Genomic DNA, 71,799 nt, shown 5'->3' on the forward strand with positions numbered 1-71,799 from the left:
TGGTATGAGGAGGAGCCAGCGTCCTGCGAACACCAGGCTGTTGAAAGACTCGTATAACCCTCTAGTTTGTGTCTTAACAGTTACCAATTCCTGTGCACAGAAATGACCAAGGAGTTAGGAATGTTGGAAAGATGAAAATCAACGTACACACACACTGTTTCTTACCCTGAATCTGCGTTTCCAAACACACAGCTGTGGGGTTCTCCACAGCCTTTATCTTGTGAATGAATGTGTCTCAGTATCAGTTACTATCTCCGTTTGGTGTTTAAAGATTTAATCACACTTCTGCACGAAAAGAACAGATATCTTTATCTACATGTATATTTATATACTTTTAAAAATGATCGTAAACAGCTACTCCAGTGCCAAAATTGAGATGACGAAAAACCGATGATGTGTATTTCTCCTTGGAACCTTTCCCTTAAAACAAGTCTGCATCTGTTGTTTTGTAACGTGCAACTACAATATATCAAACTCTTTGTGGAGAAGCTGAAGCGGATTGCGTTCCACTTTTCAGTGTGCAGATGCGTCCTGCAGCCGTTAAGTCAGAAACGTTTTCAAGTATTAAAATGCTATTTTCATATCCACAATCTCTGTCGCATGCTTGTTTTCTGACTGTGTGAGCTGTAGAGTTTAGGATGCGTCTTGTATCACTGTAAAGTTTAGACCCACGATGTAAAATGATGTCGATATATATCTGTTCTCCGTTGGTTCTGATGGGAAAAACATTATCTTCCTCTCTTTTATGTCCAGAAATGTCTCTAACGTGTCCCTTTTTTGTAAATATGACTGAAAAAAGGAGTTGCTGGCAGATTTTATACCACAAAATGAATGTGCTTTTATTACCATAGGCAGTTTAAACATTTTTATGTTTAGATTAGACCTGAAGACAGATGTTATATTTAAATATTTAAAGTTTGGCTGATTCTTTGGTAGCTTTGGTAACGGCGAACCCTGTTATACATGTATTGAGTATTTATCCAGTGTTTTATACTCTGTGTCATAAAGAATATGCAGCACTTTGTTGTGCGTGGAGCAGCCGAACGCCCTCTTGCCTTGGTCCTGTCAGGGTCGACTCCCGCTGTAACAAACCCAATCCCAAACGGAGTCAACCCGGAGCGCCCTGCGGTCCAAACACGTCCTGTCTTTATATATTTAGTGTGCATGTGTGCGGCGAGGCCTGATCCGAGCATGAAAAAGACCCCTGCATGATACAGAGAACCCCGCTGTGGAACATGGAGTAACGCCGAATGAAACAACCAACCAGCATCGTGTGTTTTCTTATGTTGTTCAACGCTCGCCGTCGTGTAGCTCTTAACTGTCAACGAGCTAAATCAGAAATATGTGAACATTTTTTCATCTGTTCTCTGGTGCCAAAATCCAAAATCGTTATTTTTACCTTTTTTTAAAACTCACAATAGCAAAGATTCAAAAGGCCACATTTAGATTTTAAAGTAGTTCATGACTGACTTTGCACCTGTTGCACATCTGGACCAAAATGAAACCTTCAAGGTGAAATCGAATGTTTACATGTCTCACATTGAGAACCCATGTAGAAGAAATAATCACAGGAAACAACAACAACCACTTCAAATCAGTTGTGGAGATAATCAAATGTTTGAGAAGAACCATGTGTTCCTTCTACTGGCCCTGCTTTGTTAACCTTCTTGTTCCTCTGTTGATTGTGGTATGATGGAAACTGTACCAATAAAGTATGAAATATATACAGCAGAATATTACAGTTTGTTGTGAAAATGACGTATTGTTGTACAACAGTTCATCAGATAACACATATTTATCAGTTAAGCTTATGTAACCGGATTACAGGATACAATAAGATAATTAAAAGAAAAAATAAACAAATGGGCCAATAATTAGGTTCGGGGAGAATTGGAGGTTGTTTAAGAATGACTGGAGTCACGGGTATAGCATGAAACGGTTTATATACTAAATTTTAATAATAATGGGAAATATAACACATAAAGATAACACACAAAAACAGATGAAAACAATCGACAATAGTAAAATGCTCGGTATGAGATTTGATCATATGAGTCACAAGTCAGCCGGCGTCAAGTCAAATCCCCACGCTTGGGGTGAAAGTCAGAGTCCGGTGGTGCGATTTTTTCCTACCGCACCGTTGAGATTGTTCACAGAAGAGAGCAGTCTGCTCTTCAGTTACTTGAGATGTCCTGGTTCGTTCAGTGGTTAAGGCTCGCCATCTCCCTCGTCAGGAAGAAATCCAGTTCTCGTTCCAAGTGAGTGATCATAGGAGTCGGGATCAAACCCAAGGAAAAAAAAAAAACCAGCCTGTAAACAACAGGACTGTTAGCGAGTTGGCATCGACCCTTCTCGTCACATCACAGCATAAAGTCTTACAGACTTAAACAAATGCTTCACTCTATTGGCATAGCCAATCATGTTTGGGTTCACAGTTCAACTAACATAACATCAATTTGATTGTCTATTAAAATAATTCTCAGTAGCTCTGGAAATATAATTACATATGACAACAATTGTTCAGCTCAATAGGCTCAGTTAGATTCTATTACTCTACACTATTCAACAAGAAATACATTCATGACAACAAGGATACATTTAATTGTGTTTCTATACAGCATTGTGACACCTTGTATATCTGTAACACAATAAATAAATAAATAAATAAATAAATAAATAAATAAATAAATAAAATGTTCTATAACAAAATTCAACAAAATATAAATTCTGGTCCTTTGGTCCACCTTTGTAAAATAATTCCTCCCTAATCAGTTAGCTTTTATTTATTTTTATTTATCTATTTTTTTTATTATTAAATGTTTGGTTAAGGGACGCATTGCTAATTCTATGGCGTTAGCTATAACGCCCCTGAGGACCTTGTACATCTAGGCCGTACCACCATTAACTGGCGGTTTGAGCCGTTAACTCCTGGGAATCCCATATGCCCTACCGCCGTTAACTGGCGGTTTGAGCCGTTAACTCCTATATGCCCTACCACCGTTAACTGGTAGTTTGAGATGTTAACTCCTGGGATCTAACGTCTAGCAGCCCACTGCTGTCACCTCGGTTGCTGTAATTAGCTTTTTGAATTTAATAATTTACTGAATTTAATCTCATTCACTCACCAACGCGCTCCAACGGTTCCCTCCTACAGAGGATTGGTTCACTCTGTCGTCTCCACACAAATCTATAAGAATGGAATTAATTTGATAAGCTATTTAAGTTTCCTTTTTTTTTTAAGTTGCATCGTTAGCTTTTTCTCTTCTTTTTTCTTTACTCACCGCGTTGGTTCCAAGTTCCTAGCTCTTATTAGAAGGAGTCAAGTCCGCCTCTCCCTCTATCTATGCGGCACCCAAATCAGGGTTCTTCACGGCCTCGACCGTTGTTTTTTTCTCTCTCTCTCTCTCTCTAACCGCTCAGTCTTTGCTTTCTGTATCTGCGTGCTGCACAGCCGTTTGTCTCTCCTCTCGCTCAGCTGCGTCGCACGGTTTTATTTCGCGGAGGCGGGACTTATTTCTCTCAGCCAATGAAATTTCAGATTCCCACCTGGACCAATAGTATACAGCTTTCCTCTTCTGTTTCTGTTAGGGATGTTCAAGATTCTTGTTTTAACCGATGTTTAATATTAAACTCGTTATTTTAGTTATTCACCCTTCCAATAATTCATTATGAAATTATCTATTAGTTAATTAGATATCTATTAATTAGTATTGTTAATTTCCTTAATTTATATTTTATATTTTATCTAAATTGAGGATGGATCATATTAGTAAGCCAATTAGTTAATACCTCATTAAGGTTCTAGCTTCTGGGTTACATCCTCCCCCATTAAATATCATGCACGTCCCTGTGCATTGTTTCTACGGGGTACACAACTTCTTGAGTAAGAGAGTCAATAAAAGCTTTATTAAGTCCTTGGAAAAGGGACCTAACTACGGTCACTAGTGGATTGCCCAATTGAGAGTAAGTTAGTCTTTGAGGAGGCTGACTACTTCGTTCAGATCTCCTGACATACATCTCTGGTTGCACAGTATCATGCTCATCCGTTTCGGTTTGATTCTCAACTGAGACAGGACGAAGTGAGCTCTCTGTTTCCGACAGAGCTGATGAGCTATTCTCTAAGACTTTGGTCTTTTCAGATGTATGTGTCTGATCGTGTATGATGGGTTCAAAACTTACATCACGTTGCTGCGACTTTAGGACACCATCCAATTGAGGTAGGTTTGTGTTAGTTTCATCCCCCGTTTCTACGTCAGGTAAGTATACTTCGTTTTTTTTCGTTTTTTCAGGTAAGTATGTTGCTGCTTCTTTCACTCTTTCAGGTAAGAATGTCGCAGTTTCACTCATTCTGTCAGGTAAGAATGTTTCGGTGTTGATGCCTTTGTCAAGTAAGGACAATTCAGCATTTTCATTACCAGCTAAGGTTGGTTCCTTGCGATCCCCTGTGTGTAAGGATAGTGTGTTTTGTTGTTGAATATTATTTACCGGTCCTGAATCTGCTATGAGTTCCCTATTTGGCAAGGTGACCGCTATTTGATAGGATGGTCGGTTTAGCACTTGTGGAAGATCAGAGTAATAAAACTCATCTACCTCTTCGTCAAGTGGCTCATCTGGGTCAGGTTCTAAGGCTGAACTCTGTCTTGTATGAGGTCTGCTAGGTTTCGTAACGCGTTCTGTTTCATTTTCTAATGAAGAGAGAAAACCACAAGGCAGTAAAAGATCTCTGTGGAGTGTTCTGTTGGGTCCTTCTCTGTTCTCTGGTTTTACAGTGTATACTGGCAAGTTTTCCATCTGTTTGAGAACTATATACACTGTTTGCTCCCATTTGTCTGCTAATTTATACTTTTCTCTTAAGCGAAGATTTCGGACTAAAACACGATCTCCCACACCTAGTGTGGACTCACGAATGTTTCTGTCGAACCGTTCTTTGTTCTTCCTCGCTGTTTTTTGAGAGTTTTTTATGACAATGTCATAACTCTGTTCCAGATGACTCTTCAGTTCTTTAACATACTGAGAATGAGTTATAGAGGGCTTGTTCAAATGCGGTAACCCAAAGGCAATATCTATAGGCAACCGAGGCTGCCTACCGAACATTAGCTCGTAGGGAGAGTATCCCGTCACGTCATTTTTTGTACAATTGTACGAGTGAGTAAGTGGTTTTACAAAATCGCGCCAGTGATGTTTCTCAGTGGCTTGTAAAGTTCCCAACATGCTGAGTAATGTACGATTGTACCGTTCAACGGGGTTGCCACGAGGGTGATAAGGGCTCGTTCTGACTTTACGGATACCAAGTAAAGAACAAAGTTCCTTGATTGTACGTGATTCGAAATCCCGTCCCTGATCACTATGAAGACGCTCAGGAAACCCGTAGTGGACTAAAAAATGTTCCCACAGGTTCTTCGCGACGGTGGTGGCTTTCTGATCTTTTGTTGGGATGGACACTGCATACTTTGTAAAATGGTCTGTAATCACTAAGACATCTTTAGTGTTCTTACTGTCTGGTTCTATGGAGAGAAAATCCATGCAAACTAACTCCATAGGTCTGGTGGTGGTAATACTCACCATTGGAGCAGCTTTGTCAGGGAGGGCCTTCCGACGGATACATCTTTCGCAAGTTTTAACTTTGATTTCGATATCACTAGCCATTCTTGGCCAGTAAAAACGGGACCGAATGAGATCTGTCGTACGTTCAACCCCAAGATGCCCCATATCATCATGTAGGCTTTGCATGACTGTTGAACGTAATGAATCAGGCAAGACTAACTGCAATGATGTCTCTGGTCCTAATTGGCGTCTCCGGTACAGTAAATCATTTTGAAACTCAAACCGTTTCCACTCTCTCAAAAGGTTAAGAACCACCGGGGGTTCTGCAATAGTATCAGTTGGCGGTTTATTGTCAGTCATAAGCAGCTGAATGACTCGGCCAATGGTTGGATCTTTCCTCTGCAAAGAGACAAGGTCAGCATGGTTATACTTGGGCACAGCAAAGAAACTGTCACTATTGTCTTCCAACTGGAATAGGTCTGGAATGGCCGCTGCAGACATGGCAAGTGACTGAACTAAACCACAAGGAGAATCAGTCTCATCCAAGACCATGTGCTTTTGGCATGTTGCCTTCACTGCTTCGGCTTGAAGTTGAAGCTCGACTTCTTTGACAGAGGATAAAAGATGAGATCGGAACTCATCTAGTCGTTGGCATTCCTCAGTGAATTTTGAGTTGTCTTCAGGTTTATCATGCAGCCTCCTAGACAGGCCATCCGCGTCAACGTTCTGTGTACCTGCACGGTATCTGATGTCAAAATTATAGGTGGACAACGCAGCTAGCCAACGATAGCTCGTTGCATCGAGTTTTGCCGTTGTTAAGAGGTAAGTTAACGGATTATTATCAGTAATGACAGTGAATGTGTTCCCATACAAATAGTCATGAAACTTATCTGTTATGGCCCACTTTAAGGCTAGAAACTCCAACTTGTGCGCAGGGTACCTAGTTTCACTAGAGCTTAAACCGCGACTTGCATAAGCGATTACCTGTGTGACACCGTTTTGCACTTGGTATAGCGCTGCACCGAGTCCGGTCGTACTAGCATCTGTGTGTACTAGATATGGGAGTTTTGCGTCAGCGTAGCCAAGAACTGGCGAAGTGGTAAGTTTTTCAATAATAGTTTGAAAGGACTTCTCACAGTCTTGGCTCCAACGATTCCCAAAGGGTTCTTTGGGGTTCAAGTACTTTGATCTACATGGTGGTGTTTTAAAGTTTTTCCGTTTGGGTGGATAACCAGCCGTGAGAGATGTTAGTGGCTTGACAATATTTGAGTAATCTTTAACGAAGCGTCGGTAATAACCGGTAAATCCTAAGAAAGATTGGAGTTCCTTCAAAGTCTGAGGCTTCGGCCATGTTTTGAGTGCTTCCACCTTATCTGGATCGGTTTTTATGCCATCTCGAGATACTATATGTCCAAGATAACGCACAGATGTCTGGAAAAAACGACACTTATCTGGTGATAGCTTGAGTCCGTATTCTCTAAGCCGTTCAAGAACGTGAGAAAGTCTGGTTTCGTGTTCTTCCAAGGAGTTGGAAAAGACGATCAAGTCGTCTAGGAAAACTAACACTTCCTTCAGATTAATGTCCTTCATACACTTTTCCATAACCCGTTGGAAAGTGCTTGGAGCATTTGTTATTCCTTGTGGCATACGGTTAAATTCATAAAACCCAAACGGGCAAACAAAAGCAGTTTTAGGTTTATCCTTTTCACACATCTCTATTTGATAGTAACCTGACTTGAGGTCCATCACAGAAAACCACTGTGATCCAGCGAGAGCAGAAAAGGACTCCTCCAAGTTAGGCAGGGCATATGCCTCGCGAATGGTTTGCAGATTAAGCTTTCTATAGTCTATACATAGACGTACCTCACCATTCTTTTTCCGAACTACCACTATTGGTGAGGCAAATGGAGACTCCGACTCTCTTATTATACCGGTTTCCAAGAGGGCTTCCAAATGTTTTCTCACGGCTTCATAATCATGTGGATGGATCGGCCGAGATTTCTGTTTGAATGGGGTCTCGTCTTTTAAGTTGATGTGATGTCTTATCTGTTGTGTATGACCAAAATCAAGATCGTGGTGCGAAAACACATCGGAGTAAGTGTTAAGTTTGTTGGTGATCCTCCCTTTCCATTCTTCGGACAAGGGCGAAGTACCGAAGTCAAAACTGAGAGGAGGGTTTGAAGGTGAAGTCTGTTGCTGCGAACTACACGCCGCAAGTACTTTCTGATCACTTTTGTCAGGTTCTGGATATGGCATAACACGATCGGCTTTAACTAACTCAGCGATCACACAGTTAGTGGGTAATGTGATGTCATGGTTAGTTTCGTTTCTTAGTACAACAGGTACTTTGTATGGACCATGTGAAGGTAAGGAAATGAGGCAACAGTCTACAATTATACCCCCTGGTAGAGAACCATTGGTGGGTTGTTCAATGAGTGCATAAGGCTCATGCTTGTTTTGGCTGGGTTGCATAAACCCTTCTAGTAACAGTTTTTTATTTGCAGGGAGAACTTCTTGGGTTCTCCCTCGAAGCTTCACCACACCAACTCGTCCATCTTTGCTTTGTTTTTTTCTGACTGCTAAGGCTTTTAGCACGTGTTGGTACCCATAAGAGAGTGCCTTGGAATCAGGTAAGTTATTGGCAGACAATTGCTCATACAAAGGATCGAGTGTGTTTGTGCCAATGAGTAGTGGTGTATCAGAGTTTGAGCTTATATCCGGAACCACTAACGCAAGGGTAGGTAACTCAAGTCCAGACTGATCGAGCTCTTTTGGAAATGTGACACTTATCTCTATGTATCCTAAATAAGGAACTGCTTGACCGTTTGCGCCCTCGACTTCTAACAGATTACTGATGGGTTTAATTGAGAGGTCAGGTAAGTGTTCTTGGTAAAAAGAATTGGCAATGGTGGTTACCTGGGACCCTGAATCCAGTAAACAATTACATTCAACACTGTTAACTGAGACTGTAGCTGTGCATCGCCCACCCACTAATCTTTTGGGAAGTTTTGGCACTGAATGAGCATGAACTGGCTTGCAAAAAAGTCTCTCTGTCCTTTCCTTAGAGGGACTTGGTTCTACTTTAGCACCTATCTGTCCCACGATAGGAGCTTCTACCGGTTTAAAGGAGGAGACTGAGCAATTGGCTTTGACATCTCCCACTCGCGCTGCTTCTGTCTAAGAGCAAGTCTTTTAGTTGCAACTAGTGCTGGATTTGGCTCGTTGCTACAGCTAGAAGCTATGTGCCCATCTTCTCCGCACTTAAAACAGTATCCAGGCTTTGGTCTGGGCACCACTGCTGTTATCTGCTGAATCTGTTTGGGCTCATCTGGAATTTTAGTCCCCACACGGGGTTTTGACTCTTTTTGAGTTTTCTTTGCCTTTTTATCTGTGTTGTTAACCTTAAGCTGTGCAATTTGGCTCCTGAGCTCAGCGATTTGTTTGCGTAAGTCATCACAGTTATCATCTATTTCCAGTTCACAAGTGTTTTTACTCTGAGAGCATGTTGTTTGCACATTTGAATACACTCTAGTTCGTTGTGCCCCTAAGTGTTGTTTCATGCGTGCTGCTTTAGTAGCCTGTTTGTCTTCTTCAGTGCGCAGTTTGAGGAGAAGTGCTGTAAAATGAGGCGGGTTGTCTTTCTTTTGTTCGAGTTGCAGGTTTGAAATCAGCGAGCTGTCCCAACAGCCTCTGCAAAACTGCTTGAGCAGCTGCTGGTCGGCGTCACTGGAGGAAATTCCATTCCTCTGAATAACTAGGTTTAACAAGGTGTATAACCTCTGAAAGTAATCGGAAGGTTTTTCACCACTGTCCTGGTTTGTGTTTAAGAAGCGAGCAAAGAGCTCGTCGCCGTCTTCGACAGCTGCGTAAGCTGAATCGAGATGTTCAAGGTACGTTTCCGGGTCGGATTTTGGACTAAGAGCTTTAACGATGCTCGCTGCTGGGGCTGACAGACTCTCCACGATTCTTCGTACAATTTGGGACTTGGTGAGTGAAGGATCATTTATGCATAACACTACACTACTACGCCAAGTATCATAGTCAGTTTCAAAAGAAGGGTGTGGAACTCGCCCTGAGAACGGTTTTAGTCTGTATTGTGAAGTAGGCGGAGGGATAACCTCACTGCTTTTAACAATGTGTTCCACAATAACTCGCTGAACCTCAGGTGTGTTTAAAAGATTTGGTGGAATGCAAGGGTTTTGTTTTCCAGTCTCTGTAGGTGGACAATTGTCCTTTGAGTTGTTCATATAGTTAACTTCTGGTGTTAAAGGCAGGGAATATGTAACTTGGTCACTATGGAGCATTGGCTCTGGTTCAGTGACTGGTTCAGATGCATGGGTATCCCTTCCTATAGATTCCCCAATTTTTGCCAGTTCCTCCATTAGAAGGTCTTTAAATGATTGATTGCTACGCGCAGCTATGTCCCTGAGCTCTGACAGATAGGCATCAGTGGCAGATGTGCTAGTTTCTAGACTGTACGCGCTGGCTAGGTCTTGAATATGGAAGAAAACATCTGGGTTCCTAGTACAAGGTTTGTCATAGGGTAAACATTGTTTCTTTAATTCCTTAACAGTGGCTTCATGTTGAAACTCCACAATAATCTGATCACAGTTTGGTAACTTAATGCGCCTGTTAACTGGTCCGAATCCTTCCATAAACCCAAAGACTTCGTTATCAAGGTCTGTATCAGTTAACCCACTGATTAAAACAGCATTTGAAACTTTGACCTTTTCTGTTTTCACAACTTCCATTTTAAAACACTCAAAAGTACCAATAATGCCAAAATGGCAAACCACTGTGACCTCCAGGCACTCTTATGATGTCAGTCAATGGTTAGCTAAGGTAACAACTCTACAATTCTCCTGGCTGGCTCGCCAAGTTTTATGTAACCGGATTACAGGATACAATAAGATAATTAAAAGAAAAAATAAACAAATGGGCCAATAATTAGGTTCGGGGAGAATTGGAGGTTGTTTAAGAATGACTGGAGTCACGGGTATAGCATGAAACGGTTTATATACTAAATTTTAATAATAATGGGAAATATAACACATAAAGATAACACATAAAAACAGATGAAAACAATCGACAATAGTAAAATGCTCGGTATGAGATTTGATCATATGAGTCACAAGTCAGCCGGCGTCAAGTCAAATCCCCACGCTTGGGGTGAAAGTCAGAGTCCGGTGGTGCGATTTTTTCCTACCGCACCGTTGAGATTGTTCACAGAAGAGAGCAGTCTGCTCTTCAGTTACTTGAGATGTCCTGGTTCGTTCAGTGGTTAAGGCTCGCCATCTCCCTCGTCAGGAAGAAATCCAGTTCTCGTTCCAAGTGAGTGATCATAGGAGTCGGGATCAAACCCAAGGAAAAAAAAAAACCCAGCCTGTAAACAACAGGACTGTTAGCGAGTTGGCATCGACCCTTCTCGTCACATCACAGCATAAAGTCTTACAGACTTAAACAAATGCTTCACTCTATTGGCATAGCCAATCATGTTTGGGTTCACAGTTCAACTAACATAACATCAATTTGATTGTCTATTAAAATAATTCTCAGTAGCTCTGGAAATATAATTACATATGACAACAATTGTTCAGCTCAATAGGCTCAGTTAGATTCTATTACTCTACACTATTCAACAAGAAATACATTCATGACAACAAGGATACATTTAGTTGTGTTTCTATACAGCATTGTGACACCTTGTATATCTGTAACACAATAAATAAATAAATAAATAAATAAATAAATAAATAAATAAATAAATAAATAAATAAATAAATAAATAAAATGTTCTATAACAAAATTCAACAAAATATAAATTCTGGTCCTTTGGTCCACCTTTGTAAAATAATTCCTCCCTAATCAGTTAGCTTTTATTTATTTTTATTTATCTATTTTTTTTATTATTAAATGTTTGGTTAAGGGACGCATTGCTAATTCTATGGCGTTAGCTATAACGCCCCTGAGGACCTTGTACATCTAGGCCGTACCACCATTAACTGGCGGTTTGAGCCGTTAACTCCTGGGAATCCCATATGCCCTACCGCCGTTAACTGGCGGTTTGAGCCGTTAACTCCTATATGCCCTACCACCGTTAACTGGTAGTTTGAGATGTTAACTCCTGGGATCTAACGTCTAGCAGCCCACTGCTGTCACCTCGGTTGCTGTAATTAGCTTTTTGAATTTAATAATTTACTGAATTTAATCTCATTCACTCACCAACGCGCTCCAACGGTTCCCTCCTACAGAGGATTGGTTCACTCTGTCGTCTCCACACAAATCTATAAGAATGGAATTAATTTGATAAGCTATTTAAGTTTCCTTTTTTTTTTAAGTTGCATCGTTAGCTTTTTCTCTTCTTTTTTCTTTACTCACCGCGTTGGTTCCAAGTTCCTAGCTCTTATTAGAAGGAGTCAAGTCCGCCTCTCCCTCTATCTATGCGGCACCCAAATCAGGGTTCTTCACGGCCTCGACCGTTGTTTTTTTCTCTCTCTCTCTCTCTCTAACCGCTCAGTCTTTGCTTTCTGTATCTGCGTGCTGCACAGCCGTTTGTCTCTCCTCTCGCTCAGCTGCGTCGCACGGTTTTATTTCGCGGAGGCGGGACTTATTTCTCTCAGCCAATGAAATTTCAGATTCCCACCTGGACCAATAGTATACAGCTTTCCTCTTCTGTTTCTGTTAGGGATGTTCAAGATTCTTGTTTTAACCGATGTTTAATATTAAACTCGTTATTAGGCCCGAGCAGCGAAAGCGCTGCGAAGGCCTCTTGTTTTTGCTCTGATTATTTTTTGTTATTCCGTGCCCCCTTTGAACAGCTTTTTGGGGACCTTAACATACCCCAAAACTCACAATATTTTGCAAACTTGTCAGGCCTGGTGAAAAATTTGATATTTTAAAGGTCACAAAAAAATCGCAAAGAAAATGGCTGAACAGCGCCCCCTACAAAGTGAAAAAAAACCCTCTCCATAAAGCTTAGTTTATCGTACAGTTATGAAATTTGGTACATTTATAGTACTAAACAGTCCGCACAGAAAAGTCTCTTGCATGCATGGTCAATATCAAACAGGAAGTCGGCCATTTTGGGTTGAAATGGCGATTTTTTGCCGTTTTGGCCCTTTTTAGGGTCCGTTTCTGATTGGATTGCTCGATCATTTTTTGCACGATCGTCTCAAAAATTGTGTAAAATTGCTCAGAAGGGATGGGCGAACAAAATGAGACAAAGATTCTGACTTTTCGTACATGTTGAAGGGGCGGGGCCAGGCCTCGAAGTTTGACTACTCGCCAAAAAATTTTAAATTGCTATAACTTCATAACTGAAAGGAATAGAATTACCAAACTTTCTGTGGTCATTCGTCATCCAGCCACAAAGTAAATTGAATGGTCGGATGATGACATCACACAAGCCCCGCCCCCTCAGGACCAAAAAGGTCAAGTTTTACTGTGAAAGGTCCCAAATTGCCCCATTTCACTTAATCACCACAAACTTGTAGCTGTTAACTCAAGACAAGTGGAGGTTGCTTGGCGTCACTTTATGGGAGTTTTCGGCAGAAGGTGGGGCTGTGGCGGCGCGGCGAAGTCAGGCGTACCGCCATGGCCTTACGTTTGCCTTCCATTTCGTCATTTCTAAAGATATCGTCACGAAACTTGTTGTGAGTGATCCTAGTCCGCCCCCTCAAAAGATCTGATGTGAACATCCGGTGGGCGTGGCCTATTTTCTGAAATAGCGCCCCCTAGGACCATTAAAACTGTCAGCCCCAAGCCATGCTTTGACTGAGGAGTACGAAATTTGGTACACTAATGTGGTGTCTCAGGACCTACAAAAAAGTCTCTTGGAGCCAAGTGCAAAGTTGCACAGGAAGTCGGCCATTTTGGTCCAAGTACGCAATTTAATGGTTTTCGCACACGTTGTTTGGAGAGTGATGCTCCGTCGCCATTTTCACCAATCTCCTTCAAACTTCTGCCATCTGCTCTTAAGACATAGAGGAAAAAATTCAACCGTCGGATTTTTCAAAAGTTGAAAGGTGTGGGCGTGGCTAAGCCTCAAACTTTGACCTGTCGCCGCGCCACTCTTTTTTTCACAGCTCCCTACTGGACTCCTTTTACCCAATCAGCAGGAGTCTCTGGCAAATAGCAGTAGACAACTTGAGGTCACTTGGTCTCCAGTACTGGAAGGTTTCAAAAAAAGGCAGGGCTTTGGGAGCATGGCGAAAATCGCCATCACGCCATGGAAATACGTTTGCCTCTCATTTCTTCATTTATCGTGATATCATTACGAAACTTCTGGTGAGTGATCCTAGTCTGACCCCAAAGAGACATAGACAGCTGAAATATGTGGGCGTGGGCTAATTTCTGAAATAGCGCCCCCTAGGACCATTTAAACTAATAGCCCCAAGCCATGCTTTGACTGAGGATTACGAAATTTGGTACACTAATGTGGTGTCCCAGGGCCTACAAAAAAGTCTCTTGGAGCCAAGCACAAAATTGCACAGGAAGTCGGCCATTTTGGTCCAAGTACGCGATTTAGTGGTTTTCGCACACGTTGTTTGGAGAGTGATGCTCCGTCGCCCTTTTCACCAATCGCCTTCAAACTTCTGCTATATACTCTTAAGGCATAGGGGAAAAAATTCAACCGTCGGATTTTTCAAAAGTTGAAAGGTGTGGGCGTGGCTAAGCCTCAAACTTTGACCTGTCGCCGCGCCACTCTTTTTTTCACAGCTCCCTACTGGACTCCTTTTACCCAATCAGCAGGAGTCTCTGGCAAATAGCAGTAGACAACTTGAGGTCACTTGGTATCCAGTACTGGAAGGTTTCAAAAAAAGGCGGGGCTTTGGGAGCATGGCGAAAATCGCCATCACGCCATGGAAATACGTTTGCCTCTCATTTCTTCATTTATCGTGATATCGTTACGAAACTTCTGGTGAGTGATCCTAGTCTGACCCCAAAGAGACATAGACAGCTGAAATATGTGGGCGTGGGCTAATTTCTGAAATAGCGCCCCCTAGGACCATTTAAACTAATAGCCCCAAGCCATGCTTTCACTGAGGATTACGAAATTTGGTACACTAATGTGGTGTCCCAGGACCTACAAAAAAGTCTCTTGGAGCCAAGCACAAAATTGCACAGGAAGTCGGCCATTTTGGTCCAAGTACGCGATTTAGTGGTTTTCGCACACGTTGTTTGGAGAGTGATGCTCCGTCGCCCTTTTCACCAATCGCCTTCAAACTTCTGCTATATACTCTTAAGGCATAGGGGAAAAAATTCAACCGTCGGATTTTTCAAAAGTTGAAAGGTGTGGGCGTGGCTAAGCCTCAAACTTTGACCTTTCGCCATTACTTGACTTAATAACTCCCATGTGCATGATCAGATCTTTTTCGAACTTTGTCTGTGTGATCATTGACCATATCTGTAAACAATGACAATGTGGACAGCTGACATCATCTAAGCCCCGCCCCCTGACTAAAGGAAGTTATTATTTTATGCTGAAATGCCCATATTTGTCCCCTCTAATTTAGTCAACATGACACCTAGGTCATGCACTGTCTTCATGATGCTGTAATGGCCATTCAAATCTGATAGCTTTCCAGAAAGGGAGGGGCTTTGATGCCATGGCGAATTCTTGCGTATGCCGTAACCTTACAATTCAATTTAATGGTGAGCTCAGAGGGGATGCTTAGTCAGGGTGAGGTGCGGACTAGGAGGCCATTTGCTGTTTCCGGTGACGGGATGATTGACGTTTCTGTTCTGCCAGACATGCCCTGGTGCCCCGGGCTGCCGGCCAGGCCGGAGCGGCGCGGAGCTGCGAGGGCCGAACGACGCTGCTTGCAGCTTTAATTTTAGTTATTCACCCTTCCAATAATTCATTATGAAATTATCTATTAGTTAATTAGATATCTATTAATTAGTATTGTTAATTTCCTTAATTTATATTTTATATTTTATCTAAATTGAGGATGGATCATATTAGTAAGCCAATTAGTTAATACCTCATTAAGGTTCTAGCTTCTGGGTTACACTTACTTAGGCAGGAGTAATAAAAAAATGCATAATTAATAGCTCCCTCCACTTTTCATGTGAAAGTTTTAAACAAAGAATGTGAACGGTAAATGATGGCTTACAGGGTTGACTTGAAAGCATAACACCCATGTTTTAAGCTAATATATCATACTATAGTGAGGATGACTCAGTATTAGTTTTAGCGCAATATCCATAGAACTGACTGAGTTATGATCATATTTGTGACAGGCTGTGTTTAATTAGCAGTAGCCGCCATATTGAATCTGTCTGACTCCAAATGTAGATGTGCATCAGAGCGTTTCATCCTGGGGGGGGGCTCACAGGGAGCTGGTGCCTACATCCAGCAGCCACCGGGAGAGCGATGGGCTGTGTTTGTCTATTGAAAACAGCTAACCTGGCAAGCCACACTAAATAAATAGCGCTGCATGGTGGCGCAGTTGTTAGCACTGTTGCCTCGCAGCACAAAGGTTGCAGGTTCGAAACTCGGCTGCGGCCTTTCTGCGTGGAGTTGCGTGTTCTCCCCATGCATGCGTGGGTTTCCTACGGGTATTCCGGTTTCCCCCACAGATCACAACATGCCCTATGGGTCATGAATTGTAAGTCGCTTTGGATAAAAGCGTCTGTTAAATGAATAAACATAAACATGAATAAATATATTATTTGGTCTGGGAAAGCTCCCTTGACGGCTCTCCGTCGTGGGGCGGGTTCTACCATTGTCTTTCAAACAATCTTATGCTACCAGACAATGACAAATGTGACGTACTCACCGCAATGGATGTCGGTAAACGAGGCAGTCTGCTGTTGAAGAAGAAAGAAAATACTTTTTTTTTCTAAATAAAGGACTTAAATACATCCATCTGCTCCTGGTTCTAATAAAGCCCAAGTCACAATAGTCCAAAGTGGATGTAAAAGCTGTTACAAACGAGATGTCGCCATCTTGTTCCACTCTGTTGCACCATCCCGCCCACCAGACGAGTAGAGGGGCCTGATAGGCGGACAAAGCGCTGTGATTGGTCCACAAAGCAGAAAAAGCGCTGTCACTGCCACACCATTGTGGAACAGTCACAGCGCTCTACGTGTTTCTAACCCCTATAGAGAGCTGTGATTGGCCAGCCAGCATGCTGCTAGGGTCTGCGGAAGTTCCAGTGGAGCGTTCACAGACCAAATTTTGCAAAGAAAGAATTTGGTCAGGTTCACTAGGCTAGCTACCACCCAAACATCTTCCAGTGATAAAAATAACAAAACACTGGTGAATAATGTAGCGTAGGCAAATCGATGATTTTATTTGTGATGACCATTGCTGGGCGTTACAATAAACAAATAAAAGGTGGGGCATACATAAACCAGCCCTTATTTTGCATTTAAGCAGCCGGACTGTTCTGTTACAATGAAAGTGGACTTGACGACTGGTTCTTTAGACTTCCTGAACTTTTTTCAAGGTAATTCTTTAACCCTTCCACTGTCCTCATGGTTGGCCCCGCCAGGAAAGCTGACCATTGAGCAGGGTTGATGGTTTATCCCTTGAGGTCCTCGTGGCAGGGGTGAGGTGTCACCCATGAGGACAGTGGAAGGATTAAACTTAGGAGCTTCATAAAAAAAATCCCATTTTGTCCCGTTCAACTTTAATTCACCATGCACAGGCTCACCAAACAACACCATCAGCCATCCCACCTTCGGAGTTCAGCAGCAGCAACTGAAGCAGAAATACCGTCTACTTGGCTCTGCATCACTCCTGTGCCTCAAGACTCTAGTTTCTGGGTAACAGAGATCATATGTTTTTTTTTTAAACCTGCATGTTGAAAATGGATGCTTACAACAATCTTAAACTCAAAATAAGTTTGCACAATAAAAGTACACGTAGACCATTACAGGATTTTGAGGACGTGGGTGCACCTTAATGAAAGCAGCCAACGGCAAGAACAGATGGATGTTTATCCTCTCGTCCCCTCTGGTTTCTTTTAAAGCTGCTGTGTAACTGAAAACTAAATAATATAGTCACCTTACATGATGCTTCCCATTTTCCCCCATAAGACGGCCTGGGTGGAGCTTACACTTTAGTCAGCAGCTACCCAAAAATAAATGCTCTACAGTGTGCATGTTGCTCACACAGGGAGATACTGACTATATCTTCCACTTTATTTGTAAAGGGTCACACTCATCTGATGCCCACGTACATCAAATACCGTAAATCCTCTAATACAGGCCTGGGCCTGTATTTGACTCAAGCTCATCAAGCTCCAGGCCTTTATTGGAAGGAGGACCAGAATTAGAGGCAGGCCTCAATTTCTATTTGAGCAAAATGAACTAATGGTTCGCTGGAGTTTTTGACAATTAAAATTGCATCCACATTTTCAAAGTTAAACACATTTCTTTTAACAACGGTAGTTTCTGCTTCAGCCCTCTCCCCCCTCCCCCTGCGCAGCGGCTGCAAACTCACTGACGTGCCTGCAGCCTCTCAGAGTTTCTGCTGCTCTAAACATTAAAATAATTATTTCATTTTCTGTTCCTCACTTCTGATTACCTTCAATGGTGTCTGTTTGTTGCAACCAGCAGGTACAAAAACTAACTTGTTTTTATTTGACTGTTTTTCTGTCCTGTATCTGTTTATTATCTTCCTGCATCTCCTCTCAATCCTAAAGAAAAACTGCTACCTGGGTTCATATATATTCACCTTATGAGTTACCTTTGAACTGCAGTTCTAAAAGATCTACCAACCGCAAAAACAGCGGAGTGCTCGCCGGACACATCAGTTAGGTCCGTCACCGAGGACAAAACAGGTGATGTGCCCCGATCCACAGCAGCGAAACGCATCAGGCACAAATAAAAGACAGAAAACATAAAAGGAAATGAGCCGACATGAACGATCGCATGTTAAATTAATTTTTGAGGTGGCGACACCTGATTTGATAATGTTACTGTGGCCGTGCTCAGGACGCAGATGTCTGGAGCACGTCAACAATCAGAGCTTTGCATGCGCAAGCTGGTTAAGGTTAGGATGGGGGTGAGGGGAAGGTTAAATTGGTCACAATTTGGTTAAATGTCCGTTTTACGGCGGGTGTCAGTACCGACGCTCTGGCACAGCGCGTTGCCTCCCGACGAGCAGGAGCTTGTCACCTGTTGACAGCAGGCTGCTGTCTTTTCCATGGACTGCATCTTGCCGGTCATTATCACGTGACAGCGACTAGTCGATGACAGGCATAAAAAGTCACTATAGAGCGGTGAAGTTGACTAGTGACTAGTTCATACAACCCCTGCTACTGCTCCCCAGAGTGTTCTGCAGCATAATCAGCATGTTCTCTTTGAACTTGATATCAAATTTTCGTCTCCGCACGGTTAAAGTTACCCTCGCGGTCTATCACTGGCAAATCAAAAGTGAGACGATGACACAACCGCCCCCCGTACTTGCTTGTTACCACATTCCACCCGGCCACAATAAAAAACCGGCCATTATTCACCTCCGCTGATTCCGACACCGGCCAAAATATGATACCCGGCAGTTAATTGAATACAGGCTAATATTAGAGGATTTACGGTATCACTAGAAAGTATAGCAGATACTAAGGTTTTATCTGTAGGGCATTCACCACAGAAAACTGTATTTTGTATCCAAGTGTTCAGAAGAAACTCTTATTCTGAAGGAAACATAAATACTAATATTAAGTTGTTCATATCAGCTATTCTGAAACACTTTAAAGGTGTCACTTTGTGACGCAGTTCTGGTTAAACTGGTAGATTAACATTTAATTTAGTGAGTTGATAGGGAAAGCTCTTCTGATTATCCCCTGTGTACCATTAAAATGTCAATATGAGCTAAGTTGAGATCAGTCCTTGGTTTTTGTAAACTTGTATCCCTGAACCAAACCCCCCACCCCCCACCCAAGGCACATCACAACACATCCACTCACGCACACGTTCACGCGTTGGTGAGGAGCTACAGTGTAGCCACAGCTGCCCTGGGGTACACTGACGGATAGAAGACTGCCGAAAACCGGTGCCACCGGCCCCTCTGACCACTGCCAGCTGGCAAGGCAGGTTAAGTTAACCCAAAACATCAATCCTGCAACCTTCCGGTTAGGAGACAGATATGCACTTAACTCCTGCCACCATCATCCCAGGAGTAGAAAATACCTCAACAGTTCAAAATAAGTTCTTGTGACTTCAAAGAAAATTTAGCAGCTGAGGCATACGCACCCTATGAAAGTGTCTTGTGTTTTGTCTGCTGCGTGGTTGGGACATGATTTAATGTGCAGATGGCAGATAAGTCATATCACTATCTAGTCAATCAAAAGGGACAGACCAACATGTCTGCCATGTTTACTGGGAAGCTTTCCCAAAAGCACCTCAGTTGACTATCAGGGGTTTTGTCACTGAACCAACTCACTCATTTTCTACATCTGAAATTCTGTCTGAGTTTTGTCACCAGAATAATCTCATTCGTTCACTCTTTCTATTTACAATTTCTCAAATTCAATTTTTTTTATAATGTGTTTGAAACAAATATATAAAGTATACAAAAATAATTTAAATGAATGAGACTTATTTTACTTTTGCATCTGTTGTCAGCTCATTCCCAGCCTTTGCCTTTAAACGGGAGCCGGTTGAACACTCCGGGTTGATTTGCATGAGGAGCTGGGAGCGTCCTGCAACCTGCAGCAACACTGGCACGCGGCTGCGTCCTGCGCGCGGCTGCAGCGAACCCATAGAGAGCAACCACGCAGACGAGTCAACATTCATCTCTTCGTACGCAACTCAAACCGGACTGGACTGGTCAGAAACAGGTAGGATCAAACAGCATAGCTGGCAGATTCAAACGCAGAACGCAAACCACGCGCGCTTGTTGCGTGATTGCCGCATGGTGGTAGTTTAGTTTAGCGCTTGTGAGACGTTTGAGTTCACATTAATACCGCATCGTGTTTTGCGCATCTGTGTGGTGATTTTTAAAGAGAATTATTAAACAAAGTGACGTTAGAATGTTTTTTCCCTCTGAGTTGTAAAAGCAGTAATGGTGCTGTGTGTCTCTCGCCTCAGTCATACATGTGTTATGTAGGTGAAACGGAATTATTTCAGATAATAAATACTCTTTAATTGCACTGTAAAATCTATAGTTATTATAACTCAATTTTATTCAGTGAGGGGACAAAACTGAAGTTCTACTAAAACAACCAAAATAAATAAAACAACCGCATCATGTTGGTTTTGGTTAAACTTAGAATTACCATATTTATTAGTGTGATTAACTTTATGTAAACACATATTCTAAAATGTGTTGATTTTTTTAAATGTTTGCTTACGTTTCTCAATTTGAAGAACTATTTGGCATGATTTAAAGATGTATTATTTTACAAACAAGAGTTTGACTTTAAATGTCTATTTTTGCATAATGAACACAACCTGTTGAAACAATGTTGTCATGGCACAAATAACCTTATCAGTAACTTTATTAAGCAAACCACATTAGGATCAGATGGGATGCCTTATGCTTTCTAGATATTCCCTGGGTCAGCAAGGTGTTGGAAACCTTGCTGAAAGGTTCTGGTCCACATTAAAGGCTGAATATGGAACTATTGAATTTAAAGCTTTAATGTTTTCTTTTTTTAATTATACCTCCACATGGCGTTTGGTGCAGAATGAAGGTACAGTATTTCCATTAAAATCAATATTTTAATTAAAAAAATAATCAAAATTTTATTTTGACGGGTATAGCACTGGATTTATGTTTATATCTACCAGCCAATAGAGGGCAAAGGGTCCGCTCTACACAGCAAGGCTGGCCCTGTGGAAAATGGTGGACTCAGCAAGTCAAGCAACTGCTTATGAGCCCAGAAGATGCTCTTATCTTTCTGAGTGAGGTTAGATGAAGCCTACAACAGATGGACCCAAATCAAAAGTTTCATATATCTGCAGCAAACCTGGTATCTGGTGGTAAACCTTGTTCTGTTGTTCTACAACCTCCACACCCTAGATGTTGCTTCAGTGTTCATGTTCCATATTCCACCTTTAACATGACGATGTCACACAGTTACATCCATGATGAGAACCTCCTGATCCACCACATCCAACCCCGAAGGGTTGGCCAGGGGTGCCCTAGAAAATTTCTGTCCCCCCTCCGGCAAATGCCAGTGTTAATAAATCATGTTAATGTTCACTCAAACCATAAATTGATCTTGTTGATTCAAGACATAATTGTAAAACAAAATTAAAAAATGAGGCAATTAATGAGTAAAGAAGTAATCAGAATAAAAATAATGCATTTGTTTCTGCTGCTCACCCTTTTAAAAAAGTTTTTAAAAGGGTTTTTTGAGAACACAGCAGCAGGTGAATTAAACTAAAAAAATATATTTTGAAATAAAATTCGAAATAACATTTTAAATAACTGAAATGTATTTTTCTGAAATGTTTGTATTTGTAAAATGTAAGTTAAACGTTTTGGATACGTACTGTTTTTAAAAATAAAAATGAATAAAGGAGCAATGCAATTCATCGCCACAGGCTAAACTCTCCCAGAGTTACAAGGACCAATTTGGTGTGCCACCCTAAATATTTCTTTGGCCCTGTCTGGCCACCCCATCACAATTTTCTGGAGGCGCCCCTGACCACATCTCAAAGGTTCTGGACTGATTTGAGATCTGGTGACCGTGGAGGTCGTTGGAGTTTAGTGAACTCATCAGTTATAGGTGAGCTTTGTGACACTGTGCTTTATCCTGTAGTCATCAGTAGATGAAGCATTGCTATGGCAGGATGAATCCATAGTTAGAACACTTTTAAACAGTGATTTATTTATTTCACAACGCCACAGATAACTGTCAGTAAAGGTGTTTTCTGAGGCACATTTATTTTATGTTAAAACCTTGAGACAGTCCCGTTGTTTTAACTCAAATAAAGCTGTGAGGAGCATCATGGAGGTCCAAACTCCAATCACTCTGTTGGATTTCACAGATGTATGAAAATCTTTGATTTCTCATCTCTGAAACAACTTCCTCTTGTTATCTGGGGATGGCAGCTAGCAACAGGGGTCTGGAGGCACAAAGCACCAGTCTGACGCATCGCTGAATGTGGGCTCCTTTCACACTAAAACCTGAATTCTGAGAAGTTTTTATTAATAAAATTAGGTCATGTTTTTACGTAAGTTTTCACTTGAACGGTTGGACAAATGTTTGATAATTTTGAGCACATTTACAAAGCTATATTCTTCCCTTTGGCTTCTTCCTGACAGTCTGTCCTCTAACGGGTCGTCACACATCCACACGAGTCCTGACTGGGATTTTAATCACCTTCCCTCCTCAGCTCTCACTCTGTGATCAGTCGACCAAATCTCCATCACGATCATGACCGGCCTTTTCCACCGTGGCCAAATTCGTGTCTGTGAAATGTCAAAAACGAGTTCTGGATTTTAAATGATTCAGACATTTGTATTCCCAGCGGTTGGTGGGAACACATTTCATCTCTTTCCGTCTGGAGGCTCAAACATCTTTATTATGGACTCAGGCTTTATTATACCGCTCATGGCAGGCTGGATGGAGTCAGACGGGATATGGAGAGAATAAAAACAGAAGGCTGCATCTCTTCCATGTGAGCAAAATGCTAAAAATAAAACAACAAATAAGGAAATTGTGCCTATCATAAGCTGCTCATTAAGAATAAAGTGGATTTTTAAATCTAAAGGATCTGCAAAATGCAAGCTCAAAAAAGTTTTTTGTCAATCATTTATCATTTTTTTCACAATTCTCCTTTTGTGTGTGTGTCAGGTCTGAACCCTAAACATGTTTTTAGTCCAAAGCCAGAGAAGTGATTGCATTAAGCTCCTGCTGCTTGTTTGCATGAAAATCTGCAAAGCTACGACAGTTTTTTTTCAGAATCTCAAAAAAAGATAAAGGTAGCAGATTCCCCCTTTTTTCTCTGATGTGGACAACACTAATAACCTCCTACACAGAGCTGCTAAGTGACATTCCCTACAGAAAGCATGACTCTTCAAAATGAGTTCATTTTCTTTGAATGTGTAAGGATTTCCAACAACACTTCATTTCCTTAAGTGCTCCAGAACACATTAAAATCTTAAGTATGAAGAAATAATCATGCGAAATTTCCCCTTTGCTCCTTTAAAACGAGAAAAGAATCTAATAAATGCAACAGCTGAAGTTTTGGTTCCTTTACAAAATTCAAACTTCTTATTTTCCAGGAATAGGTTATTCTAAATGTACAGGTCTGAAGCACTGCTACATGATTTGAACTCCAGTGATTTATTGCTGAATTAAAGTTTTTTTTTATAAAACATCTACAAACCAAATCATAAAATGCTATTTCTAGTTTGTCTGTTTTGTGATTTGTATTTTCATCCTCCATGGGTATCTCATCAGTAAAGCCCGTTTGTCTCCTCCTTCCTCTAGATTGCTCCAGGAACCTTTCCTTACTTCTAACCACCAGTCTGTGGAGGCCATGAGTGCGTGCAGCAGGAAGGCTCTGACTTTACTCAGCAGTGTCTTTGCAATCAGTGGCCTGGGTCTGCTGGGAGTGGCAGTGAGCACAGATTACTGGCTGTACCTGGAGGAGGGCGTCATCATGCCTCTGAACCAGACCACCGACATCAAGGCTTCTCTGCACTCTGGCCTCTGGAGAGTCTGTTTTCTGGCCGGTTGGTTATTTTTCTGAGCTGCTGTAGCCATTTTCCTGTTTGCTAACGCTGATTTGCTATGGTGGCCATCTCTAAGTCAAAAACCAGTCGGTTGTGGATATACATCTTTAGATTTATTATGTCCCTCGGCCCGCTAGGAGAGATGTTGTTGAGGGAGAAATAAAGTTAGAGTGTGGGTTGAATAATAACGGAGTGCAGTGTCGCTGTACTAAGGATTTTAATTACAGGAAGAAGAAGAAAGTAGCATTTCTATAGCGCCTCTCAAGATAAAACTCACGAGGTGCTTCACAAAAACAAAAACTGTAAAAATATAAAAAAAACATTTAGAAAATGTTGAATAATATATTTAAAATGAGCAGAAAAGCCAAACATAGTTACGGCCATAATATATACAAAACTAAAGGAGATATACACAGAAGGGAAACTAAAAGTGCCGGCCCATAAGGGGCCGGGAGGGGGTATTAACTAACCGAAATACAATTACTACAATCCCCAAGCTAATTGAGGGACGTCCTGTTAAGCAGGGACGCTGGGAAAAGTCCACAAGCAGAGTCAAAGAGCCGTTACTAGGTCAGGATTACCAGAGAGTCAGATTCTAATCCTAATATCAAATCGAATATCTAAAGCCGAAGCTAACGAACGCAAGCGAGGAGAAGAGAGCAGCAAAAACCCTTCTGAGTCTCCACTACCCTGGACCTTCTCAAAGACTGTGGGCAGGAGAGCAGCTTTTAACAGCTGATGCATGATTGCCCATTACACACAGCTGAGCAGGAGACAGATGAGGCAGAATCCACTGAGGCCATCTTGTGGACTTAATGGGGCAGAGCACGTAACAGATTACTTTCTGAAAGTTTCCATTAAATAAACACACAGTTTCTGACAATTTGTGCAGAAATTCGCTGGTTATGCAAACCGACTGTTGCTGCAGCTGTCCGGGTGGCTGGTCTCAGGTGACTCTGGAGGTGAACATGCTGAATGGGTCCAACCAAGGCCAGTTAGATGTACTGCCAAATTCTCTGGAACGCCTTTGAAGACGGCATATGGTAGAGAAATTAACATTAATTTCATGGGCAACAGCTCTGGTAGACATTCCTGCAGTCAGCATGCCAGTTGCACGCTCCCTCAAAGTTTGCAACATCTGTGGCATTGTGCTGTTGCATCAAACAGCACATGTCAGGGTGTCCTTTTATTGTGGGCAGTCCAAGGCTCACCTGTACATTATTCATGCTGTCTAATCAGCCCCTTGATTTGCCAGACCTGTGAGGTGGGATGGATTATCTTGGTAAAGGAAAAGTGCTCACTAACACACATGTAAACAGATTTCAGAACAATATTTGAGAGTCATGGGTGTTTTATGTATGTGGACAGCTGTTTGAGTTCAGCTCATGAAAAATGAGAGCAAAAACAAAAGTGTTGTGTTCATATTTTTGTTCAGTGTATAAAGAACCTAAGCCAGTATCATGGCGACCCTGAAGTTATTTTTGCACCGCTAAGAAGCCACAGCATGCTTTCTGTTTAACGTTGAGCTAACAATACTAACGGTTAATTATAATCAAGTCAGCTCTAAAAAAATCTCAATCACCAACAACTCCATTTTACAGTGTAATGTGTGTGTGAAGTGAATAATGAATCAGGCATGGTGTTTTAAATGATCAATTACCCACACTTGTGTAGCGCCTTTCAGAGTTCGAGGACTCCAAAGTGCTTTACACTACAGTGTATCATTCATCCATTCACACACACTGATGGTGATGAGCTACAATGTAGCCACAGCTGGGGCACGCTTCCTTAGAACTCTTAACAGCAAGCTAACAACAAGATGACAAACATCTGTACTCCCTCTAATGCCACAGGCATACCATAATAAGTGTAGTAAGTGCTCACTACCATAAAACACCCTAGAGTGCTAGCACCAGATATAGCATTGTATTTAACCACGATGAACCTAATCGGTTAGGTAGATTACAGGCTTGTCTTGAAGACATAAAAAATTGGATGACTCTAAACTTTCTGCTTTTAAATCAAGACAAGACTGAAGTTCTCATCTTTGTGTCATGAACAGAACTCAGAAGACCAGTGAAAACACCAACACAGTAAAAATATATTAAAAAAATATTTTATTTTAAACGGAGTTACCCGATTTGGGCGAGGCTGGAGACAGAGTCGGGGACAGGCGAAGGTAGAAATGGCAGGCAGAGTTCAAGGCAGGGGTCAGGAGAAAAAACAAGGTCCGGAGGCAGAAATCAGGCAGGGTGAATCGCTGGAGAATTACTGGCAGGGCTGTAGTAATCTGGCAGGGAACTGGTGGTTTACTGGTGAATATATAGCAGGGGAAGCAGGTGTGTGAGATGAGCTGAAGAGTCAGGAGCAGGTGAAGTGGATGAAGCTCATTGCAGGAACAGGTGAGATGAATGAAGTTGATTGTGAGGAGGCAGAGGAGGGTTAAGGATGGGAGTCATGACACTTTGGATCTAAAATTCAGAAATGGAAACTGCTTAGTCAATCACCTGACCTGAATGGCATTAAATTAGTGTCCGAGAACAAAGTAAGGAACCTTGGTGTTATCTTTTACCAGGACATATCATTCAAATCCCACGTTAAACAGGTTTGTAGGATTTCCTTTTTCCACCTTTGGAAAATTGCTAAATTAGAAGCATCCTTTCCAGGAGTGATGCTGAAAACTATTTCATGCATTTATTACATCAAGACTGGATTACTGTAATTCACTCTCAGGAAATCCACAGAATGTAGTTAAAAGTCTTCAGCTTGTCCAAAATGCTGCAGCTAGAGTTCTGATGAGAATTAAAAAGAGAGATCATATTCACTAGGATAAATACAATAAAGTTTATCTCTCACCAAATAGAATATTTTCTAAGAAATCACAATGTAACCATAGAAACATTGCTTGGTATATATGTTGGTGTGTGCGTGTGGTTGCTCTATCTTCTCGATCCCCAGTGAGTCGTAGTGGATGGCTGCTTATACTGAGCCAGGATCCTCTGGAGGTTTCTTCCTCTTAAAAGGGAGTTTTCCTCTCCACTGTCGCTAAATGCTTGCTTAGTATGAGGATTGCTGTAAAGTCACTGACACTAGTCAGTGACTTGATGCAATTTGCTGGGTTCCTTGTATAGGAAACTTTTTACTGATTGGCCTAATGAACTGACCTGTATTGGAATGTTTACTATGTGAAGAGCCTTAAGATGACTCTTGTCGTATTTGGTGCTATATAAATAAACTTGAATTTAATTTAATTTATCTACTTTTAAACTTATTATGTATGACTCATCTTTGTTTGTCATCTAGAATCTTCTGGTGCTGATCAGTAACTGGCAACAATCATCAACCCCACTAAACGAGAGAGTCACGTTTTATTTAGAAAATGGCCTGCAGTACCCAAATTTGATCACAGGGTGTCATTCCTACATATTGCACCTTTACCCAAATCCCTAAAGACCTATTTAATCATCTATTTTCTTGCTAATCAAATTAAAAGAAGATTTTCATATTTGTCATGCCTCAATATTAGTATGTAACTACATTTGTCCTGAGATAACAGTTCAGAAGCTTTTTGAAATTGTAACTCTACCTGCTTAGCCCCTACGAACTCTGAACTCTGGCCATGCTTTTACTGAACTGCTGAGTCTATTGAAGGTGATGGTGAGCATGTCTCTCTTTCTCTTCCAGGTGAGGAATCGGGCCGCTGCTTCAACATCGAGTACATCATGCCCATGAACATCAAGCTGACGTCAGAGGCCACAGGGAACATTCTCAGTGAGTCAGAAGCGAAAATCTGCAGCTTTGGACTGACAGTTTCATCTGCAGTCGTTTAGTCTGTCCGTGTTGCCAGCTGTGGTATTTCTTTGATAAAGGCGTGCAGTTTTTTTTTAATTATGGGTTCATTCAGCAATGTTTCATCTGAAAGCCTTCAGACAGATTAGGTCTGAGTCATCTGAAAACTGTTTCTGACTGTTCCTTTCAAGAATGCTTCATCTCAGACAACATGAACTCCGTCAGCAGGGCTAAAGGTTAAGCCTTAAGGCAAAGACTTACTATTAATTCACTGAGTCGTCTAATCTGATTTAACACAATGTAATCTTGGAAAAGTCACATTTTTTTCTCTTAACCGTACAACTTTTCTTGCTTTGTTTTGTCTGCAGAAAGGAGGCTTATTTAGAAAGGAAATTCAAAGTGAGGTCACCTTATTGAGATTTAGGTTTTGATTTAGTCAATTTCCATAAAATGATTTTCTGCTGATATTTTACTAAATGTAATTTTTTTAAGGTGTGTCCAGATCCAGATGTTGCTGTCATCCTAAATAATCTAAGTCTTATCTTTCATGCATTTGTACAGGTTTACTCCTACATGTGCAGATCGCTTTATTTATTTGAGACCAAGAATAATTTTGTGTGAAGTTAAACACCATCCTCCTCCTCCTCCTCCTCAGAGATGATCCGCTCAGCGACTCCGTTCCCTCTGGTCAGCCTCTTGTTCATGTTCATCGGTTTTGTTCTCAGCAACATTGGACACATCCGTCCTCATCGCACCATCCTGGCGTTTGTCTCAGGAATCTTCTTCATCCTTTCAGGTACCCTTCTTCTACTGGCCCTCTCAGTTGTTAATGATTATTGATGTAAATATTTCTTTCTGCATGTCAGGACTAGCCCTGGTGGTGGGTCTAGTGCTCTACATCTCCAGTATAAATGATGAGATTCTGAACAGGACGAAGAGCAGCGAGGCCTTCTTCTCCTATAAGTACGGCTGGTCCTTTGCCTTCGCTGCGCTCTCCTTCCTGCTCACCGAGGTTAGTTTGATTTTGCTTCCAGAGTTTTTTATAATAGTAATAGATCTGCAACAACAAAAGTATGAATTGTTGGAAATGAGCCAGGGCACTCTCACACTTCCTCTGTGTGTGTGTGTGTTCTTGTTACTTGTTCTTACTACCTATTGAGGACCATTTTCACCATTTTCCCTACGATGTGAGGACATTTTTCTTATTTGGTCCTCATGTTTTTCTAAGCTCACCAGTTGGTTTTAGAGGTATAGTGTGAGTTAAATTTTAGTTAAGGTTAGGGTTAAGAATAAATCAGCATTGGTTACGGTTAGGGTATGGGTTAGTGTTAGGCGTAATACAGTCACAAACATGAATGGGAGTCAATGGATGGTCCTCACTATGATAGAAAGTCAGACGTGTGTGTGTGTGTGTGCGTGCGTGCGTGCGTGCGTGTGTGTGTGTGTGTGTGTGTGTGTGTGTGTGTGTGCGTGCGTGCGTGCGTGCGTGCGTGCGTGCGTGTGTGTGTGTGTGTGTGTGTGTGTGTGTGTGTGTGTGTGTGTGTGTGTGTGTGTGTGTGTGAGTGATAAATACTAAGTGAACGTCAACACTGTTGGTTATTTTGAGCTTCTCTGCTTTGCTGGGACTAAAGCAGAAAGAGAAAACTCAATTTTTTTACTGTTTCTGTTAATTAACTTTGACATATTTTCCTTTTTATTTGTTATAGTTGGAAGTTGTGTTTTAACCACACACACACACCCACCCCCCACGCCCAAATCCTTCCTGATGTTTTCTCACAATGAGCTTGCTGTCCTCTAGTGGTCATTATTAGGCACTGCAACTTTCCTCTAGTTAAAGACCTAATTTTTTATTAAAAAATGTTTGAATTAATTAAAAATAACTTATTAAAATGGGAATGTTCCTAATAAAAAGGACATGACCTATGCTTTAATTTCAAATTTGTTGACTTCTATACTTATGTGCATCTTCATTTTTCCTCCCTTCAGAGTGCAGGCGTCATGTCTGTCTACCTGTTCATGAAGCGGTACGCAGCCGAGGAGCTCTACCAGCCACGCCACCCTAACTTCTACCGGCCGCGCCTCAGTAACTGCTCCGACCACTCTGGCCAGTTCCTCCACCCAGAGGCCTGGTCACGTGGAAGGAGCCCCTCAGACATCTCCAGTGAAGCCTCACTCCAGATGAGCGCCAGCTACCCAGCTCTCCTTAAATGTCCCGACTACGACCAGGTGTTGTCCTCACCCTGCTGAGCAGCACCCAGAAGCTGACCAAACACGGTCTTATAGTCAGATAGTTAATGTGAGTTTGTGATTATGGCTAAAAGACTTGAGCTGATCTTTATTGTAGCAGGAGCTAGTTATTTAAAGACACGGACAGTAAAGCTGAACATTTTTTATTATTGTTCTTTATGTAAACATTAAAAACAGTTGATTTATTTTGTGTTATTCATTTACCTTTCGATGCCTCATTTGGAATTAGATAGTCTTGTTTTTTTAGTTTGTGAGTTTTTGTATTTTCACACTTAAATATCTGCAACCTGGATGGTGATTTATTTATTTTTAAATTTTAGAAAGAGCGTTTTTGATCGGGAAACATAAATGACCCTTGAAAGAAATGCTCACAAGTCCCTCGTCACAATGAGGAATAAAATCAAAGTGAAATATAACATGCTCTGTATCTTTAACATGTTGTGTTCTTATTTTGTTTATTGTAATGTGTGTTCGTCATGTGCCTGCCATGGAAACTGAAGTAATTCGACGTTTTAATATAAAATGTCAAATGATTTGTAAAACATGCTATCAGATGAGATTAACTTATACTTTTTAAATTGCGGCGATTCGGGTTGTAATAAGAACGCAGTAGACCCCCTTCTGGAATGATGCTCGTGTTACTCTGTAGGAGACAGAAAACTCAACAGACAGAAAACAAAATGTTGAAATGTGAATAAGGACAAAAATGGACATTTTGGACCATTGATGATCATTCTTTGTCAACTATGGTAATGCATTCCATATAAAATGTAAAGCTCATATTATGTTTTTGTTCATTTGTCAATTACATTTGATAATGATGCAGTTTCTGATTTTCAGCGTGTATAGTACAGTTTCTATTACAAAATATTACAACAAATCAAACACACAGTTCTCGCAGCTGATTGCATATCTTTGCTGAGACGCTGCTCGGAGGTGTTTAAACAAAACAGTAAGTGCATTTATAAGCTTTAGTTGTGTGTCTGCACACTTTCTAATAATTAATAATTGGGTTTAATTTTTACAAGTAAAGCAGTACACCTATATTTATTTAAAAATTTTCTCATGTTTAATTTCCATCCATCCATCCATCCATTTTCATCCACTCATCTGGAGTCAGGTCGAGGGAGCAGCAGTCTAAGCTGAAAGACCCAGACTTCCCTCCCCCAGCTAATTGGGCCAGCTGCTCCGGGGGAATCCCAAGGCGTTCCCTGGCCAGCCAAGAGATATAGTCCCTCTAGTGTGTCCTGTGTCTTCTCTTGGGTCTCCTCCCAGTAGGACGTGCCCGGAAAAAAACTCACCAGAGAAGCGTCCAGGAGGACCAGATGCCACCTCAACTGGCTTCTCTCTGCATGGCGGAGCAGCGGGTCTACTCCGAGCCCCTCCCAGATGATTGAGCTTCTCACCCCATCTCTAAGGGCGAGCCTGCGGAGAAAACTAATTTTGGCCGCTTGTATCCGCAATCTCGTTCTTTCAGTCACAAAGCTCGTGACCATAGGTGAGGGTAGGAACGTAGATTGACTGGTAAATTGAGAGCTTTGCCTTCTGACTCAGCTCTCTTTTCACCATGACAGATCAGTACAACGCCCGCATCACTGTAGATGCACATCACCAATCCACCTATCAATCTCATGCTCCAGCTTTCTCACTCGTGAACAAGACCCCGAGCAGTGGCGGCTGGCCAGTAGAGGGCGATAGGGCGCCGCCCTCCCAGTTTCCCCACTGTTTTTAATTTTTATTTAAAAAAATAAATAAATAAAATTAACAATAATCACATATTCTAAGTTAATTGTGTGTTTTGTAACAAAAATAAATCATATATATATATATATATTGGTCTCTGCCGGTCTCTGCCGAGCGGTGGAGGCTGTGTGCTGTTTTTCAATCGCCCAAACAGGACGAGACCAGCTGTCCAATTGCTGACAAGAAAATCAAAGGGTAGGAATGGGAATGTATCCAATCAGCGTCAACGTTGTTTCAGAACGTTTCAGAAGCATGATGGGCGATAGAGCTACCGCCAAGGCTTTCGTTGGTGTTCGGTAGAACTCGGAGAGTCTCGACTCCAGCACGTTTTCGGTCGTGACTCGTGACGCACATGGAGCAGACGCAGACATGGACACCAGTGCGCCTACAACCAGGATACCGGATCTCAGCAGCCACTGAATTCAGTTCGGTCTCTTCTCCAGTATCCGTTCGAGAGGAGAACTATGGTGGAAAAACTTAATGTCAAAGAGCTTGGACCAGATCAGCCCGACATAAAGATAAGCCAGCAGGAGGAGGAGAAGGGTAAACTGTACACACGACGCTTCTCCCAAAATTGGTACACCAGGAAGCAGTGGCTAGCTGGATGCAATCACGCTAATGCGTTATTTTGCTTTCTGTGTTTGTTATTCAAAACGGCTGGGATCCACAGAAGGTGGATGTGGAACTTGTGTCTCATTGGGGACTCCATTCATTCTCTGACTGAGGAATGCAGCGCATCAGTGCAGCAGCAGCCAACAAAGAAAACGGAGGACGTTTGGACAGGGAGAACAGCAGCTGGGTGCAGAGGTAAGCTGTACATTACATTTCTGTAAACAAGACAATCAGAATCAGAAATCCTTGGTTGTCCCACAAACCGGGACATTTGTTTAATAACATGTACATTGTTTAATGTGCAATAACTGTAAAAACTAATTTCAACACACATACTTATTATACATATTTAATCATGTAAATGTGTATTTCAAGTAAATTTGTACATACATCAATCTGATTCCATTTTACTTGTTACACTTCTGCTGCAGCAAACAAATTTCCCAGCTTTTGGGACAATAAAACATTTCTGATTTGTCCCAAAAAGTGGGAAATATGACATTTGTAAGAGGATACTGATGACATTATTTCCTATGAAAGTGTTTCCACTTTCCATAAGTCCTAACAGTGTAAATTTCTGGCATTTTGTCTAAGTAGTGTTTACTACCATTACTGTAACAGTGACCTGCTCATAATTTTTCGTGTTCACTCAAATGTTGAAATTAAACAAAATGTTTTTGTTACTTGCCTCTTGCATTGCCTATTTACCATTTATGGTCATGTTATTTTATGTGCAATTTAATGCAGTATTTTTCAACCTTGGTCCGCAAGGCAGTTTGCCAATAGTCAGACACACCTGGATTAATCAGTTTGTCCAATAATGTAAGACAGGAAATAAAAGAGCTGTGCTTAATTCAGGAAATAGTGAAGTTGTGCACAAAGCTCAGAAAGCACAAGTTTGTTTAAACAAAAAAATAGCACAGCCCCACCAAAAATATTTTTCACCAGCCGCCACTGACCCCGAGATACTTAAACTCCTCCACTTGGGACAGGACCTCATCCCCGACCTGGAGAAGACATTCTACCCTTTTCCGATTCAAGACCATGGTCTCAGATTTAGAACGAGGAGCTGATTCTCATCCCAGCTGCTTCACATTTGGCTGTGAACCGCTACAGCGGTAGCTGGAGATCACGTTCTGATGAAGCCAACAGGACCACATCATCTGCTAAATGCAGAGACTTGATCCTTATGTCACCAAAACGGATCCCCTCAACACCTTGGCTACACCTAGAAATCTTGTCCATGAAAGTTATGAACAGAATCTGTGACAAAAGGTAGCCTTCTCTCCGGAAACGAGCTCGACTAACTGCCAGAAAAGCAGACCAAGCTTTGGCCCACAAAAATAAACAATAATGAACAAGAGTCTGCTTCTAGACCTGCAGAAAGAGAAGAGCAGAAAAAAAATGGGACACACAACAATACATCAGGAGCAAGCTATCACTGCGTCAACGTGATGACGAAATATAAAATCAACATTGTTTAACTGAACAATCACACGATAATAAATCATAGTGCATTTAGTGGCAACGACAGCCTTGAGACAAGTGTTGAACGTGCCCAAGCCCATACTTTTGAGAGCACCATGTGAGCACCTGTGTGTGTACACACGATCGTTTATGTAAGGTTTATCTACAGGAGCGTCCAATAGAGAGTGTGAGGGACCACGGATCTTCCCCCTAAAGATGCATAGGAGACGGGGGGAGCTCCAAGTCCCAGAGATCCAGGCGCTGACCCAGAACACAGGAACCCCAAGGGGACTGCAACCAGAAAGGCCCCCGCCCCCCTCGAGAGGCGCAGAGGATCGCCCCGGGGGGCCACAACCAGCAGCCGGCCGAGTCCCAGGAGATATCAGCGGAAAGCCCACAGGCCCGCCCGCCGCCTCCCACCCCCTAGCCGGCCGAGCCCGGGACCCAGCGACCCGGGACCCAGGGGCGACCACCCCCGCCGGGGGTCCAGCAGAGCCCAGGGACCCAGACCCCACCAGGCAGTCACCGGGATTGATCAAGCAGACGCCAAATCTTAAAAACCCCTGACCCGGGAGCCACGAACACTCAGACAGACCAAGGCACCACACCCCACACCAGGTGTGGCAGGGGGGAGGGGAGACGAAGATCTATATCATCAAAGGAGGTCCCAGGAGAGAGGAAGAGTCAAAGGCTGACATATACAGTCATACACAAACACAGTCACACACTCTCTCCCTCATGCTCACACATGCACATACAACCCAAGACTTACATAAATGCACGCCGGACACCCACTCATGCTCCCCATACACACCCTATTCACTCTGGTCCCGGTACTGCTGCACATGGGGTACAACCATCACCGGTTACCAGAATTTGACCCTTTCTGCTGGGGGTGCTGATGAGCAGGCTCCCCCGCCCAACGCTGAGCACAGCAACCCACCACCCCAGACCCCAACCAGACGGCCAGATCTCCCTCCTAGTCTCCAGCCCCAGGAAGCCAAGCAACAACAGAGGTGTGCTAAGACCCCTAGTCTCCCTCCGCCTGCTCCAATATAGTGTTGTGTGTTGATGAGGTGTATTCCATGGCTGTGGTGAGCGGGCAGTGCAGGCATTGTCTGGCCTATGCCAGCAGATGCCACCGCACCACCCCACTTGCACCCACAGCCCTCGGTGTCTAAGTGCAGTTTAAAATTGGAAGTGGGCACCGGCACTCGGGAGGAGGCTGAGAAAGCCCCCTGCCAAATGCCGTTGAATGTGCTCACTCCCAAGGCCCTAAGTGTGTGTTTGCGTGGAATGTCATCGGTGGAAGTGTATAAGGTGCAAATAAAATTGGGGGGCAAGTTTCCACAGGAATGCGGAAATGGGGTCCATACCGGCACTCCCTGACTTGTCCACCCCCCAAGGTTCTATGTGTATGTTTGTGTGATGAGCTCCCTGTAAGTCTTAACTCTGCACCTAACTAGTTCTGACTTACCTCTCTGGACTCACTTGCTCCTCTGCTCTCCCCTCCTCAGACACTGCGGTTCTGTTGCAGTCCACTGGGCCTTATCCAGTGCGTTCTCAGTTCCCGGTTATTTTAATAAAGATACTTAATTATTACCTGTTTGGTTTGTGAGTGGTGATTCTGCATGTCTTGGGTTGAACTCGTCCCCAAAACCATGTCAGACAAGAGTCGTCTCAAGACACTTCACACAGTTCCACTACAGTTCAGTTCATTAAGCCAATCAGTAAAACGTTTCTTATATATACTAAAAACCCTAATGTACTCATCAGCCTTTAAATGAATTGTTATCATGTGTCATAATCTGCACTGGAACTTTGTCTTCTCCTTTAGCTCTAAACTGTAATCCATTTGTGTGTATTTCAATTTGTGTTTTTATGTTTTCATATCATGTCCTGATAATTGTAAAGCACACTGAATTGCCTTTGTGTTTGAAATGTGCTCTATAAATAAAGCTGCCTTGCCTTGCCTTATATAAGGAACCCAGCAAGTTGCATCAAGTTTCTGACTGGTGTCAGTGACTTTACAGCAATCCTCATACTAAGCAAGCATGCAGCGACTGTGGAGAGGAAAACTCCCTTTTAACAGGAAGAAACCTCCAGAGGATCCTGGCTTTGTATAAGCAGCCATGCACCACGACTCACTGAGGATCAAGTAGACAGAGCACACACACACACCTACCGACCCACACCCATCTTTACATTTACAGTACTGTATAGTAGTTTGGTCCAGCGTGGCCCAGAAACATCTAAGAAAACTGCAAACAGCTCAGAACAGAGAAGCCAGAGTAGTTTTGAACTGTCCTCTCAGAACCACTGTGCACGAGATGCACCTCAAATTATTTTGGTTACCTGTGAAGGCAAAAGTAAAATACAGCCCTCTGATGTTTATGCAAAAAGTCATGACTAATATTACTAACCATCATTTGAAAGAAAGAATATTACTTAGTGGATATTGCCATGAGCACATAACACATAATACATAACTGTATAGAGGGACTGTTGAGGGGAATTCACTCCCAGGTGGGGAAATCAAAACTCTGAGCACTTTTAAGACCACAATAAAGGCTACTGTATTGAAAGTATTGTCTATTGTTTCGTTCTCAGTTGTGATAGTATGGGAAAGATGGGTATTTTTAGACAGCAACGCAAGTTAAGGGGGATCTTGTTGAGTATGGGTTGGTTGGCCACTACAGCTTTTAAAATCCTAATGTAATAATTTAGAATGTTTTAATCATAAGTATTGTTAAATGTGTAATGTCCACAAATGGTCAGTTTTCACCTACAGATAACCTACAGGTCATCGATCATCTACAGACCTAATTCAATCCTATGAGGTAGATTTTATATTCTAGCTGCCAGCAAGCCACAAGATCCTGAACTGCTAGTTGACATCCTGGAATCATAACATTGACATCCTGTTCTTTCCAAGGTCCCTCACAGAGCACCCTTTTATCTAAACTCCTCGCTTCAAAGAAGAAAGAAAGGTTTTAAAATTAAATATGAACTTCTAAAACTTAAGCCAGATAATCATTAAATAAACATTTGTTTATTGCTACTTATAATCATAAATAATGAAATGTTTCATTAATCTGTGCTCAATGATTGTTTCAGCATGTTTACTTGACAAGGTCGTAACATTTGCACTCACACAAGTACGAAGTAAGGTAAAGTTAAGTCCATGACACATAATTAACCTTTTACCCAGATCAGAGCCTCTGGATCAAAGAAGGTGTGTGTTTCTGATTCTTGGTAACATCCAAACTTGTCAACCTTTGGTTGGCTACACAATCATAACATGAAAACATTAAAACCAGATAATGCTGGTGATTACTTAGTTCTAGAGAAGCTTCAGACCGGCCACCTGAAGCACACCTCTTTAACCCACCAAAGATTTTGACACGTCGTCAAAATCTTTTTTGCACCTGCAAAGCTGATACAACAAAATAGTTCCTGCAGAATACGCTGATATTGTTTAGACTCCTTAAGAGTCCCAGGCGCTCGATTCCATTCGTCTGTCGTGACCCGAGACATCTCTGGACTGAAAGGATCGGTACCACGGTATTCTACAGCCCTCCGGTGCAAGCGGTCATCCGACCTCTGACTTTTGGATCCACCAAGAGGGTATATAGCAAATATAGCTGCAAAATTACAGTTAGAGAACGATCCTTAGAAGCTGTTAAAAGTAATTATTTAGCTTACTCACCTCAGATTGGGCCCAAAATCTCGTTTTGGGGAAGCGGCAATCGACGGGATCCGGCTAATTACTGGAATGGCTTGGACTAATTTGTGAAATGCTCTTCAAACCAACATAACCGGTTCAAGCTCCAACAAGTTGGTGAAAGAGTCTGATGTAAAAAATACTAAACTACAAAATCTAACGGCCAAGCTACTCGAACTAAATGATTTTAATACTAGAAGTTTTGCTGGGACTCTGACACAATGCTAATGCTAACTACAGCACAACTCACTTACGAGCCCCCGACTGCTGCAAGGCTGGTTGAGACCGCGGTGCTTTTATAACATACAGCTACAGAGCTGCTTGACACAAGGGAGGCGATCCGCGGCAGCGGCCAGCGGCAAAGCAGTCTACGCATTCTGTTCCATGGCGAAATCGAAACTTCTGTTGTTTTGCTTGGCTGTGTCAGGTTGGAGGGAATTAAGGTTATTTAAGCGGTTCAGAGTTAATAAAGCGGTAGATATGATGTTTCACAAGGTGCTGCCTGCTAGAGTTATGTGAAATCTTACATCTGATTTTACTATATAAAACATAATAATAATCAACTTCTTCTCCGTGTTTGCTCGGAGGTGTACGGAGCGTCCTGTCCGCTCATTGGTCAGTGAATGAAACCTCCGTTGATTGGTCCTCGTCCGAGCGACAGCAATGAAAAGTTGAAAATATTTCAACTTTCTGGGATCGCGTCGCTGGGTCACCTGTGCACGACACGTGCACGAGCGCAAAATTTCACAAGCACGTTTTTCGCGTTTCGCTTGGTAGGAGGGAGACCCGCAATTATCGCTTTGTCGCGCATGTCTCATTGAAAATGAATGGAGGAGAGGCGATGTCGCCTCCCGTGTGTCGAGCCCAATAGTAGTACTTTTCTGAAATACGTAGCATTGTTCTCGTTAGCCATTGGCTAATACCGACTCAAAATAAACGTGTTCTATACTTTTGAGCTGAAGACGGCACTAGACTGACGTTTGTAGACAGAATTTAGAGTTTTCAAAGAAAACGCATCAAAATGCAAAAATAATGACTACACATGTCTACAACACTATTAGACACTCATTTATACTAGTTATCAGCTAAAATAAGTTGATTTTGAAGTGACTTGCTCTTTAAATACATTCAGCTCATTTTGACAGTTTAGATTAGTTTCAGCTTCACTTCAGCTACTCAGCAACTTCAGCAATCAGTTTCCAAATTTTGCATATGCTGCTAATTTCACAGTTCAGCTAAATGTAAATAATAAACTGTTAAACTTGTCCTACTGAAATAACATGTGTTTAGACATTTTAGCTGTCCAGATTTTTATACAATGTTAACAGATTTCAGTTTAGGATTGTTTGTCTCAATTATTCACTTACTTTTTGTGCTTTACTTGGTTGGTGCTTTATGCTTACATCTTTCAATACATCCAGCTCATTTTGACAGTTTTGCTTAGTTTCAGCTTCAGTTCAGCTATTAAGCTGATTCAGCTAACAGTTTAAGCTATCCAGCATTCAAACAGCATTTCTGCAAGAAATGCAATTTATCTAGTTTATTTTTATTTTTTTACATTTGTAGCATCATCTAATGCCACACGTAAAGAAGAAGTAACACTATGAACTAGACCGTCAATTTGTGAAGGGCTAGAAGTGAAAATATTGCCCTCTGCTAAGTTCCTCTGAAATTGTGACGACAGTAAAGATGGAACAGTTGATTTAGAAGATGCAACAGCGCTGTCACGAAGAGACTGAATATAGTGAAATTTACTTTCATGTCTGGAGAATTGTAAAAAACTCTAGTTATCCAAAAGTGGCCCTACGGACCTCCTTAGTCCCACGCCTCTTACCCATTGAATCTAATTTTGTGCCTTCTCTGCTGTTGACCTCCAAAGTGCAGAGTCCTAGTCTTCCATTTTCACCATTGGCCTCTGGTCCAGTTCCACATCCCCTTTTGTCTTCATCACCAACCCCCAGGTTCCCAAGTACCTGCACCCTTTTCCACCTTCCTCTAGAGTCCAGAATAAGAGTAAACATATTTGCTACCAACCTCCTGGGTCTAAGTTCCTCTTCCTTCACTGCCAAACCCAAGAATTCTAGTTCCAGCGCCTTCACTGGCTCTTTCCCCTCCAAAGAGGTGACCTTCCAAGTCTCAAATGCATGACTCATAATCTGGGGCTTGACCGACCTTGGTCTGCCACTTGATCCTCGATGCACTGGATCATTTCACTGTGATCCAATCATCAATGATCTGTAGTTCCTTTGAAACTGACAATTGCTAGGATTATTAGATCTGATCTTCTCTTTAAATAAATGTGCATTTGCGCTAGTTTAGCCTTCTGCAATTAAACAAACATCCTCTAGAGGGCATCATTTCTCCACACATTGTAGGTGTTCAGACCATATCGGTTCTATTTCCTGTTTACTCACCTGGTTGCGTTCAGCCAGGTGTATTTACACAGGACTTCTTTCCCAACTGTGAGAACATACATCATGCTGCCTTGCAGAGCATTTAGGGAAGTTTAATTGTTATTAATGGGAAGAAAGTGGGTCAGGACAAGCATCAATAATGAATACACGGAACAGCTTGAAGCTTTATGTATACTTTATGTAGATACACTAAATGTGACCAACAGATTTTACACAGAATATAAAAGTTAATGCATCTACAGCCTCTCACAGGCTGCAGGAAATAAAAACAAGCCCTGACCACAAGGCTAATGTTGTAATTTACAATCACATAGAAAACTATTGGTGTTTTTGACATCAATGATATTATCAGCATCTTTAACATTTCACTATAATCTTTTTCATTATCATAAATAGAACCATCTCTCTTCTCACTCATGGCTTTTGAACAATTTAGTCAGTTATTGACCTAAATTCTCTTCATCATCATTAACCTTCAAGTGATTGTGTTTAAGGCAAAGAAGAGCCCAAACTTCAGCTAACGCACACGTGTGCATCCAGCAACACACCGAGCCAAACCTATACAGGATATATACAAACATCATTCAACACTTACAGGGGAGTATTAAACCATTTCACAAATGAAAATAAATATTTAAAAAATGATGCTCGAGTATTATGTTGAAGTTCATAAAGCAGGAACACAAAAGCAAGCAAGGATCTTTAGGAGTAGAAACCAACGCAAACAAATCACAGCAATACATTAATGTCCACTTACATTACAGAAAAGAAAACTCAAATAATAAAAGCTTAATCAGACTGGTACCTAATGGACTGTTAGAAATCAAACCCAGCTGAAGAGACTGTGAAATAAAAGTGATTCTAAAGTTCAAATAAATGTTGGTCCATTTAAAAGCTGGTTAAAGGTTTTCCGATTCAGAAGGAATCAGAGTAAAGCTATGCTTCAGTGACGATGTCAATCTGACCAAAATTCCTTATTTATTTTATTGAATATATGCAAAAGCTAGTGCTGATAGCACCAATTATGTACAAAATACCTACTTTTATTCACTCTGATAGCTCATCATTTGTGTCAAATGAAGATGTGCAGCTAGTTTTGGCTTCGCTAAGCCAAGTTGCAACTGTTAAAATGGTACAGTATCAAAGGTGAGCCAGTTTCCCTCTTGTTGCATTAATCATTCAATCTTTAACTTGTTGGTGGGAACGTCGTCTAATCGACCAGCTCTGATAAAGGAATAAAACTTCCAATCTGAGAAGCAAGTTGAATCTGAATCCTCAACAAAAGCACAAATCCTCAAATAAAATACACAAGTGTGCTTGTTTTAAAAGTCTCCTTCACATAATGAGATGAAATCAGCCCAGCTGACTAATCCTCCACGTAGAACCTGCGTTTGATTATTTTTCTGAGGTTACTCTGAGCAGGTCACCTGGAGAGAAGAATTCAGCACCAGATCGAGATGCACTGATTCCACTAACAACCCTCAAAAACACGTCCATTTCCCTCCTCTAACTCCTCACAATGAAAGCATCCATCTAAATTTCCTATAAGTTCTTCTGTTTAAATGTTTTAAATAAAGCACAGTGGAGGAAACACCTGCATCTCTCATGCACACGTATTCTAGATGCTGCACACCAACACACAAAAATATTGGCCAGTTTTACCTCACATGCATGCATGTGCACCTGAAACATGGCAGTTGTGCTTTAAAAGACACCGACACAAGTGAGACGGACGGATGAGTTCAACACGACACAAGCAGGCTGGTTTTTGCTGCTCCGCTTCCACGGATTTCCTGAAGCTCCGCTGTCCCCCCAAGTTGTGAGAGATGTCTCCCTGACGACTGCGGGCAGAACGTCCAGAGAAGAAGCCGAGGTTAGAGCAGTCACTTCTGTGGCGAACGGCCATTTATGTGTTCATAAACTCAAGGAGGGAAAGGTGGAGGCCTTCGGAGTGGATTGTGAATTGTCCCTCCTCACTTCTTGTTGGCGATGCGCCTCTTCCTGGTGGCCAGCATGTCGTAGAAGGGGTCTCTGCTGATGCTGGCCCTGGAGAAGCCAACCAAAAGGAGGACAGAAATTAAATAAAGACGTGAGAGGAGGGTCTCAAACAGCTTTGATGTGAAAATACGGAAACATTTATTCAGGCCCCTGCCTTAACTAGATCAAAACATTTTTTGAAAAAGGGGGCGGAGGGAGTTTGTGTGGTGACCTAGTTCAGTTTCCACGGTTTCCAGTTTTCTCTCCAATTTTCAGGAGCCTCTTCTGGGTTTCCTCTTCCAGAAGCCAAAAAACGTGGTAAAGCAAACAGTCCCGCTCTTTCCCTCTCACTCCCCTGCAGGTTTACTAGCCTGAATCAGGCCAAACAATGGCTCTCCAGATTACCACTTTTTAATCACCCCCTCTGCTATTTTATTTCTGAGAGGTGAAAACGAGAGCCTGCGAGTCAGGAAGCCAGTTGGGCTCTGCTGAGAAGCCCAGTTTCACGGCTGCTAAATCACGTTAGCACCAACACAAAGCAAGAAGAAGCTAACCCCCTGCTGCGGATTTCTCCCATTCCCTTTGTAGCACCACACGCTCAGGGAAGAGCCCGCGTACGATGACTGTACCGCTCTTTTCTCCGACTATTTCAACAGCTTAGTCTCATGAAACAATGACTCTACCATCACACTAATTTAACATCTCTTGTCTTTCTTTTTTCTCCTTGAAATAATTAAAATCCCTCACATTTAGAATGGATTTAAATCTAAAAATGCAAACATAGAAACCAATTGTTCAGGCTTCATGTGGAACAGTGCTCCTGATGAGCAGATAGTGTGCTGGCTCTGTGATCAGCTCCTCTTGCGATGACAGTGAATAAAAAAGAAATAATTTCCATAAAAAGCCTTTTATCTCCACACAACCGGAGTTCTCTGACCCCCTCTGGTGAAATGCAAGCTGTGGTTTGTTGCCCTCCATCGTTGCCAATGAATCAGCCCAGTTAGGAGCCACTTCTCCGGGTTTAGCGAGCAGCGACTTAACCCTCATTGTGCTTTTTGATGGTATGGAGAGGACGAGGGGAGATTGCACAGCATTACAGTATGAAATATGCTTTGTTCTGCTGAGACAAGTGTCCCTGACATTGCACCATTTTCAGAGCAGCAATTACACAGCAACCAGTATTTAGGTCACTAACAGAGACTCACAATATTACAGCAACTCAAGGCACGCTGCAGAACACATTTACTCTTTATTCTGTTTTAGAGTTCAAACGAAATCATGAAGATGTGTTTCAGCAAACCGGATCTTATAAATAAGCTTTCGTTTGCAAAAACGCGAAGAAGCTTAGTGATTTCACCATGAACTCTGGCGCATTTCATATTAAACCAAGGTTTTTACAAAGATGCACAAAGTAAACAAATCTGTGGAGAGGCTTGTTTTTTTATTCTTACAAACAAGAAGGAACGTTCAGCAAAAATTCTCTAAAAAGCAGCTTTTGGGACTCCTGCATCAAAGCAGCAGTTTTTGCAGCTACGTTGGTGAAACACAAACACTCAAATCAGATCTGAATAGCTGCAACTTAATAAATCAGATTCTGAGGATGATCTGAGAAAACCAGTTCTGCTTGATTGTTTATGTAACCAAAACAGACAGATAGGGCTAAATCCTCCTTTATTAAAGAGCCCACCAGTTGAACAGATTTTGGACCTTTACCATGAGAAAAGTCTGGTCTCATCCTTCTGTAGTCGGAAGTTTCTCAAACAAAATCATGCCTTACTGGAATTCCACCTGCCTGGAGTCAGCATTTCAAATTTAGATGAATCTGTACACTAAAAGCATTTAAACTGTTACCATTGTTAAGATTCCTAATAATATTATTCTCTTACTTGATAGATTTAATCCACTCCTCCTTCTCCTCTGGCGTAGGCGCTGATATCCTGTACACCACGTGGTTGCCCTCAACAACGCGTCCATCTGCCTCCGTCTTGCAGGCTTTGATCACCTGACCTTTGTGATTTGGGTTGTACAGCTCAAAGCAGTTCTAGAGAGGGGTCAAGAACTACGTTTAAAAACACAGTAACCTAAAGTATGATGTTAGGGTGAAGTTTGAATACTGACGGGTTTCCTGGGCTCCTCCACCTCCCTGATGCTCAGATTCTCCAGCGGGATGATCCCACGAGGTTCTTTGTCCTGCAGCAGGGAAGGAAGATGAGAAAGAAGCACAAATAATTTAATGACGACAGTAATTTATTAACAGAGAAGTAGATTATAAAGCTGGACGTTTACTAGTTGGAGGCACAAAATTGCATGATAATGCTCATTTTTAGCTGTAATCATGTTTAACGGGCACTTATGAGACTGTTCCAAGTGGTTTTACATATTTCCAGGTTATTTGAAAAGTTTGATGTCATAGCAAATTTTACTGTGACATTTTATAGAGTTTCAATTTGTTCACAGTTTTTCTTTTTTTTGCACTCTGGTCACCGAAGTCGTCTCAAGTTTCTCACGCTTCCCTAAACTCGATGGATCAATAAATGATTTCCAGAGGGCCGGAACAACCCGGTGAGAGGATTTTTAGACAGTCAAAGTACAAGCGACATGAAAATCAGGCCTTAAGAACCATTCAAATGTTTCCAAAGAAAAAAAAACATGTAAAATGTCCTAAAAGAGGAGGTCAAAGAGACAAAAACAGTACAGAACGTGTGTAAAGAATCCATGTTGTTGCGGTCTACAGGCTTTGAAATCAACCTCACGTCCTCCCTCCCCTGTCCTCTTGTCCTCTCTGGATCAGGTAATGTGTGTACACAGCAGTCAGACTGGAGGACGGGACATAATGACAGTGTCCTGAAGGATAATACCAGGGTAGAGGGGGAGGACACTGCTGAGGCTGCAGCAGGAACTTACAGGTTTTCCTAACCAGGTATAAATGACTGAAATGACAACAGTCAGCAACGATTTAAGATTATTTCAATATTGATTATCATTATTGTATCCTGTTTTGGCAGGAAAAATGCATGTTTTTTTTTAATTCTGGATTGTAACTGTTTTAAATGGTTTGTTGCATCATATCCTGTGAACTGAGAAAAACTGTTGCTGTATTTTAGAAAATACAGGCGAGAGATTTGAACTGGAATCAGGCCTGTTTAGCATCCACATGCAAAATGAAGGTTTTAAAACGGGAAAAAAAAGCTGAATCTATCCTAAAGAACTGACAAAATCCTGGTTAAATGTTGTTTTGTGTTTCCTTTCAAACAGCAACACCTCCTTGTCCTAAAAACAAGAAGAACGGCTCTGTCGAGGGTTTCATTCTGGCTCAGGACTCACCGTCGTGTATTCAAAGTAGTAGAGGCAATTGTCCGTCAGGATGAACCACCTCCTCTTCCAGGTTTTCACTCGGCCACCTGACAGGAAGAGAGACCGAGAGGCAGAAGGTGACACGATGGCCATGATGACAGACCAGCTATCTCCGGACAGGAAGCCAAAAGAGCAGGAAATGAGACAGACCCAAATCTACTAGATTTACTTATTATTGCTTAAAATAACATTAATACTTTTCATAATTTGTGTTAAATTTAATTTCCTGCATCCACCGAAGATCCTGATGAACATGTAAACATAAACAACAAAGGATTTCTGCAGCTTTTCTTAAAGGTGTGGTTCACTCTTTTAATTAGGGCTGAAACAAATCTTCGAATGATACGAATGGTTCGATTCATCAAATTCTTCGACTCATTTTTTAAAGATTCGAAGCTTCGTTAAATGTGCGCACCACAGTCAGAACACATTTTGCTGGCGCACTATGTGGTGATCTAGGTGCTGTGGAGGAAAACAAAGAAACCCACAGACACAAACCTACTGTAAAACGCAGAAACGGCCCCAAGTTTGGCATCAATTTCCCTCTGGGATTAATAAAGTATTTTTGAATTTGAATTGAATTGAATTTGAATCCAGAGTTAAAACTACGAGCAGAATTGCTAATGCTAAGCTAGTGCGTAGCCCGCTCATGAGCTACTGGTGTTCCAAAAAACTCGATGGTTGTGAATGACTAAACTCTACAAGCATAAGAAAAAGCCCCACCGTCCTCCCCGTTTATTTGCGGATGTCTGCAGCAGTGTGGGGCAGAGCTGCAGCTATGAGTCCGCTCCTCACACCGCAGCAGGTAGTATGGCAAGCCGTTTTAGCATGTAATTCACAAAATTTGAATCAATTTAGATTGGATTATATTACCAACCCGTACATAATAAAATATATATGCCACCATTCCAATGTTACCAGTAGAAATTAAATGTTTTTTGCATTTCCAGCAGCTCACTACTGAACATATTAATGAAATAATTACATTCTACTGATCATATGTGGATATATTTAGATTTGTTATTTAGACTAGGATGAGTGATATTAATACAAACCTAAAATGTTAATGAAATGTAATTCAAATTTTGTTCCATAAAATATGTGTCAACTAGAAATAACCGGGAACGAGGGAACTAGACAACACAAGTTTAATACATAGTTTTATAATTTTGTTGTTTTATTTTCATATTTTTAGCAGCAGACCAATCTTGTTTCACTTGAAATGTCGTCAAATAGAAAACTCGATTCATCAATGGAGAATTCGGTAGAATAAAAATACTGAAATGTTTCATAGCTGAAGCCCTACTTTTCATCAATACATTTGCAATGGCCTCTGGTAGGATTGAATGACTTGTAAATCCTTCTCCGTGGGGGAGAAATATACCGGCGCACCAGGAACTTCTAGGAACTAGAAGTTGCCCACATCACAGCTGAGCTTCAGACAGCAGGTTTTGGAGTCTCATTTCCTGATATTTGGACATCTTGCCTCGGATTGGATAACAGCAATGCGACTCTACCACTGACTTGCAACGTGGATGTTGCAAGTCACCCTAACCCTATCCCATCTCCAAAAATAACACAAGTCTGGAGGAGCTTCTGCTGTGTGGTGGAGTTGCTAATGTTAATAGTTAGTTTATGCTGGTCGAGATGTTCTCTGCTTTTTCCTGGACATTAAACCAACAACAGCCTTCCACGTCATGAGCCAAGATGGGTGAGTCCATAAATGTTAAAGAGACAATGTGTAGTTTTTACCATTAATCTCTAGAAAAATCTATCTAAATGTTGTAGAAAATTATTTAAATTAAGGGGGTATTGCTGGTGAAGATTCTCAGTCATCCAGGTCATGGTAATCCAAAAGGGTTCAAATGAAGGCAACTGGACTTCTTTGGTTTCTTGAAGACATTTCGCTTCTCATCTGAGGAGCTTTGTCAATTCTGACTGGAATATGGGAGCGTCGGGCTTAAGCTGTGAATGTCTATTGTTGTGTAACGAGCAGAAACTGCTCTGAACACCCCTCCTCTCTACCCCCTGAAAAGTCGTAAGCCTCTATTGTGTTCTTTGCTTTTGGGGACATTTGATTGCAAAGTTCTGCTTGTAACAAATTAAGAGAAGACTCCAGTTAATAGATGCCATTCAATCTTCCAATTTTCTGATTTGATTGTGTGCTGTGTTAAAAAAAAACAGATTATTTTCTGAAAGCAGCAATTACAATCTACCACTACGATCTCTTCTAACTTCAAGCTTAGTTAAATGATGACTCAAGCTGCTGATAAATTATTACTGAATTTGCTTCTTCATTTTTCATGGCCACAGGATTCAAAAGAAAAGAGAAACTCTTTGGCTCTCAGGAGACAGGAACTCGGTCAGAGGCTGATATGAACCCAACGTGGCGCTAAAGCAAACCCCGAAGGAGCACACACACATCCACGCACAACAAAGCAAGCAAACCCCACAGCACGTTAACCACCTCACACAATAATTTGTGCAAAATACATCCTTCCCCTCGCCTCCACTCCAAAAAAAATAAATAAATAACCTAACTATAAGCAGTGAGCAGAAACGTCCAAAAATGCTGGTCTGAAGCAAATTTCAGCCTCTGGCAGTGGCTGCAGAGCTTCATATTGAAGGAAAACACAAAGGATGTGAAGTTGAGGCTCAGATTTTCTTAAAATGTGTGCAAACCCACAAACTACTGTGTGAAATACAAATCTAAACATTTAGTCCTTGAATGTTTGAGAACTGAATATGGCTTTGCCTCAGCATTGCCAATGCACTTGTGCCACGCATGGTTTCACATCAACAGACTCCATGTTGCTGAATTTGCATGGACAAATTTCCATTTTGCACAGAGAGATTAACTAAGAAGACATTTATTCCACCTCATCCTTCTGGGTTTATTTTTAGGGAGTAAATTAGACCCATCGATGTCAGAACTGGTGCAGGAATGGCTCCAAGCAGGAGCTGTCCCACAATGTAATCATGTCTGCTCTGTGGGCCACAAAAGGGCCTTTCTGCATCCAAGTCCAGGAGCTGGATCAGGCTAGAGAGATGGTAGTCAGAGGAATGCACAGGTCAATGCCAGGTGTGTGTGTGTGTGTGTGTGTGTGTATGAACAAGGTAATAAACCAAACCACCTGCAGTGGCCCTGACCCCTTACAATGCTCAGGCTGCTGAGCATTCTTCATACTCGTCAGTAAAACTTTAAAAGTTACAGAACAAATATTATTGACGCTATGATGTAATGCAGCTGCTGCTGGAGGAACAGTGAGGTGAAGTGAAGCTCTGATCAGAAACAGATGGAGCACAGAAGAGCTGCAAAACAAATGAGTGTGTATACCCCACTCACACTCCTCTAAGTGCAGTGGGAGGCTTTTCAAAAGGTTCATAATCTGAAAATGATGCACAAACAAAAGCATTGTGCATCACGTGCTGGAAGAGCTGATTAAGCACTAGGAGGGTGCAAATGTTGGAATGAACAAGCAACATTTTTTTTATCTGTTTTATTTACTTCTTTTTTAAATCCAACAATAGGAGTATATCTGACTCTAGTTTGTCTAAGTTCATGTCAACAAGCACAAGAATTTCTCTGAGGCGAGGAAACATGAATAAACATCTCAGAATAAAGGTTAATTACTACAAGAATTTAAACCACAGTCCACAATGATTAGTAACTACCTTATAAAGGATAATAACAGACATGTGTTTGGGCCATAAAGTAAGAATAAATTCACACAGATGCTGCACTTTAAAACTCAAATACTTTTGTGGTAGAATTATTGTTGTGGTAGAAACTGCAGAAATCTCCTCCAGACAACGGATTCGACTAGAGATGCAATCCAGAGGCTGTTTTTATAGTCTGCCTCGGGAAGATTTTACTTCCTGAGGAAACTGTCCACGTGTGATGGAAAAACTTTCATTATTTTCTACACATCTGTGACAGAAAGAGTAATTTTCTGTTTTTTTGACTCAAATATTTCAGATTCTCTAACACAACTGTTCATTCAACGAGCTGAGTTTCTCCTCCCCCAATGCCTTCGTTAGAGAGAAAGTCACCCCCAAATCAACGTTTTTTGCTGAAAAACTATATAAATAAGTGTCTAATTGTGCTGTAGACACACGTAGTCAATAATTTGGCACTTTAGTGTATATTGGTTAAAATAAAAAAAATCTGCCTAAAACTGTCAGTGTTCAGGTAAAAACTCTGCACTGAATTTGAATTAAAATCTGCCATCGCTATTGGCTAAGAGGTACCCTATGACATTAGCTGGTACATTATGATGTCACAAAGCCACTATAAGCCTGTGTGTGTTTGTCAGCGGCTTCGCCCTCTCGGTCTGCCAGGCCACACCTCCTTGTGGCGCATTTTTCAAACAGCAGTGGAGAGTGGAGTTAGATGCTGGAAGGGGATGACTTGCTCCTTAAGTAACACTTGTTGTGTTAGATCAGTGGTTCTCAAAGATGGAGCCAGGAACCCCCGTGGGCTGTGAAGTTTGGAGACTTCATATGATTTCCAAAAAATAAACCATATTGTTGTTATAACTGATGTCGGTGACAGAGGCTGGCTGCTCACACTGAGCCAGGTTCTGTTGGTGGTGTCTTTCTGCTAAAGGAGAGATTTCCTCTCCACTGTTACAACATGCTTGCTTAATATGGGGATTGCTCTAAAGTCTCTGACACAAGTCAGTGACTTGATGCATTCTGCTGATTTTCTTTACGTAGGAAACTTAACTAATTGAAATAATGATCTGAGCTCAATGCACTAAAAAGTAAATTCAATTACAATGTTTACTTTGTGGATGACTTGGCATTGTATACATAAATTGGAATAGAATTGATGTAAAAGCTGAAAAGTGTTAGCTAAACGTGGACATGAGTGGTAAAATACAAGTTTGTGTCTATATTATTTGATTTAATTGTGTGTTTAACTTTTTATTTTGCACAGTTCGGTGATTTCTTTGGCCAGAAGTCTTCACCTATGTAATTTTGTGGCTCACAAACCAACAAGCATTGCAGCCACTGTGACAGATTTGTAGTTGACTTTGGAGCCAAATACATGCACATGAATACAGATGATGCATTTGGGTGGTAAAAGCAGCCATCCCACTCCTCCAGATACCTCCATGATGCAAATCAAGCTGTCAATTAAAGCAACAGTAGTAGAGCAAATAATGCAAGAACAAACAGACTCGTTTATCCTGGATGTCCTTCATTCCCCCAGCAGCTGAACGCCGGGGGACACTAACCTAATTTGAGCAGCCATCCTTCTCTGTCTGGGTTGAAGAACGTGTGCGTCAGGTCGTTCCCATCATCCTCTGGGATCTTAAAGGGTTCGCTCTTGATGCTGTCATACAGATTCTAGAAGTAAAGAAGGAAAAACGTTCTTAAACTGAGACAAATTAGGAGAAATTAAAACTTTGAGGTTTTATATGGGCTAGATCAATGAAGACATTAAACACCTACCTGCACATTGTTGTTAAAAACACAGAGCATGACTCAATTTGTCTAATTAAGCCTCACCCTGAGTAGCTCCTCTGGGAGGTCTCCCCCCTCGTTGATCCCCCTGTTCATGGAGATGAAGCGCTCCACCGGGGGCTTGTCTCTCACGTTGGGATTGTGGAGGCTGGTGTTCAGCATTATAATGGCAAACGAGAGGACGTAGCAGGTGTCTGTGGAGGAAATCACACTCAGTGTCACAAGAAAATCTCCAGAAGGCCACGTTTATGTGGGAACAGTGTTTTTCCTGATTGTGGATTCTTCCTAAAATCATTTTAAAATGATAAAAACATTTTAATCAAACCAAACATTCTAAACAATGGCAGTAATGGATGTAGCAGATAAAATATCACCAACAATAGACAATAAAAACTATTTCATTAGAATTTTTATTGACTTAAAGAAAGCATTTGATGTCACTGATCCTTCAAGGCTACTTCAGAAATGACATCTGTATGGAATAAGAGGTGTGGCCATGGACGTAATTTTGGGGGGGGGGGGGGGCATGTCCCCGTCCCGCCATCCCCCCCCCCCCCCCCCCCACACACACACACACACTTTTTCCAAAGTCAAGTTTTGACCGCTGCACCTTTTACCATCCAAAAACAATATTACGCTATATTAAAGTGACACTGGTTGAGCTCTAGGACCAAGCAGAAAACAACTGTTTGTGTTGAAGCCTGTTTCCCATTAGAGCATACTGTAAAGATACCCTCCCCCCATGTCCCTCCCCCCATGTCCCCCCCACTTCTAAAGTAGGGCTGCAACAAACGATTATTTGGATAATCGATTAATCGGATGGGGTCTCGACACGATTAATCGATTAATCGGATTACATAGGGACATTTTTTAAAACTGCTAGGGAAACGTTATTTTTCTCCTTCCTTCCTTCACTTAAACACAACATTATTAGAAAACAGTTCAATAGCAGAAAACCAACATGCCATCACCTAAATTGTCTTATAAGGTGTATAGACAGAGACCTTAAGCTACACCTATCTGTGACCTAAAATGCTTGGTCCAAGTTAAACAGCTTAAAGAGCAAGTCAACCCCTACCAGAGTCTAACTCCACTCCCGCTTCATGTTTGAAAAATGCAACACATGCTGTTGCCTGGCAGACCGAGAGGGCGGAGCCGCTAACAAATACACACACACTCAGGCTCACGACAGCATTGTGACATCATAATGTACCAGTTTACATCATAGCATACTTCTTAGCCAATAGCGGTGGCAGATTTAAATTAAAATACAGTGCAGAGTTTTTACCTGACAACGGCACAACACTGCCAGTTTTAGGCAGAATATTTAAATTTTAACTAAGATGCACTGAAGTGCCAAATTATTGACGACACGTGTCTGCAGCACGATTAGACACTCGTTTATTTAGTTTATCAGCAAAAAAAAGTTTATTTGGGGGTGACTTGCTCTTTAAGGGCAATTCTCATCTGTTTTGTTTGATCTCATCTGTAGACATTTATTATAATTGGGGATGTCAAACAACTAATTTTTAAATGAAATTAAACATAGGCTGTGAATTAATCACTATTTCCAAAAATGACTGAAAAATACCAAATAAAACAAAAGTAAATGAATGCCATCCTCCTTGTGATGATGCCCTGGGCAACTGCCTTAAAGTCACATCAAGAGATGCTGCTGATCATTCCAATCATCCCAAATAGACTCACATTAGGACACATGAAAGCAACTGAACCCAAAAATATATTAACCAGTATATAACTACACGCACACAACACGCCTGCAGCAACAGTTAGGACTCCTCCCTCCCTTTTAAAAGCGTTTTCGCTTGTGAGGACACCGAGGTTGTAAAGCCACATGTTAGCAGTCTGGCCCCGGTGTGATCAACCAGTTTCTGCGGGAATGTGACGGCGGAACCGGTTCGCAGCGGCGCGAGTCCCCCCCCCCCCCCCCCCCCCCCCCCGCCTATCTAATAGCGTCGCGCTTACAATTTTATAGACTTTTTTTACGAGCTTAGGGCATGTCTAGCCTGTAATAATCCGGGGCTTGGGTGAATCACTTTTGAAAAGTTTTTTACTTACCCGGACACCGAGCTCTCTCCTTCCTCGCTGATGATTCTGACATGCTTGCGTTTAAGACGCTGCATCATCACCGTAGTATCCCCGTGCCATGCTAAGTCTGACCTACAAACGTTGCATGTCTTCGCCTGATTTAACTGAAAATGCTCCCAAACTTTAGAAGTTTTTACTTTTTTGGGGTCTCGCTGCTTCTGCCATGTTCCTCTTACAAACACCTGCCGGCTCTCCACCGGTCTGCGCGCAACGGCGGGCAGGAGGGGAGGGGGCTTTTGGAAGAGTTGCGCAACACAACGAATCGATGACGCAATTCGTTGCCAACGCTTTTAGTAATCGATTTTCATCGAATTTATCGATTCGTTGTTGCAGCCCTATTCTAAAGTGAAAATTACATCCATGGGTGTGGCTCATCATTGGGTTAATGGTTATTTAGACAATAGGAAACAGCTTGCTCAAATAAATGATGATAGATCTGAATTGAGTGATAATCATTAAGGAGTGCCACAAGGGTTGGTCCTCGGACCTAATTATTGTTCATTAATGACCTTATAAATAAATCTACTTGATATAGTTTTATTTGTAGATGATACCAAACTGTTTTATTCAGGATTAAATATACATGAAGTAACTCAAGTGGTAAACAGTAAACTGATAAAGGCAAAAAAAAGGGTTTGACATAAATAGACTGTCGTTGAACCTGTACAAAACTAACATTAAACTGTTTAATAACAAAAAAAGATGTGATGTATCTTTAACAAAAGATGGAATGGAAATTCAAAGAGTAAAAGAAACCAAGTTTGTAGGAGTTACGTTCGATGAGGATCTCACTTGGAAATCACATATAAGTTATATAAAAGGGAACGTTACCAAAGCCATAGCAGTATTATATAGAGTCAAGGTTCTACCAAATTGTTCTGGATTAGTAGCGTTGTATCACTTTCTGATTGAACCATAGTTAGTTTACTGTGTAGAAATTTGGAGAGCAACATGTGAAACCTTTACACAACTGCTGTCAACTCTACAAAAAAGGATAATAAATAACAGTAACTATAGAGAACACTAATCCATTTTTCATTAGATATAAAATACTGAAATTTCCTGACCTGGTAAGAGCGGAAAATATTGCAAATAATGTACAGAGCAAATACGAGTACTTTACCAACTAATATTCAGAAAATGTTTCACAAGAGAGTGAGTGGATACATGATAAAAGGAACTGATGCCTTTAAAAAAAACTAAATTCAAAACCAAAATGAAGGAATGTAATGTTTCTGAAAAGATGTAAGACTGTGAAATGTCCTTAAAGGGGAAATAACAGAATCAAGTTCACTTGCTATATTTAAAAAATGTATAAATTCGAGCAATTATGAAAATGTTCATTAAAATGTCAATGATTACACAGAAAAATTACAAAGTGATGGAGGTTATAACATAGTGTATGTTTGACGGATAATTTTCTTTTGTAAAAAGGGGCAGAAATTATAAGAATTTTTTCTTCTATCTGCTCCTTTTCATTCAAGTGTGTTTTTTTTCAACATGATTATGTATATTTTATTTGTTTGTTTTTATTTTATAATTTTTGAATGGAATAAAAATATAGAAAAAATAGTGGATTTTACTGATGTGACTGTGTCAAGATTACAGCAAAACACTGAAACAAAAATAACATTTTGATCCTTAGAAACCAACTTTATGGACTGCTTTCCCTCGAATCTAAATAAAAACTAAATGTCTTATTTAGAAAGCCTGGGACGTTTTCTACATAATAGCAGAGGAGATGTGTGATCTAATAGTGATCAATACCTCAGTTGTCTCATCACCAGATTGGGAATTCTACTAAAAAATGAGAACTGAACCAACAAAAGAGCCCTCTTTGCTGACATATCTAATCTCCCCATCGTATAATCATCAGCCATCATCATAGCTCCTGCTCTCCATCCATCCTCTCAGTCAACATCCTCAGAAGTGATCTATGACTGTGTCTTCCAGTCCTGACAGATGACCCATAACATAGTCTGGGTGTGTCAGCGCTGCAGCACATCAATATTCAGCTGAAGCTCAGGAGGTAGAGCGGGTTGTCCAGTAATCGGAGGGTTGTAGGATCAATCCCGGCTCCTGCCAGAGAATGCTGCTGTTGTATCATTGAGCAAGACATTTACCCCACCTTGCCTGCTGGTGGTGGTTGGAAGGACTGGTGGCGCCTGTGTTCAGCAGCCTTGCCTCTGTCAGTGCGCCCCTGTGCAGCTTTGGCTACATTGTAGATCATCAACATCAGTGTGTGAATGTGTGTGTGAATTGCTGAATAATTGATTGTGTTGTAAAGCGCCTTGGGGGGGTTCTAGGACTCTAGAGGGTGCCATATCAAAAACAGGCTATTTACAATTTATTCATGAGCAGAGGCGTCACCAGCTTTCTCATCCTCACCGAACACGGGTGCAGCCCGCCAAGCACGGCCATGACTGGACTAACAGCTGCTGCTGACCCAGTATCGCTGGTCACAAAGCTCAGGTGGAGGGCAGTTCAGCCAAAGATACAAAGTAAACAAACTTTGATGATCTTTAAGGAAAAACTCTTATTGTCGCACCGAAACATTTACTTCACACTGAGAGAAGACGGTGAGGAGCTGAGTCCGAGGTCTCTCTGACACAAGTTATTTGTTTGGAAAGAATCAATACACAGCTGCAGTGTGTGTGTGTGTGTGTGTGTGTGTGTGTGTGTGTGTGTGTGTGTGTGTGTGTGTGTGTGTGTGTGTGTGTGTGTGTGTGTGTGTGTGTGTGTGTGTGTGTGTGTGTGTGTGTGTGTGTGTGTGTGTGGGTGGGTGGGTGGGTGGGTGTGTGTGTGTGTGTGTGTGTGTGTGTGTGTGTGTGTGTGTGTGTGTGTGTGTGTGTGTGTGTGTGTGTGTGTGTGTGTGTGTGTGTGTGTGTGTGTGTGTGTGTACCTGTGGACTGGAAGACTCCAGGATTGCACTGGCAGTACCTGGAGGCAAACGCCTCCATCATGCGATCAATCTTCTGGGCTTCACCGGGAAGTCTGAAGCTCCACAGAAACTGCCTGCAGCAGCAAAGAGAAGAAATTTAACGGCACGTCAGGAACTATTGGTGCAAAGTGTAAAATAAAACACCCCAAATGTTTCAGCGCCAACTAAAAACTCCACTATATGCCTCAGATATTACATTAAAAATAATATTAGTGTGTTTTATGTTCATTTCAGATGTTTTTTATCTGATGATAAGTGAGTATCTAAAAAAGACAAAATAATTAAATGGTTGAGGAAAACATTTTCACTGACAGTCAATTAAAATGATTTTGCTCTTTTTGAAATAATAAAACAACAAATAAGGAAACATTCGTTTGTCACGGTGTTATGATGGCATCTATGATGAATCCTTCAGCTTGTACCTCCAGATTAATACTTTATACATTTGTGAGAAGTGTCCACATTATTACACATTGTTGTTCTTAGCTGGGATGTTGGCTTTGAGAATGTGTTAGTGATTTGTTTAAAATGAACGTATTTTGACCTTCCTTTGAATAAATAAATGTCTGCATATGAGTCACGAGCAGACGCCCTAAACCTACTCGTTTATTCTTGAGATTCTGTACTTTTATCCCTATAAAACCTCTTCTGGATTTTGATGTGAGAATGAGTGTTTTAAAAACACTTATGTGAAGTGAATATTAACATTAATAAGTATCTTATTACAATGTGTATGAGTGCAGATATTGATAATTAACTTGTTAAATCAAACACATACTGTTCTGGTGTAGATAAGATCTGAAATGGATCTTTGCACGAACAATATTCATTTAAAATTCATTGATTTAAGCACAAATTATTCTACATTTGATTTAAACATCTTGTTCATTCAACACATAAATTCCAACTTATGAGCTACAAAGTTATTCATAATTCTAGATGACTTTTCCTCAGGGTGAAAATGCAGGAGTCTGCATGAGGCCTTGAGTGAGAATGTTTGGTCTTCTTGCAGTAGCTAGAGCTGGGGCAGTCTTGTTTAGGATTTGGGAACGAACAGAAGTTGGGCTTATGCCTGCAAATGAAAGGTTATCTTGTGGTCAATTTGTAGGTAAAAATTTGACCACTTGGTACGTTACAGATCTAAAAGTCATTCATTTAAGCTCAACTAAAATTCTTGTTTTGAAAACACATCAGATTTTTGAGTTCATCTGGGAAACGTTGTGGTCATAACACGATTGCTATAAAAACTAAAGCTTTTATAGGTGCATCATCTGTTTTTGCAGAAGCAGGTGGCATTGGCACTGCCAGTGGAGGCTTACAGCTGTGCTTTGTCATAAAGTAGTCCCAAGTCTAAAATGGTGCCTGTGGTTCCTTTACCCCAGTTTTACAATGCAAGCATCAGCGGAACGGAACAGCAGCGAAGCGGCTCACTCGCGAACTTCAAAGCGGTCTGTTTCACACTGGGAGAGTCTTGGCCGCGGCACGGCTTCCTCGCTGTACCCGCGAGATTCTAAAACCCCTCGAGATTTCCGACACCTTCCTCATCGAGAGATCACAACCTCCGTGAGGAATCACACCGCTGCACTTCTCGAAAGAAACTGGTGGTAAACAAAGACGTTCGGTCACACGTACTGACGTAAGTTATATATAACATCGCAACGTTGCATTTTATTTTGAAAATAAACGGGGATTTTACACTGAAACCGTGTGGTTTCCTGTCTCGCACTATGTGTACTGCGGAAATTGATGTGTCCCAGAAGCGGCTCGCGGAAAAAATAGAGCTTGATCCTACCTTTAGCGGCGCGGCATGCTGCTTCTGGGACGCGCCTGGAAATTGCCGAGTCACGGCTGGTTTGAAACACTCCATAGATTATAATTGGATTCTATTTGAAGCGGTGCCGCTTCGCTGCCGTTCCGTTCCGCTGATGCTTGCAGTGTGAAACCAGGGTTATGCTACTAATCATTTTCACTTGCAGTCAGTCTGATTATTTAGGTTACCAAGCAGAATTAGGATCACTACTGAGTGATTTTCAGGCCTTTTTTACTCACATTGCTAGTTGGATCCATTCACTTACTGTGTTTTATGCTAAGCTAAAGCTAAAGGAGAACAGCCTGGTCAGGAGAGGCTGGGCTGGTTACAAAATGTTCTTTCCCACTTACCTAACACTGGGAAATATGCCAGTCGACAAAATTTCAATCTTGGGTGTCATATCCATTTAATTCCTTCTACACAACCCCCCAGCTGTAAGTCCTCTAGTTATTATGAAATGTTTTAGAGGGAAAAAGTAGCAGCTTTTAGGAAATAGTCATATTTCAAGTGGAACTGGGGACGGGGTTAGCAGTCTGTTACACTCACTGTCACAACCCTGCCCTCCGGGTCCACTAGGCCAGTGGATCCCAATTTTTTTTCCAAGCGGACCCCCTTGCCTGTGTTGATAACAAGCCAGACTTCCCCACCATCCCCACCTTCTACCAGCATACACACGTTAAAAGTGATTAAATCCAGACTTTATACAGACATACAGAGTTATGACTCTTGAGTGGAGTTTTGATTGTACTATTCGTGGTTATTGGGACTTTTACAGGACCTTTCGAAAAGGGACTATTTATGATTGTTGATACATATCTGCAGAGAAGAATCAGGACCGCTGGAAAGTAAAAGCTCAATCGTTTCTCAGATTTCTTAGAAAGTTATGAGAAAATAGAACTCTTGAGATCAAAGCCACAAATCTTTTGAATTCAATAATTGTCTACTTTTAAAAGATTTGCTGTCATTTTTTGAAAATCTACATTTCTGTTACTATAATTACGTCAACATCTATAGAATGTTGATATTTGTGGAAATCATGTAAAAAAATCAAGTTCATCTAAACTGATTACTTTTAGTGTCTTTCTGTTGTGGAAATACAAGACAATTGTTCAATGAAAAAAGTTAGTTTTTGTCATTTCTAGCCATCATGGAGGTCCACGTGGCTCCAGGTTCAGACCCCCGGTCTAGACTAATCCTCACTGTAACCATAGAAACAACCATTATTTTCATATTATTTCTCCCATCTCTGACCTTAAGGCTTGAACAAGGTTGAGGTCTGCAAACTCATGAAGCTCCACAAAGGCCTGGAGGACCTTGATGTTAAAGTCATCCCTGGAGAGAAGCAGGAACACGTGTAACATTTAAATATTTACACAACATTTCTGTTAAGAAAAGAGACAGTAATGGGAGTGATGCTGCTGCAGCACTTTGTTCCTGTTTAGACAGTCCCAGTTTTAACCTCCGCTCAATAAAAACTGCATGTCCTCTCAGTTATTCTAGAGCAGGGGTGTCAAACTCATTTTAGCTCAGGGGCCACATTGAGGGAAATCTAGTCCCAAGTGGGCCGGACCGGTAAATTAAAAACAACTTCAGATTGTTTTCTTTGTTTTAATACAATCAATATAAAACAAAGCTGGAGCCTGAGGACAGTGTATCCAAAATAGTACAAGTACAACACCTGAAGTGTACTTGAAAATTTGAAATAAATAAAAATTAATAAATCAATTAAAAATACATTCCTTAGTGATTCAGAGCTTACAGATCACATGGCTAGATCAGTTTCATGCAGCACTTAAAATATATTCGACTCATTTTACTTTACATCTTTTAGCTTCACCAGCAAATCAATATCAGAAGTCACATCCTGAGTGGCGGCCAACTTCAGGATGTGATTCAAGTTCTTGTGTGAGCCTTGAGCGCAGCTTTGTTTTATTTATACTCATTACAGAGAAAACTTGCTCACAAAGATAAGTTTATTTTCACTCTACATTGTAAAGTATGAAAATAAAGTTTACACAACCATCTCGCGGGGCGGATTTAACCCGCTTGCGGGCCGGATCTGGCCCGCGGGCCGCAAATTTGACACCCCTGTTCTAGAGGCACCAACTCCTGTCGGGTGGTGCACCGCTTCATAAATCCAGACGAATTACTTCCTGTAGCTCAACTCTGGGCTCAGGCAATGCCGATCTGAGAGAGAGAGAGCAGACAGAAAACAGAGGGCGGTCTGGGAGCTCACCGTTCGCCTAAGTAGTCCCCAATGACGGTTTTGTTGAGCCCTTCGCCTTTGTAGAGAAACTGTGCAATGTCTTCTGGTGTGTTCTGAAGAAGATCATTCTCCAAGAGGAACTGGATTCCCTGTTGAGACATCCCTCTTCCATTAGCTCTTTGTTAGAGATATTTGGAGCCATTTTGGAGTTTAATTGAAAAAGCAATATGAACATCGGTAGTTTTATTTATTCAGACACTTCAGCATCTGGCCTGACCTTTTTTGGGTCCATATTGAACTTCTTCCTTCCCATGGCGATCTGTTTGTTTCTTTGTGAAGTTTTGCTGTAAGTACAATGAAAACACCAAATTAGAAGCATCTGTCACACGTCAGCTGGGCGTGGTGTAGGCTCCAGGCTGCTGTGCTTGCTTTGTAGGTCAATTTGTGAAGCATTTCTAACACTGTTTATTTTACCACTTCATCAAATAAAGACCAGGTTTGCAGAAGGTTGGTGCTGAAAACTGAAAACACATTAAAGGTGATTCTGCAACAAAGTATGTATGCATACTGCAGAAGCACATCTTTATCCTTCAGCTGAACCCTTCCAGGTGTCATCTAAAGGAATATTATTTCCTGTTTTAATACTCTGCACACTCTGAATGCACCCCCCACAGGGAAATCTCCACCTTTTTGTCTCAGCCAACTCCCCTGTAACTAAAAAACCGGAGTACCCATTGCCAGCTGCACACCTGAGACATCACTCCACCTCAGCAGCCAATCACACAAAGCCTGTGAATGCAAACTGTTTGGTTAACAATCAGTTGGAGCCTGTTCCACTTCACTCTTCAAACGATCAATGATTAACACAAAATGACAGGTGTGAGGCCCACAGCTTAAGTGGCTTAATGTGTAAAAAAACTAACAAGGAGGAAATAATGGGTCCAACTGTTTATTTAGAAAAATATGAAACTATATATTGCTCTCTATGCATCATACAATGTACTTATCTTCTTTAAAACTCATGCTTGAGCTTTTTGCCTCACTTAAAGGGATATTCCACCCAAAGCAAATTTTACTCCGTTGCCATTTTCTCCAGAGTTAGATATGTGAGCAAAACTATTTTGTGACCAGCCCTGTCATTCTCCTAGTCCAGCAGTATTCTATTAGCTTTAGCTTATTATAAACAATGTAAGTGAATGGTAACAACTAGCATTTCATACGAAAGTCAAGAAAATTAATAAAAAATAATCCTAATTTCCTAATAAAATAATAACAAACCCAGAGAAATTACAGAAGCCGATTTTGACTTGGTACCACGTAAAGCGCTGCTGCAAGGCACAAGGACACAACAGAGCGGCCGTAAAGCTCACCATCTCCTGTCATCAGGGTGAAATGTAAATGTCCTAAGCTAAACTCGGAAGTGACAATATCTGCCAGATGTCACGCTGCTGCGTCTTGATCTTGTGCCTTGCAGCGACAGCTTACAACTGTGCTAGTTGTTACCATTGCCTTACATTGTTTATGCTAAGCTAAAGCTAATATAAATCTGGTTACAAAATGCTATTACCCACTTATCTAACTCTGGAGAAAATGGCAAAAGAACAAATTTTACTTTGGGATGGAATATCCCATTACATGTTTCAGAACAGAAAACAACTTTCAATATCAGACAAAAAAAAAGACTAAATTCTAAACTAAATTTGCAAATCGTGACTTCATCTTTGAAGAGAACAAAGCCTTTAAATCAACCCGGGTTTATGTGGAAAACTATTTGGCCCATAAACCTAATAGCTGATGGTAATTGTCTTGGTGGAAGTAAATGCAATAATGTGTTTGTGATAACTGGTAATGAGTCCCAGCATGAACAGCCTGTTCAAGGTCAAAGGTCAGACCATCAAGGTTCCATCAGCAAGTGGTCTAGGTCCTGAAGCAGCAAAGCAGCCCCAGACCATAACATTACCACCACCATGTCTGACAGTTGGTATAAGGTTATTTATCTGAAATCCAGTGTTAGTCTTACACCTGATGCAACAACACACACTTTCCATAAACTTCTCTGTTTTCCTTGTTGGTCAACAGAATATTGTCTCAAAGTCTCAGGGATCGTCAAGATGATTTTTTTTTAATGTGAGGTTTTTTTAGGTTTTCTCTTCAATGGAAACTATTTTGCCCCATCTATTTCTTTTTGTTTAATCTCCTTCTTGAGTTCCTTTTAGGAATGTCCAATATTATCAGTCTACCACTGATAGCGGTTGATATCAGCATTGAAATTCAATATTGGAACAATTCGGTATCAGTTTTTGGCCTTTTAATGACACATCATTAACATGCCATACACATATAACACATCAGACTCTTCAACAACTTCTCCTCGCTCTCAAAATGTCTAAATATGACAGATCTGAGGTAAAGCTTTTTAGATGAATTTGTTAATATGACATATCTTGTGAAGCAGAAATTAGCCCTGTGTAGTGAATGCATGCTAGCCTCACAACTAGTAAATAAAACAAAAACAAGAATCTTTACACAATGCTTGTTTTTCTTATCTGAAAATCTTTCTAAATGTCTTATCATTGTAACTGCAATATACAGAAAAAAACACATTACTAATATACACATCTTAGTGTCGTGCTATAGAGGAATGAGAATCTGCTGTTTCAATTTAATGTTTAAAATGTAAGCATGCATGATTGGAGATATGTGATGTTAGTAACCTAAAATGTGTTAGTTTCTTTTTTTTATGAGTGAGGAAACAGCACACATCGATATCGGTTTATATCGCTATCGAAAATTAAGAGTCAGACAATATCAGTATATCTGATATAAGTAAAAAAAAAAAAGCCAATTTCGAGCATCTCTAGTTTCTTTAGAATGGTGCACGATGTCCTGCTTTTTGAGACATTTTTACCTATTTCATGTTGTCAGACAGGTTCAATTGAAGTGATTTATTTAACTCACGGGTGTAACATTTCAAAAGTGGTTACTTTTAATAGAATAGAATAGAATAGAATAGAATAGAACTTTATTGTCCACCATGGTGGAAAATTCCCTTTAGGTCTAAAGAACGAAAAAAAAAATTTAATAAAAATTTCAAATAGTGACTAGAGAATAAAGATATTTAATAAAATGTAATACTCCATAAAAATATGGATTATCAATATTATTGAACCTTTATTATTCGATTGATGATGACACCAGGTAATTTGGGTATTCCAGGGAATCACCACTTTAAAATAATTTGACACGAAGACAAAAATATAGTTTATGAAAATCAATTTATTACTATATTTCTACTACTATGATGATGCAGAACAAATGATTATAAATGATGAGGAGGAGGAACATGAAGGGTCCGGTGCAGTGTGGATCGGGTGGCAGATCGAGGCGGGAGCCTTGGTGGTCCGATCCCCAAACAAGGAAACTGGTTTTTGGGGCATGGAACGTCACCTCTCTGGCGGGAAAGGAGCAGGAGCTTGTGGCAGAGGTTGAGTGGTACTGGCTAGATATAGTTGGACTCACCTCGACACATAGCATTGGCTCTGGAACTGAAGTCCTTGAGAGGGGGTGGACACTCTCCTTTGCTGGAGTTGCTCCGGGAGAGAGGCGGAGGGCTGGGGTTGGCTTTTTGTTAGCCCCAAGACTCTCTGCCTGTGTGTTGGGGTTTACCCCGGGGAACGAGAGGGTAGCTTCCCTGAGCCTTCGGGTCGGGGAATGGGTCCTGACTGTTGTTTGGGCTTATGGGCCAAATATCAGTTCAGAGTACCCACCCTTTTTGGAGTCCCTGGGACGAGTGCTAGATATTGCTCCATCAGGGGACTCCATTGTCCTGCTGGGGGACTTCAATGCTCACGTGGGCAATGACAGCTTGACCTGGAGGGGTGTGACTGGGAGGAACGGCCCGCCTGATCTGAACTCGAGTGGTGTTTCGTTATTGGACTTCTGTGCAAGCCGCAGTTTGGCCATAACGAACACCATGTTCGAACATAAGGATGCCCATCGGTACACTTGGTACCAGGGCAGCCTAGGTCGCAGGTCGATGATAGACTTTGTAGTCGTATCATCTGACCTGCGGCTGTATATTTTGGACACCCGTAGCTGTCAACTGATCACCACCTGGTGGTGAGTTGGATCAGATGGCAGGGGAAGATGCCGCGTAGACCTGGCAGACCCAAACGCATAGTGAGGGTCTGCTGGGAACGCCTGGCAGAAGAACCTGTCAAGACGGTCTTCAACTCCCACCTCCGGCAGAGCTTTGACCGCGTCCCGAGAGCAGTGGGGGACATTGACTCCGAGTGGACCTTGTTCCACTCTGCAATTGTTGAGGCGGCTGTTGCTAGCTGTGGCCGCAAGGTGGCCAGTGCCAGTCGTGGTGGCAACCCCCGTACCTGCTGGTGGGCACCAGAGGTTCGGGGAGCCGTCAGGCTGAAGAAGGAGGCCTACAGGGCGTGGCTGGTCTGTTGGTCTCCGGAGGCAGCAGACAGGTACCAGATAGCCAAGCGGGGTGCAGCAGTGGCAGTTGCCAAGGCAAAATCTCGGGCGTGGGAGGAGTTTGGTGAGGCCATGGAGAAAGACTATCGAATGGCTCCAAAGAGGTTCTGGCAAACTGTCCAGCGCCTCAGGAGAGGAAGGCAGCAACTCGCTCACACTGTTTACAGTGAGGATGGGGAGCTGCTGACGTCAACTGGGGCTATAGTCGGACGGTAGAAGGAATACTTTGAGGAGCTCCTCGATCCCAACTACTCGCATTCCGAGGAGGAACCAGAGCCGGGAGACCTGGGGATGGACTGTCCAATCTCGGGGGCAGAAGTTGCTGAGGTAGTCAAACAACTACACAGCGGCAGAGCCCCGGGGGCAGAAGAAATTCTTCCTGGGTATCTCAAGGCTATGGATGCTGTACGGCTGTTGTGGTTAACACGTCTCTGCAACATTACGTGGTCATTGGGGGCAGTTCCTGTGGAGTGACAGACCAGGGTGGTGGTCCCCATCTTTAAGAAGGGTGACCTGAGGGTGTGTTCCAACTATAGGGGAATCACACTCCTCAGCCTCCCTGGAAAGGTCTACTCCAAGGTACTGGAGAGGAGGGTCCGATCGATAGTTGAATCTCATATTGAGGAGGAGCAATGTGGTTTTGTCCTAGCCGTGGAACTGTGGACCAGCTCTATACCCTTGCAAGGAGGGGGCATGGGAGGGGGCATGGGAGTTTGCCCAACTAATCCACATGTGTTTTGTGGATTTGGAGAAGGCTTATGACCGTGTCCCCAGGGGCACCCTGTGGGGGACGCTCCAGGAGTATGGGGTGGGTGGCTTTCTGTTAAGGGCCATTCAGTCCCTTTACCAGGGGAGGGTGAGTCTGGTCCACATAGCCGGTAGTAAGTCGGACCTGTTCCCGGTGAGGGTTGGACTCCGCCAGGGCTGCCCTTTGTCACCGGTTCTGTTCATTACCTTTATGGACAGAATTTCTAGGCACAGCCGTGGTGTGGAGTGTGTTGAGTTTGGTGGCAGGAGAATCTCGTCTCTGCTTTTTACAGACGATGTGGTCCTCCTAGCTTCATCCAGTTCTGACCTTCAGCTCTTGCTGGGTAGGTCCGCGACCGAGTGTGAAGCGGCTGGGATGAGGATCAGCACCTCCAAATCTGAGACCATGGTTCTCGGCCGGAAAAGGGTGGCTTGCCAACTCCGGGTCGGGGGAGAGGTCCTACCTCAAGTGGAGGAGTTTAAGTATCTCGGGGTCTTGTTCACGAGTGAGGGTAGGAGGGATCGGGAGATCGACAGGCGGATTGGTTCAGCATCTGCAGTGACGGTCTGGAGCTCCCTAGTTGGGATGCTGCCCCCGCGACCCGGACCCGGATAAGCGGAGGAAGACGACGACGAGTTATGGTGATATCAACTGAGACACTGAATGAGCAATGATGGAATATGAGCTTAGATATTGTGTTAAAAACCTAATTAAGTGTCTTAGAAAATTGTGATGTCTGGCTTGTAAAGTTAAGCTGGGCGGACACTGTGCAACTTTTTCACTCGTAGCACTCAGCTTCAGCTCAAACTGTACGACTTCCTCGCAGGGCAGATCTCACGAGTCATGTGCTCACACTGTATGACCCAGTTCTTGGATGCGACCTGGCTGCTCACACTGTACGTCTGGTAGCAACACATCGGACCTAAAAATATGCTAAAAATAGCAGTTTTTACACAACACATCAGACTTTTTTGTCTTATTTTGCCTGTTGTCCTTCGGGAGTGCTGCAGGAGGACACACAGGGATTTATGGGGGTTGGATGAGGAAAACAAAATAAAGAAAGTAAATCTGTGTTTTGTGATCACTTTAATTTGACATGAACACGACAAAAAAAAACGTTTAGAAATAAAAACGAAAAACGTGTGTTATTAGGGAAATAGCGGGTGAGCGGTGTTGATGCATGATTGCGCATGCGCCATGAGCGGTTTTGGTACTTTTTGGGTCGCAGCCGCTCGCTGCGCCGCTTCAACCCTCACGAGGAACGAGCAAAATATCAAACACTCCAGAAGTCTGTGCGAGCTCACGATTGCTGATCAGTAGCTGGTCACGTGGTGTTAATTGCCTCTCGTAACCCCCTGTATACTACACGACGCTCAGCGCAAAACTCGCCCCGATCTTGTGGATTCTTGCACGAGTGGAAAATCGGCTCAAAAAAGTGAAGTTGCACAGTGTACGCTCGGCTTAAGTCTGGCTGAATGTTTACTTAGGTTTAACAAATTATCAAATTAGTAAAACCATCCAACACCAGGTGTGGAGTACGATATTCGTGTGATGAGGCTTCTCTGCGATCCTACTGGCCACAAAGTCTTCTCGGCAAGCGAGCAGTATTTCTGGATTTTAAAGGCCGTATTCTTCTGAATCAGCATCAGCTTGTCAGAGATAATCTCCGGGTCTGCTGGTGAGATGTTTCACGTCTCAAGAGTTGCTCCTCTGATGGAGTTTTGCAGTTTTGCAAAGAAAATCTGAACTTGTAAAGGATGGTTCATATGCTACTGACCCAGTCTGGCCTAACTATATTTTACCATAAGTGTTACCCCTTTTAATTAATTGTTGTTTATATATTTAGACAAATCAGATACTAACAAGTGTAAAATGGGCATTAACCAAGAGTCCTCAGACATTACTCATTCCTCATACACTTAGAGCAGGCCTATTTCACTTAATATGAAATAATTATGTTAAACAGTCATTTATCAATATGGTAATATTAATATGTAAATATACTGATAATAAATCATTATTAAATTCAACAAGTATACCCATTTGGTGTATTTAAGATCTAAAACAAAGCATTATTTTCAGAGTAAACAGTTATGTTGATTCATTCATTAATTTGAAGCAGTCAAGGCATTATTAAATCACTTTAGACAACACATTCATTGTTTAATGTAATTGTTATTAACCTGTAAAATAAAGAAATAATTTTATGAGCAAGAATAAGATATTTTTATTAAAAGGGAGTTGGATAAAAGTCTTGTCTCTTGTAAAGATGCCTTGTGAGGCAACCTTGGACAAATAAATCAGGAGATATTTCATTATCACCTCCTCCTTGTGTCAGACCAACACAACCTGTGTCCTGGGCAGAAAGTTAACCTTTGGCACGTTGACGAAGCAGGCTGTGGACAAACACATGGCCTTGTCTACGTTACATGGGCCTGATAGTGATCAGGTCTGGTTGTGGCCGATGGAGCCAAATTCAGCTTTCCACAAAATTTGGTCCATCACAGTTATTTCATCATTTAAGGGAAGGGGGCCAGATTACTTTTTAAGATAGGTTAGTTAAGATAACATTTTCTTGAAATCCTGCAAAATTAAGTTTTATTTTATTTATTTGAGTTATTTTTGTCTGATAGTGATAAATCGTTTTCTTGCCATTTCTTTGGGTAAACAAAAACAATCTCCAGCAACTTGATAAATAGCAAATGTAAAGGTTTAGATCATTCAACCTCTGTTACATCAGGCTAAACTAAATATTTTCCAGTGCTCCATGAGTTGTTAAAGCAAACAACAAATGTAAATATGACAGGTTCTGGGAAATCTGACATTCCACTGAAAACTATAATAAACTATGGATATATTCTGAATAATTCTGATCACTGTTTTGAGCTGTAGGATGAATAAAAATATTATTAAATATATATATAAATATTGTGAACACTTACCTTTCCCCCACAGAGGTTAGCTGTTCGATCTCATTCATAACTTCTGAAATTTCAAACTTCAGACGCTGCAAAAATAAAAGATTTAACCACTTATTTAGTTAATATTCTGAAGCTCTGAAGTAGCAAGTTACAAACACCCAGATAGACAGTTTTCTGACAGTTTATGATTTAGTCATTTTTTATGTTACAAGTTTAATTGTTGGGGCAGCAGTAGCTCAACAGGTTGAGCGGGTTGTCCAGTAATTGGAAGGTTGCAGGTTCGATCCCGGCTCCGGACAGAGAATTCTGCTGTTGTGTCCTTGGGCAAGACACTTGACCCACCTTGCCTGCTGGTGGTGGTCGGAGGGACCGGTGGCACCCGTGCTCTGCAGCCTTGCCTCTGTCAGTGTGCCCCAGGGCAGCTGTGGCTACATCGTAGCTCATCACCATCAGTGTGTGAATGTGTGTGTGAATGGATGAATGAAACACTGTAGTGTAAAGTGCTTTGGAGTCCTTACTCTGAGAAGTGCTATACAAGTGTGGGTCATTTATCATTTAATTTCAGCTGCTGCAGACAAGAAAATATTGCCATCAGTTTTTTTATAGCTTTTGTACGGAGATGTAGAGCAGCTGTGTGCAAAAATCACATGAAACAAAATAACTGCAAAGAAAAATAATTCTGCATAATTGAATAATTCATGCTACTAGATTTAATCCTCCAAACAGTCTTTTATGACTAAAGAATTTCTTTACATCCCTCCAACAAAAATTATGTTGTTACTCACTTCAATATCATCGAGGAGCTCTTTTTTCCTGCGTCGGATGTTCGACAGCTCAACTCTCTCCTCCAAAGACAGGTCCTCGGGCACTGGAAAGCACAGAGAAAGGAGAAATGAAACAGTGGATGTGAGTGAGAGGAAGGGACAGGGCAGTAAGGATGGATTAAATTAAATCATCCACCAAGCAGCCAACAGAATTATCAGGATTAAGCTCGATGGTGTGTACCTGTTCAATGGCCTCATGCAGAAAGACTTTACGTTTGACCTAAATTAATGTGCTAATAGACAGAAGTGCCATTTCATTTTGAGAGTGTGAATTAAACAAAAACAGCAAAGAGTGTCACAATGTGGTGTGGGTGGAGGTGGACCCATGTGTGGTGGAGCAGGACCAGGGGGCAGAAATGCAGCTCAGGTAGCATAAAACGGATTTAACGAATGATGGTAGGTGGGATGATACAAGAGGAACAACGTAACGGGGTGGAAACCAACAATGACCCGCCAAAGGACAAGAGCAAACAAGGAGTATAAATACACAAGGAACAATCAGGAACACATGGGCAGGATAACAAGGGGCAGGTGAGTCCAATAATCATCCAATCAGGGGCAGATGAGACCAAGGCCCTGTCCACACGTAGCCGGGGATCTGCCAAAACGTAGATATTTTTCTACGTTTTGGCCTGTCATCCACACGAAAACGGAGTTTTTTCACACGAAAACGGATCTTTTTAAAAACTCCGGCCAAAGTGAAGATCTGCGTTTTCTCCGTTTTGGGTGTCTGCGCATGGACAGACAAAACCGGAGTTTTAAGGTCCACAACGTCACTTTCGGCGACAAAAAAATGCTGACATCACGTGTGCGACCTGTGTTTACACTAGCTGACAGCATGGAAGCCTTCAGAGCTGCGCTCGCTTTATCAATTGTCCAAGCGCTTTCTGCTTGTTTGTTTTTGCAAGCGGAATTACTGCTCCTTGCGGAAGACCACAGACGAAGGACGAGGTTAAGAACGGGGAAGTACTGCCGCCTACAGGTCTGGCATGTCCTTAACAACGTATTTATCCGGGTACGTGTGGACAGAGTTTTTTTTTTAAACGAGGTGGTGTGGATGCAAGTTTTTGGAGGGGCGGATATTAGTTGTTTAAGAAACCCGGTTTCGTGTGGACTAGGCCCAAGAGTCAGAGGGGTAGGAGCAGATCCTGACAAAGAGGTTCTGGAGCAGCAGGTTGTTTGCAGCTTTTATTCCTCTGCATATGTTATTTAACCCAGCATGTGGTTTCACACTGAGGGGAAACACGTCAGCCTTTGAGCTTACAAACTGTACTTTATTCAACCATGACCCTCTGAAGCATAATGATCACATTAATGCTGCTTCAATAAGAGGTAAAAATGGTTTTAGATTGTGAAAAATAAAAGTTTTTTTTTACCTCTGATTTGTAAAAGGTGAACTGAGTTCACATTAGCTTAGAGTATATTGACAAGAAAACTAAACCTCTTGTTTTCCAGAGAGCCTGGGGTCTAGTTTATAAATCCTATTTCCACACAAAACAGGGTCTGAAAATAGCGTAAGTCATGTGTGCCACTTTAAGCAAACCCTTACCCCTGTGTAAGCACATTTTGGACACACGGAAACTGGCAGTGCAACAGGTGGGATGGTAAAAGGATGAATTTAAGCCACCTTTACAGGCTTAAGTGACTCTCGCTGGCACACACACACACAGCCATCAGCCCCCACAGAAACCCCGTCTCGGAACGGATAATAAAAATGATAACCTTAATGAGATAAACTGTATTGTTTTAAAGATATCACACAATGTTCGTATGTACGGCTTCATAGTACTTATTAGTGAATTAACTGTGTGATGCACAACAGCGCAATAAACTATAAACTAAATCTCTGCACCACAGTGAACCGTGCACCTGTCCGGTTTACTTAAACTGCATCGTTCCAGTGGAAATTAGCCAACAGGCATGCTGATATTTGTTTGACATGATGAAAAATATATGTAATTTTACAGGCTAAAAGCTCCTTTGGATTTACTAAAATGTTTTCGTTAAACGTTGAGCTTGGATCTGGAACATCTCAGCAATCCCTGAACAGCATAATGCAGCTGTTTAGAATGGTATCAACTATTGCCATCTTCCTCTTGGCCTCAATCTGACCACTTTTTCATGTCCACCATGATCGCAAGATGCATATTACGCCTTGGCAGCTGGTTGTGTCGTGACCATCGACATATATACTGGACAATTCCTGTCCATAGGCTCCAATTATAAGTTTCTGTGCCAAAATGGGAGGTGGCCACCACCGTCATTTTGACTGTGTCAAAGGTTCCGTCAAGCCCACACAATTCCATAAAAGGGAAAAGAGGTGGAGCTGAGGGTGGGGCTGTAAGGCTGGGATCAAATAACGACAGCCACTGAACTGAAGCGATGTAGCTAAAAGCTAACCCAAAGCTAACGTGGAGGTGGGAGCTAAGCTAACGGAGGTAGCTACCTAGCTACAACCGGAGCTAACTGTGCACAACACCGGAGCTTCTGAGTCAGAGATGCGACGGGCTGACCGCTGGGTAAAACCTGGTAGAACACAGAGGTCTCCCGAGAGCTCCACAAGCCGGCAGCTGTGCAGCAGACAGGAGCCGCTGCGATCAGAGATGCGCCGAACTGCCGCTGAGGGGAGGGAGACCATACCGATAGTCGGAATCCAGCTCCACCCACATGTCACATTTTTAAAAATGCAGCATTATGTTAAATGCACTGGGTTTTACCCTATTAAATTTCAATGTCATGGTTAAACAGTACATGTTCAAATCT

At 41.8% G+C, this 71,799-nt stretch overlaps 4 protein-coding genes across 8 annotated transcripts in view; 2 read left to right on the plus strand and 2 right to left on the minus strand.

The window, feature by feature from the left end:
* The window catches only part of prkcab (protein kinase C, alpha, b), a 239,375-nt gene extending 237,641 nt beyond the window's left edge, over positions 1 to 1,734 (plus strand). For all 3 annotated transcript variants that reach the window (XM_054750570.2, XM_054750571.2, XM_054750572.2), the window contains one exon: positions 1 to 1,734. This exon is cut by the window's left edge and continues 157 nt beyond it. In XM_054750570.2, the coding sequence (XP_054606545.1) occupies positions 1 to 8 (8 nt within the window). In that variant the 3' untranslated portion in view covers positions 9 to 1,734.
* A 6,923-nt stretch (positions 1,735 to 8,657) lies between these two features.
* On the minus strand, positions 8,658 to 15,891 carry LOC139062176 (zinc finger CCHC domain-containing protein 12-like). The gene is made up of 2 exons (XM_070542738.1): positions 11,923 to 15,891; positions 8,658 to 11,828 (listed from the first exon to the last, which is right to left on the minus strand). Exon 2 carries the CDS (start codon positions 10,293 to 10,295, stop codon positions 8,658 to 8,660), a length of 1,638 nt encoding a protein of 545 aa, XP_070398839.1. The 5' UTR covers positions 10,296 to 11,828; positions 11,923 to 15,891.
* A 2,294-nt stretch (positions 15,892 to 18,185) lies between these two features.
* Positions 18,186 to 31,006, plus strand: LOC107376517 (voltage-dependent calcium channel gamma-5 subunit). Its single transcript, XM_070542739.1, has 6 exons — positions 18,186 to 20,339; positions 23,946 to 24,190; positions 27,875 to 27,961; positions 28,635 to 28,775; positions 28,846 to 28,991; positions 29,966 to 31,006. Exons 2-6 carry the CDS (start codon positions 23,995 to 23,997, stop codon positions 30,224 to 30,226), a joined length of 831 nt encoding a protein of 276 aa, XP_070398840.1. The 5' UTR covers positions 18,186 to 20,339; positions 23,946 to 23,994; the 3' UTR covers positions 30,227 to 31,006.
* Positions 31,007 to 41,672: 10,666 nt separating this feature from the next.
* LOC107376516 (cytohesin-3) overlaps positions 41,673 to 71,799 on the minus strand; it is an 88,524-nt gene continuing 58,397 nt past the window's right edge. For 2 of the 3 annotated variants that reach the window (XM_015945642.3, XM_015945641.3), the window contains 12 exons: positions 68,998 to 69,080; positions 68,234 to 68,298; positions 60,333 to 60,399; positions 60,086 to 60,204; positions 59,101 to 59,181; positions 56,001 to 56,113; positions 51,035 to 51,183; positions 50,761 to 50,872; positions 45,488 to 45,564; positions 44,282 to 44,353; positions 44,050 to 44,204; positions 41,673 to 42,232 (listed from right to left, as the gene is read on the minus strand). In XM_015945642.3, coding sequence (XP_015801128.1) covers positions 42,160 to 42,232; positions 44,050 to 44,204; positions 44,282 to 44,353; positions 45,488 to 45,564; positions 50,761 to 50,872; positions 51,035 to 51,183; positions 56,001 to 56,113; positions 59,101 to 59,181; positions 60,086 to 60,204; positions 60,333 to 60,399; positions 68,234 to 68,298; positions 68,998 to 69,080 — 1,166 coding nt within the window. In that variant the 3' untranslated portion in view covers positions 41,673 to 42,159. Of the gene's footprint in view, positions 42,233 to 44,049; positions 44,205 to 44,281; positions 44,354 to 45,487; positions 45,565 to 50,760; positions 50,873 to 51,034; positions 51,184 to 56,000; positions 56,114 to 59,100; positions 59,182 to 60,085; positions 60,205 to 60,332; positions 60,401 to 68,233; positions 68,299 to 68,997; positions 69,081 to 71,799 lie in introns of all 3 variants that reach the window. The other variant, XM_070542740.1, reaches the window with a different exon arrangement.

This window comes from Nothobranchius furzeri, chromosome 12 (assembly GCF_043380555.1).
Source record: "Nothobranchius furzeri strain GRZ-AD chromosome 12, NfurGRZ-RIMD1, whole genome shotgun sequence".
Classification (NCBI taxonomy): domain Eukaryota; kingdom Metazoa; phylum Chordata; class Actinopteri; order Cyprinodontiformes; family Nothobranchiidae; genus Nothobranchius; species Nothobranchius furzeri.

Coding starts and splice junctions, on each gene's coding strand:
- LOC107376517 (XM_070542739.1), top strand. CDS start 23,995: ATGAGTGCGTGCAGCAGGAAGGCTCTGACTTTACTCAGCAGTGTCTTT. Junction 27,962..28,634: donor GGCCACAGGGAACATTCTCA/GTGAGTCAGAAG, acceptor CCTCCTCCTCAG/AGATGATCCGCTCAGCGACT. Junction 28,776..28,845: donor AATCTTCTTCATCCTTTCAG/GTACCCTTCTTC, acceptor TCTGCATGTCAG/GACTAGCCCTGGTGGTGGGT.
- LOC139062176 (XM_070542738.1), bottom strand. CDS start 10,295: ATGGAAGTTGTGAAAACAGAAAAGGTCAAAGTTTCAAATGCTGTTTTA.